General features: G+C 41.6%; 5 protein-coding genes across 5 annotated transcripts; 4 read left to right on the top strand and 1 right to left on the bottom strand.

Moving 5' to 3' along the window:
- Positions 1-3,955: 3,955 nt before the first annotated feature.
- On the bottom strand, positions 3,956-6,220 carry LOC137282148 (ankyrin-3-like). The gene has a single exon (XM_067813878.1). The coding sequence runs from the start codon at positions 6,218-6,220 to the stop codon at positions 3,956-3,958; it is 2,265 nt and encodes a 754-aa protein (XP_067669979.1).
- A 16,949-nt stretch (positions 6,221-23,169) lies between these two features.
- LOC137282146 (scavenger receptor class F member 2-like) lies at positions 23,170-31,484 on the top strand. The gene is made up of 6 exons (XM_067813874.1): positions 23,170-23,182; positions 23,306-24,280; positions 24,667-24,781; positions 25,071-25,182; positions 29,696-29,823; positions 31,178-31,484. The coding sequence occupies exons 1-6, from the start codon at positions 23,170-23,172 to the stop codon at positions 31,482-31,484; spliced, it is 1,650 nt and encodes a 549-aa protein (XP_067669975.1).
- Positions 31,485-36,270: 4,786 nt separating this feature from the next.
- Positions 36,271-47,018, top strand: LOC137282344 (scavenger receptor class F member 1-like). Its single transcript, XM_067814089.1, has 4 exons — positions 36,271-36,440; positions 45,085-46,062; positions 46,461-46,575; positions 46,859-47,018. Exons 1-4 carry the CDS (start codon positions 36,386-36,388, stop codon positions 46,980-46,982), a joined length of 1,272 nt encoding a protein of 423 aa, XP_067670190.1. The 5' UTR covers positions 36,271-36,385; the 3' UTR covers positions 46,983-47,018.
- Positions 47,019-57,710: 10,692 nt separating this feature from the next.
- LOC137282145 (keratin-associated protein 5-5-like) lies at positions 57,711-62,006 on the top strand. The gene is made up of 4 exons (XM_067813873.1): positions 57,711-57,764; positions 60,181-61,161; positions 61,556-61,670; positions 61,913-62,006. The coding sequence occupies exons 1-4, from the start codon at positions 57,716-57,718 to the stop codon at positions 62,004-62,006; spliced, it is 1,239 nt and encodes a 412-aa protein (XP_067669974.1). The 5' UTR covers positions 57,711-57,715.
- A 2,108-nt stretch (positions 62,007-64,114) lies between these two features.
- Positions 64,115-70,833, top strand: LOC137282144 (scavenger receptor class F member 2-like). Its single transcript, XM_067813872.1, has 5 exons — positions 64,115-64,155; positions 64,789-64,847; positions 65,643-66,605; positions 67,400-67,529; positions 67,955-70,833. The coding sequence occupies exons 1-5, from the start codon at positions 64,115-64,117 to the stop codon at positions 68,310-68,312; spliced, it is 1,551 nt and encodes a 516-aa protein (XP_067669973.1). The 3' UTR covers positions 68,313-70,833.
- The last annotated feature ends 1,256 nt before the right edge of the window (positions 70,834-72,089 follow it).

Here is a 72,089-nt window from a genome sequence, read left to right as displayed (position 1 = left end):
ATTGGTTACTTCACTGTGTCCTTGACTGCATACGAACAGTGACGAGGTCTTTGTATTTGCACGTATTTGTTCACGCACCAACTCTTCATGCCAAGATTTGGTCAACAATAGTTGGACTTTAATCTGAAACCAAACACTCAGTCACATTCACTCCGTATTTATGCGTGTAGAAAGAATCGACTAACACGACATGGTCAGGCTCGCTGACTGGATTGAGTAATGTTATGTTCCATTTGCGCGGATGGATGCTCATGATGTCAATCACTTGATTGTGTGGTTCAGACTCGAATATTTACAGACCCCGATGGGAAATATTCTTTGTGTGGGGTTAAACAACAAAGAAACAAAGTTTTGAATAAAATGGATTTGTGAAATGATTGAGACAATAATGTTTGAAATTTGACTGGTGTAGATGTGCTGCTGGAGGTGTAGCTAAACCATACAGCATCTGCCACGTACAAGTCGGGCATGATCGATCATGAATGAGCTTGCAGTTCAATGATATGACTGATGTATTGATGAAATGTGTGGTATGTGGTGCATGGTAGCAATTGTGATCTGAACAGAAATGTATGTTTTGTCTTGGAAAGGTTTGACAGCATTTATGCGTGGACAAGTTACATTAAATACATGAATGACGTTGTATAAAAATGTAGCTTTGTCTTACTTGCACCCAAAAGTACTATGCAGGAACCGGTTCACCAGTTCACTTTCCCCAGCATGTGTATGCATATTGAAATAGCACATGTTGATTTGACTCTGACGGAAAGTCTAAAGACAAGAGGTCATATCGGTGCCCGAGTAAGTCAGTAATTGTTTATATCGGGTGCTGTCCTGTGCATCGTGAATCAGGGGTGGCACATCAACCATTACAGATTACAATTCACTTTCAAATACGCAAACACTACTACAACAGACCCACTCCAAGTGAAGCTCGTCACGTGACACGACTATACAGCAGACGCTTTATGCTCACTTTTAGAATTGACGCTACGCTTTGTTACTCATTTTTCCGGTCGCGATGGTGGGTGAATAATTCCGAAATTTATTTTTTTGTATTGAACAAGTCAAAATAAGAAGCAGTTCACAAGCATGTATTTACCTGATACCATCAAACAGGACCTCAGTGATCCAGATGTTGTGACTGTATGTTTGGTTAGACTCAGTCACGTGTTTGTCACAGCGTCACGACGACTGAAGCGCTGATCAGTCACTGAACTGTCGGGTCCTGTTCCCAGCAATACATACAGATACACCTTTCTGACCGGTTAGACGGAACATCATTTTGATAATAAATTATTTTAAATATAATGTTTTGGTAAAGTACAGATTGTAGTTACTGTACTATTTGTGTGTCCTGGCATGTATGTGGACGCCGCCATGAAACTGGGATATTGTTGCATACCAGTGGAGGATTGGAGGATAAACTCTTAATATACATGGATATAACAACAGGTACATTAACATATTAATTTTGTGAAATATGAGAGAGAGATAGAGATAGAGAGACATACAGAGACAGAGAAAGAGAAAGAGACAGATAAAGGAGAGTCAGTGAGAGAGAGAGGCAGGTTTTGTTAGAGAGAGCTTGTGTATACATGGGAGAGGGTGTATGTACACACGATAGAGTGTGTAGGCTTGAGAGAGCATATGTGTATGTGTTAGAGAGTGTGCACGTGTGAGAGAGAGTATGTGTATGCGTTAGAGAGTGTGGACGTGTGAGAGAGAGTATGTGCATGCGCTAGAGAGTGTGGACGTGTGAGAGAGAGTATGTGCATGCGTTAGAGAGTGTGGACGTGTGAGAGAGAGTATGTGTATGCGTTAGAGTGTGTGGACGTGTGAGAGAGAGTATGTGTATGCGTTAGAGAGTGTGGACGTGTGAGAGAGATTATGTGTATACGTTAGAGAGTGTGCACGTGTGAGAGAGAGTATGTGTATACGTTAGAGAGTGTGGACGTGTGAGAGAGAGTATGTGTATGCGTTAGAGAGTGTGGACGTGTGAGAGAGAGTATGTGTATGCGTTAGAGAGTGTGGACGTGTGAGAGAGAGTATGTGTATGCGTTAGAGAGTGTGGACGTGTGAGAGAGAGTATGTGTATGTGTTAGAGAGTGTGGACGTGTGAGAGAGAGTATGTGTATGTGAGAGAGAGAGAGAGTATGTGTATGCGTTAGAGAGTGTGGACGTGTGAGAGAGAGTATGTGTATGCGTTAGAGAGTGTGGGCGTGTGAGAGAGAGTATGTGTATGCGTTAGAGAGTGTGGACGTGTGAGAGAGAGTATGTGTATACGTTGGAGTGTGTGGATGTGTGAGAGAGAGAATGTGTGTGTATTAGAGAGTGTGGACGTGTGAGAGAGAGTATGTGTATACGTTAGAGAGTGTGGACGTGTGAGAGAGAGTATGTTTAAACGTTAGAGTGTGTGTATCTGTGAGAGAGAGTATGTGTATGTGTTAGAGAGTGTGGACGTGTGAGAGAGAGTATGTGTATGCGTTAGAGAGTGTGGACGTGTGAGAGAGAGCATGTGTATGTGTTAGAGAGTGTGGACGTGTGAGAGAGAGTATGTGTATACGTTAGAGAGTGTGGACGTGTGAGAGAGAGTATGTGTATGCGTTAGAGTGTGTGTATCTGTGAGAGAGAGTATGTGTATGTGTTAGAGAGTGTGGACGTGTGAGAGAGAGTATGTGTATGCGTTAGAGAGTGTGGACGTGTGAGAGAGAGTATGTGTATGCGTTAGAGAGTGTGGACGTGTGAGAGAGAGTATGTGTATACGTTGGAGTGTGTGTATGTGTGAGAGAGTATGTGTATGTGTTAGAGAGTGTGGACGTGTGAGAGAGAGTATGTGTATACGTTAGAGAGTGTGGACGTGAGAGAGAGAGTATGTGTATGTGTTAGAGAGTGTGGACGTGTGAGAGAGAGTATGTGTATGTGTTAGAGAGTGTGGACGTGTGAGAGAGAGTATGTGTATGCGTTAGAGAGTGTGGACGTGTGAGAGAGAGTATGTGTATGCGTTAGAGAGTGTGGACGTGTGAGAGAGAGTATGTGTATGCGTTAGAGAGTGTGGACGTGTGAGAGAGAGTATGTGTATACGTTAGAGAGTGTGGACGTGTGAGCGTGCTTATACATGTGAGAGAATGTTTGTAATTGTGAAAGAATGTGTCTATGTGTGAGAGAGTACGTGTGTTCTTGTGTGTTTGTTAAGCCATGTGCAGACCATTCACACGTGTGTGCGGTCGATGTATAGATCCATTATCTGGCATTCTCAATCCATAATACGGTTTCCTTACGATCTCTCACTTAGTCGAACATTAAATTTCTGTAGTACCTTAAAGGCTTTCTAACTCACACTGAAATGTTTGAAAGGGTTCAACAATGTGAGTACCCTGAGCTGACAATTACTTAACGGCTGCTGAATGCCTCTCTTCGTCAGCTTGGTGTCAACGTGTGCAGCGAGCCCGACTGTAGACATTCATGCGTGCACAAGAGGATCATGGCAACCAAGGCTTTCTGTTAGCGTTGACACACATATGTTCGACTTATTAAGCAGGCACACTCCGAACATGGCCCGCAACTGCAAATGCACGCATCCCACTCAGCAACCTTGTATACTTCTGTAATAGCAGGGTCAAGAGTGGGTTTAGAGGCAAAAAAACCAATTCTTGATATGTCATTTTACTTTACTGATCACATACTTGTTTTTACAAATCAAAACTACAACTAGTAAAAGCATAAACCACTGTAACATAAATATTTGCAGTTTGGATGCCAAACAGAACGTCAAGGGACATCTCATCATACAGTTGGATGGTTGACTACAGCAGTGATCTTAAGGGCTCTGTATTTCTCATCATATAGTTGGATGGTTGACTACAGCAGTGATCTTAAGGGCTCTGTATTTCTCATCATATAGTTGGATGGTTGACTACAGCAGGGGCAGAGTGGTCGTCAGTGTTGACCAGCATCACCCGGACATGCTGTCGGCGAGGGACTGGTAACCCTGTTCTCTAGCTACCATAGCCGCCGTGCAGCCAAAGTGGTTTCTCGCCGTCACATCCACGATGTCCATTTGAATGATGTGGTTCACCATCTTCTCATCCCCTCCACTGCATGCAACATGCAGGACGTTGTCCCCATTCACTGTCAAAACAGACAGGTCACATTCCTCACTGACCAGAAAGTCAAACACCTTAATGTGTCCATTCTTTGCTGCCATCATGAGCGGTGTTATTCCCAGGTGTTCTCTACTGTTGATTTCGACCAAGTCTCGCAGGACCACGTACTCAACCATCTCGAGGTGGCCGCCGCTGCAGGCGACGTGCAACAGGTTATCGCCGTCATCATTCACGAGAGACACATCGGCTCCCCGTCTGAGGAGCAGGTCCACCACGCTCACATGACCCATTCGTGCCGCCACCATCACTGGTGTCCGCCCGTACTGGTTCCGGGTGTCCAGGTTTACATGGTATTTGTATAAGATGTGCTTCACCATGTCCACGTGACCTCCATAACAAGCCACATGGAGGATGCTATCCCCGTGGTCACTGACCAGCGTTACATCTCCGCCTCTGCTGACCAGTAGGTCAAACACTCCTTTATGTCCCCACCGTGCCGCGATCATAACAGGAGTTCTGCCGTACTCGCCTCTGCTGTTGATATCCACAACATGCTTCGATAGGATGTACTTCACAATGTCTGTGTTGCCGCCGATACACACGACATGGAGGATGTTGTTGTTGTAGTCATCAACCAGAGACACATCACCACCTTCACTGATGAGCAAGTCCAGTACGTCTCTATGTCCCCCTTCAGCTGCTGCCATCAACGGCGTTCCTCCGTACTGACCTCCACTGTTGATGTCAACGATGCCCAGAGAGATGATACACTCCACCATCGTGACGTGTCCTCCAATACAGGCCACGTGAAGGATGTTGTCACCGTTCTCGTCCACACACTCCAAGTCACTTCCTTTACAGGCAAGAAAGAAAAACACATCTCGATGTCCAGATTCTGCCGCTAGCATCACCGCAGTCCTCCCGTACCTGCCTCTACTGTTGATGCCAGCTTTGTTCAGTGTGAGGACATGCGTCACCATGTCTACATCGTGCCCCAAGGAAGCGATGTGGAGGATGTTGTTACCGTCATCGTCCACCAAGGATGGGTCACCGCCTTTACGTACGAGGACATCAAACACGTGTCTGTTTCCCTCTAATGCTGCCACCATCAGTGGTGTCCGTCCACACTTCCCCCGGCAGTTGATGTCAAACAGTTCCAGTCCGAGGACGTACAGCACCGTCTCTATGTGACCTCCAAGGCAGGCGATATGGAGGAGGTTGTTGCGGTCGGCATCAGTCACAGACAAATCGCATCCATGCTGTTTAAGCACATCAATTACTTTTATATGACCCCTCTCTGCTGCAAACATGAACGCCTTGCGACCATTGCTACCTGTACTGGTGAGACGAGCAACGTTGTCGGCGATGACACGCTGTACAATCTTCACACAACCGCCAAGACATGCCATGTGAACAATGTTGTTGTTGCTGGAGTCCTTTACTGTCGGGTCAGCTCCTTTACTGACCAGTAAGTCGAACACCCCTTCGTGACCTCCCTCCGCAGCCAGCATCAATGGCGTCTGTCCGTTTCCCGTTTTACTGCTGATGCGGGCGATGCGATTAGAGAGAAAATGGAGCACCATGTTGCTATTTCCGCCTCTGCACGCTGCATGGAGGACGTTTTCACCATTAGAGTCCACAAGGGACACATCACCACCATTATCAACTAGCACATTCAACACGCCCTTGTGTCCATACATCGCCGCAATCATCACAGGTGTCCTCCCGTTCATTCCTCGGGAGTTGACGCCGACAATGTGCTTAGTCAGGATGTGCTTGACCATGGGCACATGGTCTCTGTGACAGGCCAGGTGTAAGACGGTGTCGCCTTGTTCGCTCACGAGGGACAGATCAGCTCCAACCCTTTCCAGGAGGTCAAACAGACTAACATGGCCACCCCATGCCGCTTTCATGACTGGTGTTCGACCGAACTTTCCCCGACTGTTTATATCTATGAAGTCTTGTGAGAGAATGTATTTCACTATCTCAACATTGCCTCCCAAACAGGCGAAGTGGAGAACGTTGTCATCATCATTGCTCACGTGAGTTACGTCACTTCCGTTTCTAACAAGGAAGTGGAAAATCTCCTCATGTCCATATCTGGCTGCTAGCATCACTGGTGTCCTACCGTCCCGCCCGACAGCGTTCACGTACGTTTGGCCGCTGGACACCAGGTGTTGGACTTGTTGCAACGTGCCCCTTCTACAGGCGACGTGGAGGTCACTGTCAGAACCTGCTGCTGTTGGGGGAGGGACACAGTCCATAATGCTGAAACCTTCACCTTCCGAAGATGGAATAGGAGAGGGAAGCATGTCCGTTGTCTCTGAAACATAAAATCTTGTTTAAGTCTTGTTTACTTTGTTTGGAACGATTATGCAGCTCAGCTGACTACAGCACAGACAGCCTCTTCTAAGTTGAGTTATTTGCTGGCATTAAAAAAATTGATAAACTATGTGAGACGTTTAACCGAATTAACTACAAATAGCTGGCTGGGACTGGTGATGAGGGTGAGACGCGGTAGACAGTAGGTCGAGGAGAATGGCATGTATAAACGCTTCAGTGCTTATAGAGGCACCTTAGATTCTTAGAAGTGCAGCATGTCACAGGTAACATACACGCAAGTCCAGTGATTCTATTTCCTGCACAGCGAATAGAAGATGGTTCATATATGACACGTTAGCTGAGCTGACATCTCCGTGCTGAGGTCAGAGTTAGATGTTGTCCATACCTTCCAGTCTGCCAGGATCATCCATCACGATGTCGTATCTACATTAGTCCTTCGGTCTGCAGCAAGGCTCACATAGGAGAACGATGCTCGTAGTTCACAAAACTGAATCAGAGAAATTTATAACATGTAATGTCTATGAATGTAAAAGAGGTATTTATAACGAGTAATTTCTATGAATGTACAAGACGTGTTGGAAAGAAAGGATATTAAGCAATAGACATTCCAGTCGACCGGGACCATTTCGAGATATGCAGGTGTCGGAAATGTTGACACCAAGCAGTTATTTTCAAAATTGGCTGAAAAAACTTTTTTAAAAAAAAATAGGTTCTTTAGTCCGTATAAAGTCCCGACATTGAAAAACAATGATATTTTATGTCATGCAGTACTGGCGGTCTGTCCCTCCAAGTAAATCAGTAAATCAGATTGCAGTATTCACGTCCGTGTAGTAACCATGCAGGTAATGATGATACATTGTTCCAGGGAAGATGCATGACATGTGGGATTTTAGATTACCCATATGCATGTCCCACTCCACCCGTAATTTACTTGTTTATAATGAGTAAGACTCGGTGGTTCAATACTGCCTCCACCAACGCCCCTGCCAAACTACTGTTTCCTGTGGACAGTCGGCTGTGGAGCTAACAATCCAGTAACCCACGATATCACGATACAACGTCACGCTGTCCCTCAGGTCTGATCACACTAACAATTTCAGAGGAACATATTAACAGTCAGTCAGAAGACATCTATGTCAGTGCAATCTTTAGCCCATGCTGTCGGCACTGACGCAGTCAATCAGAACAGGCGGCGCTGGATTGTGTTCTGACCTTGAAACTCAGTTCATATGGGAATGATTTGTCACCGTGACCTGCTACAGAATGATATGCCCAACCCTGCCTTTACGTGTCAGCTACCATAGGTTTCGTCGTCGCATGCCAACAAAAGAAATAGAGGACAACATGAACATTCACTCGGAATACGAGTATCAGTACGAAACATGAAAAATACTAGATTGTAAATTACGAACAGATTAAGCACACCGTACCTGTGTCACCCAACTGTGTCCCAGGACAAACTCCTCCGACAATCTAACAGAGGACGGTGGTGACAGGTTGTACGCGTACACGTGCAAGCCTGGACATGGTACACCTGAACGTGAGGACTGGCAATGTGTACAGGACGTAAGCCAAGTAGACTGATGGTACTGGTTATGCATGAATGCTAAGAACGAGACAACTACTTCTCTGTTACTGAAGATCCTGTGATGAGGACAATAACATGTGGTTGTTGTTCAGAGTATGCGAGTGTTACTGACACTGTGTCACTGTCCACTTAAAGTAGTATGTTAATGCATCACCAAAGTGATGAAAGTGTCGGTCTTTAGGATTGTTATTTAAACCAAAGAGACAAGTGATGATTCCAAGTTTGCAGACCTATCATCATGACTGACATGGGGATTCAATACACGTCGATGCACGTCAATATGTTATATTGTTTTCATCTGAATCTGTTCCACGAGCAAGGGTTTTCGCAGATTTTCAGATATTAAACACACACATGATCTGCACAAGACAACGGCGTAATACGTCATACGTCATTCGAACCTGCCACACATTCATCACTGACAAATGCTACTTTCATCAACATGAAAAATACATGTATTCTAAATACACTTTTAGACATTAGATACACACTGAACACACACAGACACACACGCACAGACACACACACATGCACAGATACACACACACACACACACACACAGAGAGAATTACAGGGACACCCGAATAGGAATCCGTACGTTACCGACGCTCACGACATCTCACCAAACAGTACGTACAAAGTTGCCAACACACGTACTGTAGTCATTCATTTACCAGAAGTGATAAGTTGGTCATATAAGTAAATGAAACGAAATGATTATTCATAAATACAGAGTAAGGACGGTGGGTGAATTTAAAACAAATAACAGCAAAATCTCTCTCTCGTCTTATCAGCAATGTTTTCCCCAAACGATATGAGATCAAAGGGAGATAATTCACGTGATATTACAGTTTCATAATCAGCGACAGGACATCATGTAACCAGTGTCTCATTCTCCCAGGATCTATTTATTGGGGTGATATTGAGGGGGGTGGGGGATGGTGTCAGTTATAGCAATACCGATAGTCTGTTGCGATCAAATATTGCAATGATATTATTACAGAAATAAACATTTAGATATCTGTACTTTCCGTTGAAAATATTCAGATACAGCTCACTAGTCACACATTCGGAAACACATTTATATTCAATTAGAAACACAAATTACATGCATGAACTAACATCTCCACATATGCTCGCAGACATAGATAAAAAGTCTTATGTATGTTTTTACAATTATTGAAATGATAACCTAAAGGTCAATAGATACATGAAGTAGGTCCACTGCATATGTTACTAAATCCAAGTGATGTAATTATAAAGCACGCATTATTCAGAATGGTTACAACAGAGAAACATGTCCATATCCAAAAGACTAGGAAGACGACACGAGAACATAATGACGACTATTAAACTCCACATACAAAATATAAGTTTAAAGATTCTTAATTACGGTGATTGCTTTTGGTGACGCCGTGCATTGTAGTGTTTAGCTTGTAACATCTGGTAACCACAGTCGTTGTGTGTCAGGTCAAACTGATGTGTGTGTTGACGGTTAGGATCCACTTGTAGGTTTAAACGCAGGTTTACACTGTGACTAAATCACTTTTAATATAAGATATTGTTATAGTCACCTGGAGAAAGTATGAGAGCCACATGAGTACATGAGTATAATTGGAAAAAGAAATCGGTGTAAGGAATATTTGAAACTAAAACACAGATTACACAGAAGTGATATAGTATCCAACATTCTCCAGCATGTGATAGCAGTTTACTCTGCAGACTGGTGCTTGATCCGTCACACGGTGTGAAACTGAAAACAGGGTCGAAAACAAAGAACGGGACATTTGTTGATTGTGCTGAAACAAATATTTCCTCAATACATTCAGGGGTTTATCGATCTGGTTTGGGCTATTGCTGAGGGGGTGAAGTCCTTGGCCGAGCGAACCATCACATTTTACCTAAACTTAACCTCTGATCATATTGACCCTTCGCGTGTCAGAAAAGCTGAAGCACAGCAGGACTGGCTAATTGTGGGTCGGTCCCGAGTGAAATAATATTGTGTTTAAGAGTGCAATTTTTTAAGTGTGGTGTATATACCGCCAAGCTGATAGGGTTATAATAAGACCTAATGGTATTGGATCAATAAAGACGCTCTCATTACATTATTAGCACAACGCAATAATACCAACGTACAATAACAGCAGGAATGATTTCTACATCTGTCCTTATTATCAGGCTCTGGGCAGTTACTCTGAACGATAATGATAATAATTCACTTACACAGCGCGCCTAGTATCCATCTGACTAGTTGCTCACTGGACGCTCTAATCAGAATCTGATTATCATTTGCCCGATTAACCCAAGCTGCCTCTTGGGCGCTAGAAGGTTATAGTCACAGGCCTCTGTCTCACCGGGTACCCATTTTCTGCTGGGTGAACAGAGGCAAATTTGAACAAACTCACTTGCCTAAGGTGAGACCACATGTTTCTCATGTGCGTCGTTGTGAGGCAGGACAGAAGTCCTAGAAATTCTGAGGAGTTAAACTGCCAAACACGGTCACCCATCCAAGGACTGTCCCAGCTCGAAGGCGCTTAACTTCAACTGATGGTGACCTGAGCACTACGCACAGGACCACTCGCCACCACACAAGGAGCCATAACAATAGCGTGTCCCAAACAGGCTACCACTGACAACAAATAGGTGATCGTATTAAGCAATGGAAGAGACAGGCTGTCTACAAATAGTGTTACGACATGTTTGCAGACGATTCCGATTCAAAGTTTTACCACCAATTTACAGATGACAGAAAACGTTGCCTACGTAGTGGCGATATGATGGCTTGCAGACGTTGTTCCAATCGACGGCAGAACAATCAGCAGAAAGTTTGAATTGACAATGCCACAATTTATAAGCAGGTGGTGCGCACCCATACACAATTTTACAGTCATAATAATTACTTCGTGGCCTGTGGATAACAACCGACGATGGGTCGTCCGAGTGTAACCGGTCGATTTTAGACGATTTGGAACCGTTCTGTTGGACAAAAATGACAATGGATGCCACTCTCTGTCGCTGTTCTCCACTTGACATAATCGGCTGAAAGCTTGTGATTCGGATAGGTGTTGTATACTCCCATTACTTGTATACTCTCATGACTTTGGTAATGGTTCCTGGCCATGGAATGATTGGCTTAAAACATCTACATGCCAGACTTCAGGTTATCGATCACGTACCGTATCTAAGCATCCATCACATCTGAGGATGCGCCATCTGTGTTTATGAACAATGTCATCATCTGCTATATCGTTGTCCAGCTGAAAGAAAAGTTCACTGAAACTTGATATGTTTTTAAGCTTCCAGTTGTTTGAAAATAACGTCGCTTTGGTAATATCTCAGTTATAAAGCGACCAGACCAAGTAAATGCAGATACACTCACGTGCACCACAAATGCCAAATCACAAATTAAAGAACAGGTGTCATACACAATTGAACATAGGAAAATCATATAGGCATATGTAAAACTCGAGTTACCATAGTGACATACAGGAGATGTTCCCATAATTGGCAGGTTTTGCCTGGCTCTAACGACAGCACTGTGTGTTATATTTATAAATTCATCAAACACCATGGCGATGGCGATCTCATACAGATATCACTACATATTCATCACGGAGAATCTCAATATTTTATGTACCTTGAATGTTGTACTTTTACCATGATTACAAGTTAGTGATGTAACGATAAAACAACTCGATATATATGTATGATATTACAGGAATGCTTAGCTTCATTTTAAAAATAAATACAAACCAAACCAAACAAAACAGCAGCCATAATCACTTGTAATAAAAAAAAATACGCTTTAAACAGATATGGAGACACGAAATGATTACAAAGACTGGACTGATTTTTACGATAAAGTAAGGGATGTATTTCATCTTCAATTGAATTAAGATTATGTTTTTGCAACAATGAAAAACATCTTGGATCATTTGAGGGACACCTGTATGGTGTACCCCAGTTTGCCTGCAGTCAGCAGGGGATTACCGTTTCATCTAAGTTTATTACCATATCTACATTTTGTCAAGCAATTTACATATACAGAGGTTAGGAAATTGTACCTGTAAACATATTCACACATACAGATGTTAACAAAGTTACATGTGCAGGGATTAACAAGAAGCAGTCAGATGATACCAAGAAATGACAAGACATGAAGGAAGGTGTGTAGACGTAAGACTGTCTATAGTGTAGACTATTGGTGTACTGATTCCATCTGTTTACAGTATATAGCGGTAACATCCAAACACCTTAGGGGACACTGTTTGACCAGTTTGCTCGGTACAAATGATCTGAAACCAAGAAATGCTGGTTCGAACCCAGCCACGTCCCGTTTAGATAGCACAATACCCGTGTTCATTTGTACAACACTTGAAGCCTAGAACACATCGAACGATTGGTGAAATCGGCGTCACATCCACCATATCCCTCACTCACTTACTCACTGCAACATTAAGCTTGCATTGCGGTTGATGACGTGAGCCTTGGTGAAACCAGTATTAGAGTCACTCACTCACTCACTTCAACGAAATGAGGAAACGAGAATGCATACATATTTTCCACGGTACATGTATGTTACTGTGTCCATATTAACACTGATTCCTCCTAAACCTCGGTAGCTTTTAATTGGTTATAATTCTTTCGATTTCTTAAAAGGAGGAAACAAACTCGGCGGAAACAGGGACTGAAATATGTACGACATCAGATAACAGAGTGACGTTGTACTGAGTCACCTACGCGACAATAAATCTGTTATTATGCATTCATATCCTGAAATGGTTTTAAGTGATCGAGTATATAATTCTAATATCTTTTTGTCCATCTTTCTTTTATTTGTTTCTTAGGACAGTCCGGACTGAGTTTCTTCTTACAGTGATATTTACAGTAACGTACAATAGTTACACTGAGTATACGGGTGCGTTTATGTACGTGAATATATGTCACAAGCAAACGATACTGACACGGTAAATGAACTTGAAACTGTTTTCATGTCATACAGGCACGCAGTGTCTGCTTTTCAAAATGCACAGTTGAACACGGCTCACATAAATTGCACATCCAGGACAGATCCTCGGTGTGTCGGTGTGGAACCTTGATACAGACGTCAGGGTGATCCACGCCATATAGCTCATTGACGACATTGTAACTCATACCTGCCTCCATACTTCTTTCTGGAGTCCTGCAACTTCAAAACAGAACGACACGTATAAAGGCAATCAACAGATCTGTTCCTACTACGTACAATGCACAGGAAATGTATTCAGTGTTGTTGTTTTACATTCGATTCCTACTGAAATCTATTAATATTTCTTACAAGCACGATCGTGTAATTATCCGGAAAAAGAAAGCAAAACCTCTAATCTGAACGGTATTGTCGTCTGAACTGAGGATTGACGGGTTTCACATCACGAATGTTGGTCATTAGATCAAGTGTTATGTAAAAGCATTTGTAAATGTATTACAAATAACAGTTGCATCTATCACACTTGTACATGCAACCCATTATTAACATATTAGCCTAACTGGACTTTCATCGGCTGTCTTGTTTTCTACCTAATACTCTGACCATATAATATGCATAATGTGAAGCAGTGATGCATGGAGGTGCCACATAGTCATCTCATAGATAGAAAACAGAGATGAGATCAACTCCATAGACCTGCCACACTCTAAGTGGCGGTTACTACGATATGAAGGAATCACTGCAAATCATGATAAAAGATTGCCCACGAAGACGGAGAGGTTGTAAAAGGTCAAATCTGAATAAAATGGTTTTCGTCGGAAACAGAAACATAATGTTTACCATCCACAATTCTATGTTACATGCGCCCCAGTGTCTCCTTTCTGGTTTGTTGTTTGTCTTGTAGAAAAGTATTCTGCAATAGTATATATGTAATCGGTGGTTTTGGTTCGGGAAATATACGTTACTGATTTTCAACTTATTGGGACAACCCATATATTTTACTTACACTTTACATCCACCTTACTATTCCTAGGGAAAATAAATAAGGCTATTTGTCTATATACATCGAAATGTCGAAGTGTCATCAATTTTAAACAAGCTACTACACTACAATTATCTTCCAAAATATTATCAGTTAAGTCGCATGTATACATCTTTTAGTTATTGATGTCTTTTGTAATACAGGCATATTAGGTTTAGGGCTTTGTGTTTATATGTAGCTGTTACAATTGACAGGTGCTCACTGTAGGGGCAACCAGCAGTGTTCCGACTGGGATGACAAGACCACCAGGTGTCTGACACAGTGTTATGCAGGATACTTCTGTGACCAGTGTAGATCTGTGTGTAGCAGTCACTGCAGGAACAACACGTGTGAGTTGATTCCCCACGGAGGTATTGGAAGATGTACTGAAGGCTTTGAGCCAGGGTGCCAGGGCTCCAACTGTATCCGACCTTGTGACAGTCACATCGTACCCTGTAAACCTTGTCCGGGAGGGTGTGACGGGTAATATTGTCACAATGGCAGAAAATGCCATGAAGGAGGTAAGCACCCCTGGAGTGTAAGAACTGTTTTTACAGATGTGAAGTTTGCAACAGGAAGAATGGAACATGTGAGGAATGTCATCCACCATACTTTGGCGGTGAGTGTGAACACTCGTGTGAGAATTGTGTTACAGTTAAAAAGTTACCATGAGAAACAATGTAAACGATGTAAGACCTGCTCCCCCCTCCTCCCCCGTGAACCAGCAAAACAGAATAAAGACAAGTTTAAACTATTCAGATATTATTATTTAGCAACGAGAGCAAGCTATACAAAGTCACAATTCAATAGTCAGAATATCGAATTCCAATACAATACAAAGGCGACAAAATCTAAGGCAATGGGTCACAAAATATATACTATAGCAAACTCACCAAAGTCTTAGTGTGAGAGAGAAACAGTCCTGCAGATTGTAATACAGCGAGCAGTCTGACAGCAGTTTCAGGAGTTGACGGATAAAGCGTTGGCAATATAAACTCAAATAAATGGATGTGAATGTGTCAGTGTGTCGCTCACAGCACGGCAACTAACCTTTATATATAAACAATCATTACTCGAATGTTCCAGCACATACAGCAGCGGGAGGTAACTCTCAAGTACTGCCTTAGAGGCGTACCGCTTAAATAATTTTCCTTGGGAAACGTGAACGATAACAACGAACACTAAAACCTTCAATATTATAACCCAATATAATTAGAACAATAATAATTAGTACTTAATTAATAATAAAATATACAGAAAATACACACTTGTAACAATTGCGTAGGTTCATGTAAGGATGGGTGCACCCATGGCTGTGTTCCAGGTTTCTGTACCAAGGTATGTAGCAAGCGTTGTCGAACACCTCTTACCTCCCAGACAGCAGAAGTGTGTCGGAGAGATGCTGTGACGTTGACGTCCAACTGTACGCCAGAGTGCCAGAACCAGAATGGAAACTGGTATGGTCCCCCGTGTTCGTCTCCGTGTAACCCCGGTGTGTAAGCAATAGTGAGAGCAGCAACTGTACAGATGGTTGTGAGGGTGGTCACTGGAGATCAAACTGTATGTCATGCCCTGGGACTGTATGTCATTGCCTCCATCATGCGTACCATGCCACTACAGACGTTTGTGTCTTCTTGGATGTAACAGTGGCCTTACACTGTAACCTTACCTGTTCAGGAGATGGATGTCAGCTAACTATCAACTGTACCAGTAACTCTTCTGTACCAGTAAGAGTTTCACAATCCTTCAACGCAAGTAAGTGCATAAAGTGACAAACGTTTACTTCTTTTGTAAATGGCGCGAGCTCGAGTCAGACTGACCAATCGGAAGTTACTGGGTGGCCTTTATTAGGTTCTGTCTATATCTAATTAGTACATGGACAAGTTGAGGGTATGGATGTTCAGTGATAGAAACAGCACGCAGTTGTAGGCACCACCATCTAAGTCTCGTCTAATGACGTAAACTCATACGCCAGTCAATCGTCGTAATTGCACAATCGTCGAGAAAAAGGGAGAAAACAATGTTTTGGCATTATTGCGATACCAGCTACGTATACATAAAGGAACATGTCTGTCGATTCTCAGAATGATATATATTGAAAGAGGATGTGACCGGGATGTGGGTGAAATAAAAAATAGGGAGTAAGGAGGTCATGAACGAAGTGTAGTTTAGATCACGAAGGAGGTATGACATAACATACGTCACTATACCCAGTGTTTTCATAAGGGTATACAATCATGACGTCAAAAGGTAACACTTGGGGCGATTGCCAGACTTTGGCAGTTGGTTATGCCGCATAGCACTTGTAGGATATGTAAACATCTGTAAACATTTCATTTGTCGGATAGTTCATGGTAATACAGACGCAGGTTCCACGGAAAGTGAGTATGGTCACGTGACGGGAGGTGTTATGTCTTGGAGTGTGCCCGGTGGGGCAGACAAGCGTACGCGTTAGATCGTCACACCGAAAACCCGAGATCCAGTTCCCATATGGGTACAAAGTGTGATGTCGGTCTCCCATCGCTGTGATATATTCCTGGGATATTGTTTTGATGCTGCTAAGCACGGCAGAAACACACTAACTCACTCCTGAAGTGTCCTGACATATATTCTTTTACTAGTTTAGGTTTATTGTGAACAGGTCCCCTGTTGGATAACAGAGTTTATTTACACTGGCCCAGGGTCACGTTCACTCTATATTAGTTGATGTTGATTACGATGAGCTCCCGTGTGTTTACCTGTCTCCCCGTGAGGTGACATATGCATGGCCTCATGTAACTTATTATTGACATAGCCAAATATAGTCACTGAATCTCTTCCTTCACTGAGTCTCCTCCTTTCTCAAAACAGACGACGGGCCATGCATTCAGCGGTGTACAAAGAGTTAGAGCTGTACTGGGAGATCAGAGATGAGGACATAGACCTCTGGTGTTCTCCCCACAACAAAGACGTTCCCGATGTAGATGACGACACTGAAATGCTTGTCTTAACTGATTGCTACACAGGAGAAGATGATGTTGAGGTCGTGGAGGACAATGGCACAACGGGGATGTCCACCATGATGTCCATGGATTACACACAGCTGCAGAGAAGTGTTGTCCTTGATGTGAAGATGGTTATCAGCAATATATCACCCGTTGACGATGAAGTCAACTCTTGTGTGATATAGTTGCTCAACTGCCCGTGACTAATGTTATAGAGCACTAGAATACTGGGATATCAATCTGCCTGCCTGCCTGCCTGCCTGCCTGCCTGCCTGCCTGCCTGCCTGCCTGCCTGCCTGCCTGCCTGCCTGCCTGCCTGCCTGCCTGCCTGCCTGCCTGCCTGCCTGCCTGCCTGCCTGCCTGCCTGCCTGCCTGCCTGCCTGCCTGCCTGCCTGCCTGCCTGCCTGCCTGCCTGCCTGCCTGCCTGCCTGCCTGCCTGCCTGCCTGCCTGCCTGCCTGCCTGCCTGCCTGCCTGCCTGCTACATTGTGGTTTTGAAAGCTTGAGGTCAATGGTGAAACAAAGCTAGAGTCACTTTTATATCTTCTTCCTGTTTGGTGCTCAGGGACAAATGTCACGTTTAACAGGGGGTTGTAGCACTGCGTATTTGTCATCAGACGTTTGCTTGATATAATGTGAACAATGCGTACAGTACAACGACAATTGTACATGTGCATTAGGTACAGTCACAGGACAGTTTGTATCTACTAGCTAGCTAGAAACTGTACTTACATGCAAAACATGACACAACTATTTCTCTGTTACTGAAGATCCTGTGATGAGGACAATAACACGTAGTTGTTGTGCAGGGTATGCGAGTGTTAGTGACACTGTGTTTGTCACCGCCCACTCACCTCATGTAGAGTATGCATCACCTGAGTGATGCGAGTGTCAGTGCTCGTCACGTCCGTAATGTGATCAGCTTTATGATTATTATTTAAACCTAACTGAGAAGTAATGATTCCAAGTAAACAGACCTAAGATCACGACAGACATGCAGACTCAATGCATTCTGTTAAATACTGATGCACATCAATATCTTATATACCGTTTTCATCTTCGGCTACTGAATCTGTTCTACGAGCAAGCATTTTCCCAGATACTGTACTGTAGCAGGTTTTGGATAGTGGATGAACACATGCTCGAATCTAAAGATCTTTATTTGCAAAATCTTCAAACAAAACTTAAGCAGTTCTGGAAAACATAATTACACAATAAATAACTGTCAGAAATACAAACATATTCATATGATGGTCTTGTCACATTAACAGGTAAACGTATCATCTATATCCGTCATTCAGTAATATATGCTTCAATTATAGCAGACACAATACTAACAATGATGCACATTATAACGGCGTGATATGTCATTCGAACCTGTCACGCTTATGACAAATATCACTTTCATAAACATGAAACATACAAATACATTTTTAGACATTAGATACGCACTGAACACATACACACACACACCACACACACAGATGCACACGTACAGAGAGAGAGAGAGAGAGGAAAGAGAGAGAGAGCCGCACATGCACACGCACACACACAGAGTTACAGGGACACCCGAATAGTAATACGCACATTACAGACGCTAACGACATCTCACGAAACAAATACATATCTTCAAACAAAACTTAAGCAGTTCAGGAAAACATAATTACACAATAAATAACAGAGACACACACACACACACACACACACACACACACACACACACACACACACACACACACAGTCACAGGGACACCCGAATAGGAATCCGTACATTACAGACGTTCACGACATCTCACGAAACAAATACATATCTTCAAACAAAACTTAAGCAGTTCAGGAAAACATAATTACACAATAAATCAATAAATAACAGAGAGAGAGAGAGATAGAGAGAGAGAGACACACACACACACACACACATACACACACACATACACACACACACACAGAGTCACAGGGACACCCGAATACGAATCCGTACGTTACCGACGCTCACGACATCTCACCAAACAATACGTACAAAGTTGCCAAGACACGTATTTTACTCATTCACTTACCAGAAGTCATAATTTGGCCATATAATCAAAGGAAACTAAATGATTATTGATAAATATAGAGTGAAGACGGCGGATGAAATTAAACCAAATAACAACATCTCCCTCTCTCTCTCGTCTTAAGAGCATTAATGATTTGAGATGAAAGGGAGATAACTCACGTCATGCTCACAGCGCCAAAGTCAGGTACAGGAAAACATCAAATGACCAGTGCCTCATCGTCCCAGGACCTAAACCATGCTATTTATATGGGTGGCTATTTAGAGTGGAAAAAATTATAGCGATAAAATATTGCAATGATATTTTTACACAGAATTAGACATTACATATTTGAACTTTCCGTTGAAAATACTCAGACGCAGCACACAAGTCAAACATTCAGAAACACAATCATATTCAATTCTAAACAAAACTACATTCATAAGCTAACATATTCATACATACTCGCTCGCAGATAGAGATATCTGTCTTGTTTCACAATTATTGAAACGTTAACATATAGATCAATAAATACATGATGTAGAATCGTTGTATATGTTACTAAATCCAAGCCATGTACATCATATATTACGTATTATTCTGAATAGTTACAACACAGAAGCCGTAACGTCCATATTCAACAAGATCATTAAGACTACACCAGAACATAATGATTGAGTACTGAGGGAGACATGTATTGTTAAACTCTACATACGAAAAAATACGTTTAAGGTTTTTAGTTGATTGGTGATTGCTTTTGGTAAAGCCATGCATTGTAGTTTTTAACTTATAACATCTGGTAACCACAGTGGTATCTGGTATTATTCATTCATATTCTGAAATGGTTTTAAGTGATCTAGTGATAATTCTCAAAGTTTTGTGTCCCTCTATTATTTATTTGTTTCTTATGACAGTCCGGACTGAGTTTCCTCATACAGTGATATTTTATAACAGTAACTTACAATAGTGACATTGAGTATACATTGTGCGTTTATGTACGTGAATGTATGTCACAAGCAAAACCATACTGCCACAGAAAATGAACTTGAAACTGTTTTCATGTCATACAGGCACGCAGTGTCTGCTTTTCAAAATACACAGTTGAACACGGCTCACATAAATTGCATATCCAGGACAGATCCTCGGTGTGTCGGTGTGGAACCTTGCTACAGATGTCAGGGTGATCCAACGCTATATAGATCATTGATCACATTATAACTCATACTAGCCTCCATACTTCTCTCTGGATTACTGCAACTGAAAACAGAACGACACGTATAATTAAAGGCAATCAACAGATCTGTTCCTATTATGTACAATGCACAGGAAATGCATTCAGTGTTGTTGTTTTACATTCGATTCCTACTGAAATCTATTAACATATCACACAAGCACGATCGTGTTATCCGGAAAAAGAAAGCAAAACCTCTAATCTGAACGGTATTGTCTTCTGAACTGAGGATTGACGGGTTTCACATCACAGATGTTGGTCATTAGATCAAGTGTTATGTAAAAGCATTTGTAAATGTATTACAAATAACAGTTGCATCTATCACACTTGTACATGCAACCCAGTATTAACATGTTAACCTAACTGGACTTTCATCGGCTGTCTTGTTTTCATTGATCACAATGTGGCTTCTTGGGATTGTAGCCGCATGCATAGTTATCATCATCCAAGGTAAGCAGACGAGCTACATGTGTATACTGTGTATACTGTGTGTACTGTGTGTAATGTGTGTACGCTGTATACTGTGTGTATTGTGTGTGCTGTGTATACTGTGTGTACAGTGTGTACTGTGTGTATTCCTTATACTGTGTGTACTCTATACTGTGTATACTGTGTGTACAGTGTGTAATGTGTGTACTTTGTATACTGTGTGTACTCTGTATACTGTGTGTAATTTGTATACTGTGTGTACTCTGTATACTGTGTGTAATTTGTATACTGTGTGTACTCTGTATACTGTGTGTAATGTGTATACTGTGTGTACTCTGTATACTGTGTGTTAGTTTTGGTCTATGGTATGTGAGCCGCGCTTCATTATAATTACATTGGCTTAACGCAATGGTGTCTGTTGACAGTGCTATGTCTCCGGTAACAAAGAAAGAAACATCACCTGTGGGGTTTGCTTGCATGAAGGCATCCTTTTCATGTGTTAAATGTCGCAGTTGTTCATGTTTCTATGCACGTGTAAGTGGTTTAATCTGCGTTGTTATTGCTAAGATGTAGGTTGTCGGAGTTGGCAAAACCAAATGTCCCCGATGAAATCAAAACACACAGACGAGACGTAACTCATCAGCACTATCAGATTCTACTATCAAGAATTTACACATTTACCAATTTCTATGACTTACATCAATATCTCCTTGAAATATGAAACGCCTCACCACGTTATTGAGAATCTGTTGTGTTTATGGGGATTAAGCTGTTTTTACTGTACTAGTTCACATCTGTGGAGTCTGTATATTGCTTTATGTCACTGATCGTCTGCAGTAAAACGTACATCTATGAAATAACATATTGTTAAGTTTTGCGATAAAAGTCGACCATGAATCAGTTTGTAAAAGTTCAACATGCTGTGAAACCAGCTTACAACAATAGGGTTATGAAGCCAATACAAATTACTTTAGAGGTAGCACAGTGGCCGTATAAAAATTGTGAGAGAGTTTAAGTTATCGAAACATTATGAAACTGTTTCGAGTGAACGTCATGCCATCATTTATCTAAATCGTAAATCTATTAGCTGTCGTTTGTCGCCGACGAGGAGTGGGTGAGTGAGAATGGTTTATGCCCATTTTAGCAATATTCCAGCAACGTCATGGCAGGGGACACCATGAGTCGGCTTCACTCTGTTTATGCATCTGGGGAATCAAACCCGGGTCTTCAGCGTGAGTAGAAAATGTCTAAAATAAAATATCAAAAATGATATAAGTAAAAGTCTGCAGTGTACCAAGACGGCGATTACTGCAATAAAGACAAAGATTGTAACACACATCCCACTACAGGAATGGACACGTTTCTAAATAGGCATGGGGTGAGCATCCGGCGTAACTTGATCCATTTACAGTTCCGTCCATAATCCGAGAATCCCAAGAACATTTCTAAAAAGCAAATAGTGAGTGAAAATCTGAAATTAATAAACGTTTAATACTTACACATACCATGTTATTTCTGCAGGTATAAAATTAATATTTTATCAGATCTTCGTTACCTTCCATGCACAGTCTAATGCGACAAGACATACTCCCAATGCGAGATTAGAGTTCCACGCGGATACTGTCCCAATATCGCACAACGTATATCTGTCTAACCTTGTTTTCACTTGTGGTGAGACCATTTTGGTTCACTCTCCCCTTCATTATCCCCCAAATGTTCTCAGTGGGATTCTGACTAGGACTGTAGCTGGCAAATGGAAGTAACATCACATTTTTCTCTTGGAACCACTGTTTAGAGTATTTTCCGTGTGTTTTGGGGCCATTGTCCTGACAAAAAAGCCAGTCATTCCTATAAAAGATTTCGGCATTTGGAAGAAGACATTTCTCAGGAACATATGTGTATCGTTCACTAGTCAAAATTCCCTCAAACACGAACGAAGGAGTCGTTCCCAGTCACGACACTCCACCGCACACATGAAACTTGGGACTGCATTTCGGTCGGTGATACGCCGGTCGAGAATCAGCTATTGACCACAACCTGACATTATTAGAATACACCTAGACTGAACTTTAATCAGTGAAAATTATACTGCTCTGATCAAAGTTTTCGTTGTCATAACATCACAAAACGCGTTTTTCTATATGCTTGTCCTTCATGTCGACGTTCCTCTTTTTTTCTCCCATTCAGGATAAATCATACTGAGTCTATTAGTGGATTTGAAAACACTTGCTAATCCTCTAATTTTTATTTCATGGCTGATGTTGGATATGATTGCCCTTTGCTTTGTGGAATTCCAGTTGCATAAAATACAGCGGAAGTAACTCTAATCTAACATGTCTACAAATGTACGAGGAGTTCCCTCCTCTTAGACTGATAACAAAATTTCACCATCCGTATTGCTCATGAATAAACCTCGAAGTTCAATTGACAATGAAAAAAATCAGTAATAATGAACCAAACCACATGTTAGATGAGGGGCAAAGGTAAGTTCGAATTGCATACAGAATCTAGAGGACTCTCCAACTCTATCAAACGTATATTCTAGTCCGCATGGAACATTTTACACAATGACTAAAACTGCCAAGTAACAACAGTCATATTTGCAGGTGCCAAGTGTCCCAACAATCACCATTGTTCTGGGTGTGATGAACAGACGGGTCGCTGCAAGACAAAATGCCACAGAGGATATTTCGGCCCAACCTGCCAGGATGTTTGCAGCAAAACGTGCAGGTACCACACATGTGAATTGGTCCCTGACAAAGGTATTGGGAGATGTACTGATGGTTGTATACCTGGATTCCAGGGACTCACCTGCCACAGACCATGTGACACTCACCACACAGGCTGTACCAGATGTCCAGGTGGATGTGATGGGGAATATTGTCAGGTGCCTGGAGCGTGTTTCTCTGGTTGCAGAGACTCCTACTACGGAGCAGGATGTAAGACATGTTCCAGCAGATGTAAGTCCTGCAACAGGATCACAGGCACCTGTGAGGAGTGCCACCCTCCTTATTTAGGAGTAGAGTGTGGACACTCATGTGAGAACTGTGTGGGAGGATGTGAGAGTGGCTGTACACGGGGATGCAGACACGGTTTCTATGGAGACGACTGTACTACAGCATGCAGTGCCACCTGTCGTCCTAACCCCTCCCTGACTACTGATGGACAATGTCCAGATAGAGAATCATGCCCACTTGAGTGCCACAGCCAGAGTGGCGAGTGTGTCCACGGTTGTGTTGATGGCTGGTATGGCCCCAAGTGTTCCCGACGATGCAGCTCTAACTGTCAACACCAGAGATGTCACCAGACAGGGGCGTGTACTGTCGGATGTGAACACCATATGTCTCCTTGTGAAGGCTGCTTGGAGCAATGTGTCAGCGTCACCTGTGCCTCATCCAAGGCCTCTTGTTGCAGAGATTGTAATAATGATACTTCTAGTTGTGGACTGTCTTGTAATGGATGTACTGTATGTCTTGATGGGGTTGTTACAAACTCCAGTGATTACAACATCACCTCTTGTAGGTACAACTGCACTCACAACGCCTCATCACCTGATTGTCCCATCGGGGCTTGTGGCACAAGTAAGTAATACTCAATGATTGCCTTTCATTTTTTATTTTCATGGGTTAGCTGTGATGTCTTACATAGTCGAAGTTCACTCTGAAATCATCGTGTATTGTGTTGACAGAGAATCCCACAGTGTTTCAAGCGTGAAGGAATTTCTTACTAAGTATCATTTCACCAAAAACCGAGAGCAATTATGTTGGACTGGTAGTGCGGAGTACGTACTTCCCTCCAAAAAAACGGAAAACGCAGTACTCTTATTCATATGCTCATGGTTGAAGATAAGAAACACAAACGCTAGCACGAGGAATGATATACGCCAGGCTGTGAATAGGCTTCTGAGGTATACAGAATTATCTCTTTCAGACAAGAAAAGTCATATAATTGTGCTTATTACTTTCAGATGTTCCACTTATCAACACAGAGACAGTGAAGTATCTCGTGCTGGCTGTCATCTGTAACCTGGCAACAGCTCTATGTGGTTCTTGTTGCTACCGTAGAGGGCTGTCCACAAACAGGTAAGTTGCTGCTGCTCCCGTAGAGGGCTGTCCACAAACACGTAGGATGCTGCTGCTACCGTAGAGGTCTGTCCAGAATCAGGTAGGTTTCTATTGCTGCCAGTACCTACACCACAATTATACCTGTCTGACATAGTTTTTTGGCAGCTAATGTTTTTCATGTGTAGAGACAAGATGGGTTGCTGTCAAGAACAGTAATGAAAACACCATGGAGTAAATGTAAGGACAAAAGCATGTATAAAATTGTTGCATGCTGATCGTGCAAGTGTTCCTGCTGGAACTGTTTCAGGGGAAAAGAACGTCCGGAGGGAAGAAGAGCAGATACCAGAGCAGGAGAAGTTGAAGCAGGCATCTGTCAAGATAGTTCCTTGGACATAGAGGAAGAAACGCGACCTGTCACTGTATACCTTTAATCCCACCTTCAGAGAGTAATAAAAGTGTGATGTTTATTCTTGATGTTATGCGTTTTACTGTTCGAGAGCTCCCTATCCTATTGTCCTCAGTGTTTTAGAGTGCTGGAAAAATATCCTCAGTGTTTTAAAGTGCTGACAAATATCTTCAGTGTTTGAAAGTGCTGAGAAATGTACTCAGTGTTTGAAAGTGCTGACAAATATCTTCAGGGTTTTAAAGTACTGAAATATGTCCTCAGTGTTTTAAAGTGCTCAAACATGTCCTTCGTGTTTTAAAGTGCTGAGAAATGTACTCAGTGTTTAAAAGTGCTGGAAAAAATCTTCAGTGTTTTAAAGTGCTGGAAGATATCCTCACTGTTTGAAAGTGCTGAAAGATATCTTCAGTCATTTAAAAAGAAATTTTAAACCGAAGGTGGGCTCAAATCAGGATTATCGCTACCTTTGTGGGGATGGAGGCTCCGGCGTTCTCAAAGTTGCAAAGAAGCCAATTCTTCTGCACATCATGCAACTTGCATCAAATATTAGAGTCCTTTCTGTGGTAAACAGCAGCAGACATTTCTCTTTGCCCAAACAATTTACCATGCCTACAAGGACTGAGAACCCATGTGTCTTGCTGGACCTGATGTGACATTTGTTGAAACAATATGAAAAGGAGACTGAGTATCTCATTCCCCATTCTCCTAAACATTTGCAGGGCAACAGGGAATGATGCATTAAACCCTTTCTGTTCATGGCTTTATTTTACAAAGTGTCAGAAAGGCTTTCACATTTTGCCCACACATATAAGGGTTATGACTGGATTTTCATTATCTCGTATCGCGTCCAGATATTTACCTTTCCCAATTCCATGATTTACAATCGCTGCAAGGTCCTGGGCATTCATATTGACCATGGCATCTATATCTATATTAACTTGAAATTCACAATATACCCCAAAGTACTTAGGTATCCCACAGGAAACTGCGTTCCGTTCTCCTATCCTGTCAGAAACAATGCCGGTATTACACACGTGAATAATTTAAAGCATGCGGTTGTGCCCTATACAATTAAATGTATCTGCATCTACATAATTCCCAGCTGGTGTAACACTGCATGTGAGGTCAATTTGTCATGTATACTTGTTTACAGTCCAATATACAATATTCTTCTGCACTGTGGTGAATAGTTTCTGAAATGCAATGGAAGACATATTCAGTTTTTCAGTTTAGGTTTGAAATCAGCTTCCCATAATTGTCATCACTGATTACACGTGTGACCTATGACACACTTACAAATAAAACAGTCCACTAATGTGACTGGTTAAATAATGTCCAGTTCTCCTTACATGGTGACAGGAGTCCATACATATCCAGACTGCCTGGAAAGTTTGTCTTCCTTAGTGCCCCGAATGGACATATGACTGGCTGCAGCTAGGAAACAGAAACAGAAACAAGTTTAGCCGGATAAGAAATATGTCCTGTCCACGATGTAGTGGACACTAGGGCAGTGTGTGTTTGTAACATCTCACAGAAAATCAGCATGTCGAAAATCACCTGTAATCGCTGGGTTTCCATTCACAGGTAAGTGTTTGTGGTCGCTGCCGAAGGAGGGAGGGAATATGAAACAGATAAACATATAAACGTTTTTAAAATATCAATAGTCACTTGCCTTATAACATTGGTCATCTCATTAGGGACAATACAGAAAATATTTGGGATTTGGGTGTTGAGGTTTTGGTAATGCTGTTTTTCAAATTCACACTCCACGCCATGAAGACTACACGAACTTGCTCCACCATCCTCAATAGCGCCTTTGGTCAGTACCAATAGCGCCTTTGGTCAGTACCAATAGCGCCTTTGGTCAGTACCAATAGCGCCTTTGGTCAGTACCAATAGCGCCTTTATCAGTAGCCACCGTGTCCCATGTGAGTGACCAACAGTGTCTGTGTTTAGTGTCAGTCGGCAGTAGGGCCTGTGTCCAGTACCAATAGCGCCTTTGCTCAGTAGCCACCGTGTCCCATGTGAGTGACCAACAGTGTCTGTGTTTAGTGTCAATAGCACCTGTGTCCCGTAACTACAACAGCTGTGTCCAGTACCAATAGCGCCTGTGTCTAGTATCAGTAGCACATGTGTCCAGTATCAATAGCACCTGTGTCCCGTAACTACAACAGCTGTGCCCAGTACCAATAACGCCTACGCACAGCACCAGTAGCCGCTGTGTCCCATGTGTGTGATCGATAGAGTTTGTGTTTGGTGTTAGTAATCAATTCGTTCATTCACTTCCAGATATACCATGACAGTTTTGACTGATTATTTCTATTCAATAATGTTCATTCAACTTTGTGGCTGTTACGTTTACAGTTTTGAAAACATATAATACAAGCACTACCTAATACTGTGACTATATAATAAGCATAATGTGAAGCAGTGATGCATGGAGGTGCCACATAGTCACCTCATAGACAGAAAACAGAGATGAGATCAACTCCATAGACTTGCCACATTCTAAGTGGCGGTTACTACGATATGAAGGCAGCTGTGCAAGTCATGAGGATGACACCAGGTGTTCCCCAAATAATAGACAGCCCACGGAGACGAAAATGTTGTCAAAAGTCAAATCTGAATAAAATGGCTTTCGTTGAAAGCAAAAAAATAATGTTTAACATCCAGAGTCCTATGTTACATGCGTCCCAGTGTCTGGTTAGTTGTTTGTCTTGTAGAAAAGTTTCCTGCAATAGTTTATATTTAATCCAGGGTTTTGGTTCGGGGAATATACGTTACTGATCTTCAACTTACTGGCACAACCCATATATTGTACTTACACTTTATATCCATCTTACTATTCCGAGAAAAATAAACAGAGCTATTTGTCTCTATACATCGAAATGTCGATGTGTCATCTTTCTCAAACAAGCTACTAGACTACATGGATCTTACAAAATATAATCAGTTCAGTCGCATGGATACATCTTCTAATTATTGATGTCTGTTGTAACACAGGCAAAGCGGGTTTAGGGTTTTGTGTCTATATGTATCTGTTACAATTGACAGGTGCTCGTTGTAGGGGCAACCAGCAGTGTTCCGACTGTGATGACAAGACCACCAGGTGTCTGACACAGTGTTATGCAGGATACTTCTGTGACCAGTGTAGATCTGTGTGTAGCAGTCACTGCAGGAACAACACGTGTCAGTTGATTCCCCGCCGAGGTATCGGAAGATGTACTGAAGGCTTTGAGCCAGGGTACCAGGGTTCCAACTGCATCCAACCTTCTGACAGTCACACCGTACCCTGTACTCCTTGTCCGGGAGGGTGTGACGGGGAATATTGTCACAATGGCAGAAAATGCCATGAAGGATTAAGCACTCTTACTATGGGCTGGAGTGTAAGAACTGTTCTGGCAAATGTAAAGTTTGCAACAGGAAGAATGGAACATGCGAGGAATGTCATCCACCATAATTTGGCGGTGAGTGTGAACACTCGTGTGACAATTGTGTTACGGTTAAAAATTGAACCAGCAAAACAGAACAAAGACAAGTTTAAAATATTCAGATATTATTATTTAGCAACGAGAGCAATGTACACAAAGTCACAATTCAATAGTCACAATATCGATTTCCAATAGAGCACAAAGGCCACAAAATCTAAGCCAATGGGTCCCAAAATATATAGTATAGCAAACTCACCAAAGTCTTAGAGTTAGAGAGGAACAGTCTTGAAGATTGTAATACAGCGAGCGGTCTGACAGCAGTTTCAGGAGTTACGGATAAAGCGTTGGGAATGTAAACTCCAGTAAATGGATGTGAATGTGTCAGTTTGTCGCTTACAACCTGGCAACTAGCCTTTATACATAAACAGTCATTACTCGAATGTTCCAGCACATACAGCTGTTACGGTTAAGAATTTACCGTGACAACAATTTAAGACATCCCCTTGTAAACCAGCAAAACAGAACAAAGACAAGTTGTTCAAATTCTGTTATTATTATATTACGAGAGCAAGTTATACAAAGTCACAAGTCAATATAACAATGCAGAGTATAGATACAATTCAAGAGACAAAATCTAAGTCAGTGGGTCACAAAATACAATACAGCAACTCACCAAAGCCTTGTTGTGAGAGAGAATCAACTATGGCAGAATGTCAACAAAGCGATCGGTGCGGCAGCAGATAATGTTGATTCACGTGTTGACAGGATTTTCAAGCGTGGCAGAGATCCAGCAATTATGAATGAATGTGAGTGTCACCCTCAAGGGGAGGTAACTCTCAAGTACTGCCCTAGAGGCGTACCGCTTAATTAATTTTCCGTAGGAAACGTGGCCGATAATAACACTAAATCCTTTAATATTGTGACCGAATTACAACTACAGTACCTAATTAATAACAAAATATACGGAAAATCCACACTTGTAGCAACTGCGTAGGTTCGTGTAAGGATGGGTGCCCCCATGGCTGTGTACCAGGTTTTTATTGACCTTTCTGTACCACGGTATGTAGCAAGCGTTGTCGACCACCTCTTACTTCCCAGACAGCAGAAGTGTGTCGGGGAGATGCTGTGACGCTGACGTCCAACTGTACGCCAGAGTGCGAGAACCAGAGTGGAGACTGTACAGGCGGCTGTGTAGAAGACTGGTATGGTCCCCGGTGTTCGTCACCGTATAACAGTGGGTGTAAGCAAAGGCGTTGTTGTGACAGCAGCGACTGTACAGATGGTTGTGAGAGTGGTCACTGGGGATCAAACTGTACGTCATGCCCTGGGAATTGCCTCCATCATGCGTGTCATGCCACTACAGACGTGTGTCTTCTTGGATGTAGCAGCAGCCTTACACTGTAGCCTCACCTGTACACCCTGTTCAGAAGATGGATGTCAGCTAACTATCAACTGTACCAGTAACTCTTCTGTACTAGTAGAACTTGCACGATCCTTCAACGCAATTAAGTGTATAAAGTGACAAACGTTTACCGCTTTTGTAAATGGCGCCTACTCGAGTCACACTGACCAATCGGAAGTTACTGGGTGGAGTTTTTTAGGTTTTATCTAGATCTAATTAGTACATGGACAAGTTATGGACATGGGTGTTCAGTAATAGGTACAGTACACAGATGTATGCATCACCTCCTAAATCTCGTCTAATGACGTAAACTCATACGCCAGTCAATCGTCGTAATTGCTCAATCGTCGAGATAGGGAGAAAACAATGTTTTGGCATTATTGCGATACCAATACGTACAGGAACATGTCTGTCGATTCTCAGAATGATATATATAGAGAATACGACCCGCCTGGGTGAAATGAAAACTAGGAAGTCAGGAGGTCATGAACATGCAGTGGAGCGTAGTTTACATCACGAAGGAGGTATGAACATAACATACGTCACTATACCCAATGTTTTCATAAGGGTATACAATCATGACGTCAATAGGTACCACTTGGGGTGATTTACCAGACTTTGGCAGTTGGTTATCATAGGACTTGTAGGATATGTAAACATTTGTAAACATTTCATTTGTCGGATAGTTCATGGTACTTCAGACGCAGGTTCCACAGAAAGTGAGTATGGTCACGTGACGGGAGGTGTTATATGTCTTGGAGTGTGCCCGGTGGGGAAGGCAAGTGTTAGATCGTCACACCGAAAACCCGAGATCCAGTTCCCACATGGGTACAACGTGTGACGTCGGTCTCCCATCGCTGTGATATATTGCTGGAATATTGTTTTGATGCTTCTAAGCACGGCATACACTAACTCAGATACACACTAACTCAATCCTGAAGTGCCCTGACATATGTTCTTTTACTAGTTTAGATTTATTGTGAACATGTCCCCTGTTGGATAATACAGTTCGTTTACACTGGCCAGGGTGACGGTCACTCTATATTAGTTGATGTTGATTACGACACCTCTCTCCCCGTGAGGTGACATATGCATGGCCTCGTGTAACATATTATTGATTTAGCCAAACATAGTCACTGAATCTTTCCTTCACTGAGTCTTCTCCTTTCTCAAAACAGACGACGGGCCACGCCTTCAGCTGTGTACGAAGAGTTAGAGCTGTACCGGGAGATCGGAGATGAGGATGTAGACCTCTGGTGTTCTCACCACAACAAAGACGTCCCCCATGTAGATGACGACACTGAAATGCTTGTCTTAGCTGATTGCTACGCAGGAGGAGATGATGTTGAGGTCGTGGAGGACAATGGCACAACGGGGATGTCTACCAGGATGTCCAAGGTTTACACACAACTTGAGAGAAGTGTTGTCCTTGATGCGAAGATCAGCTATATACACCCGTTGACGATGAAGTCAACACATCTGTGATATAGTTGCCCAACTGCCCGTGACAAAGGGTATAGAGCACCAGAATACTGGGATATCAATCTATCTGTCTGTGAACAATGCGTGCAGTATAACGACAATTGTGCATTACAAGAAATACAGTCACAGGACAGTTTGTATCTACTAGATAACTAGGAATTGTACTTACAGTTGGAATACCATCAGGGGAGAGCTTTGTATTTGTATTATACTACACTGTGACAAGATACCACTGTTTCTATATACTACATAATGTGAGGACTGAGAATGTGTCCAGGAAGTGAGCCAAGTAGACTGATGGTACTGGTTATGCATGACTGCTAACAACTAGACAATTATTTCTCTGTTACTGAAGATCCTGTGACGAGGACAATAATAGGTGGTTGTTGTTGAGAGTATGCGAGTTTTACTGACACTTTGTTTGTCACTGTCCACTCACCTGATGTAAAGTGGTCGTCATTCGAACCTGGCACACATATGACAAATGTCACTTACATCAACATGAAAAATACATGCATTCTAAATACACTTTTAGACATTAGATACACACACGCACATGCACACGCACACGCACACACACACTCAGACGTAGAGAGATAGAGACGCACACGCACACACACACACACACATTGAGTGAGTGAGTTAAAACATTTACCAGAAGTGATAAGTTGGTCATATAATTAAATGAAACTAAATGATTAATGATAAATATAGAGGAAGTCGGCGGGTGAAATTAAACCAAATAACAGCATATCACTCTCTCGTCTTAAGAGCATTAATGATTTGAGATGAAAAGGAGATAATTTACGTCATGGTCACAGCGCCAAAGTTAGTGACAGGACAACATCATATGACCAGTGTCTCACCGTCCCAGGACCTAAACCATGCTATTTATATGGGAGGCTATTGAGAGTGGAGCAAACTATAGCGATAAAATATTGCAATGATATTTTTACACAGAATTAAAGATTCACATATTTGTACTTTACGTTTAAAATACTCTGACGCAGAACACAAGTCAAACATTCATATTCAATTTCAAACGAAACTACATCCAAAAAGAAACATATTCATACAGACTCGCTCGCAGATAGATATATCTGACTTTTTTCACAATCATTGAAATATTAACCTAAGGATCAGTAAATACATGATGTAGAATCGTTGTATATATTACAAAATCCAAAAACATGTACATCATATATTGCGTATTATTCTGAATAGTTACAACACAGAAGCCGTAATGTCCATATTCAACAAGATCATTAAGACTACACCAGAACATAATGATTAAGTACTGAGAGCGACATGCATTATTAAACTGTACATACGAAAAACAATACGTTTAAGGTTTTTAGTTGATTGGTGATTGCTTTGGTTAAAACCATGCATTGTAGATTTTAGCTTACAACATCTGGTAACCACAGTCGTTGTGCCTCAGATCAAATTGACGTGTGTGTTGACGGTTAGGAACCACTTATGGGTTTAAACCCGGGTTTATTCTGTGTTTAAATCACTTTTACCAGACATTGTTGTTGTCACCTGGAGCTAATTGAAAACGGGAGTATAATTGGAAAAAGAAATCGGTGTAAGGAATATTTGAAACTAAAACACAGATCAGCCAGAAGTGATACAGTATCCAACATTCTCCAGCATGTGATAGCAGTTTACTCAGCAGACTGGTGCTTGACCCGTCACACGGTGTGAAACTGAAAACAGGGTCGAAAACAAAGAACGGGATATTTGTTGATTGTGCTGAAACAAATATTTGCTTAATACATTCAGGGGCTTATCAATCTGGTTTGGGCTATTGCTGAGGTGGTGATGTCCTTGGCCGAGCGAGCCATAACATTTTAGCTAAACTTAACCTCTGATCAGATTGACCCTCCACATGTCAGAAAAGCTGAAGCACAGGAAGACTGGCTAATTGTGGGTAGGTCCCGAGTGAAATAACATTGTGTTTAAAAGTGCAGTTGTTCTAAGTGTGGGGCACGCATGGTCAAGCTGGTAAGGTTATATAATAAGACCTAATTGAAGCAGATCATGTAGAAGACGCTGTCATTACGTTGATAGAAAAACGCAATAACACCAACGCTTAATAACAGCATGAAAGATTTCCACATCTGTCCTTATTATCAGGCTTTGGGCAGTTACCCTGAACGATAATGATAATAATTCACTTATATAGCGCGCCTGGTATCCATCTGAGTAGTTGCTCTAATCAGAATCTGATTATCATTACCCGTAGAAGGTTATAGGACTCTGTCTCACCGGGTACCCATTTTCTGCTGGGTGAACAGAGGCAAATTTGAACAAACTCACTTGCCTAAAGTGAGGCCACATGTTTCCCATGTGCTTCGTTGTGGGGCAGGACCGACGTCCTAGAAACTCTCAGGAGTTAAACTGCCAAACAGGGTCAACCATCCAAGGATTGTCAGAGCTCGACGGTACTTAATTTCAACTGATGGTGACCTGAGCACTACGCACAGGACCACTCGCCACCACACAAGGAGCCATAACAATATAGCGTGTCCCAAACAGACTACCACTGACAAAAAATATGTGATTGTATTAAGCAATGGAAGAGACAGGTTGTCTGCAAATATTGTTACGACATGTTTGCAGACGATTCCGATTCAAAGTTTTACCAACAGGTTACAGATGACAGAAAACTTTGCCTACGTAGTGGCGTTATGATGGCTTGCAGACGTAGTTCCATTCGACGATAGAACAATCAGCAGAAAGTTTGAATTTTACAATGCCTCCCTGTATAAGCTGGTGGTGCGCACCCATACACAATGTTACAGTCATAATAATTGATTTGTGGTCTGTGCATAACAACCGACGATGGGTCGTCCGAGTGTACCCGGTCGAGTTTAGACGATGTTGGACCGTTCTTTTGGACAGATGATGATGGGTGCCACCCTCTGTCTCTATTCTCCACTTGACTTAATCGGCTGAAGCCTTGTGGTTCTGATTGGGGTTGTATACTCCCATTACTTGTATTCTCTCATGAATTTGCTAATGGTTCTTGGCCATGGAATGATTTGGCTTAAAACATCCACATGCCAGGCTTCAGGCTATCGATCACGAATCTAAGCATCCGTCACATCTGAGGATGCGCCATCTGTGTTTATGAACAATGCCATCATCTGCTATATCATTGTCCAGCTAAAAGAATAGTTCACTGAAACTTGATATGTTTTTAGGCTTCCAGTTGTTTGGTAATATTTCAGTTATAAAGCGACAAGACCAAGTATGTGCAGATACACTCACGTGCAAAACAAATGCCAAATCACAAATTAAAGAAAAGGTGTCATACACAACTGAACATAGCAAATTCATATACGAATTACTACAGTGACATACAGGACATGTTCCCCTAATTGACAGGTGACGCCATCTGGCTCTATTGCCAGCATTGTGTTTTATACTCAATTCATCAAACAACACGGCGATGGCGATCTCATACAGATATCACTACATATTCATCACGGACAATCTCAATATTGTATGTACTTTGAATGTTGTAATTTTACCATGATTACAAGTTAGTGCTGTAACGATAAAATAAACCAAACCAAACAAACAGCAGTCATATTCACTTGCAATAAAAAGTACACTTAAAACAGATATGGAGACACGAAATGCTTACAAACACTGTGGCAGATGTTTCACGATTAGTAACCGATGTATTTCATCTTCAATTGAATTAAGATTATGCTTTTGCAAGAATGGAAAACATCTTGGATCATTTGAGGGACACCCTTTACGGTGTACCCCAGTTTGCCTGCAGTCAGCAGGGGGTTACCGTTCCATCTCAGAGCTTAGTTTAATACCATATCTACATTTTGTCAAGCAATTTACATAATCAGAGGTTAGGAAAGTGTACCTGTAAACATATTCACACATACAGATGTTAACAAAGTTACATGTGCAGGGATTAACAAGAAGCAGTCAGATGATAACAAGAAATGACAAGATGTCAAGGAAGGTGTGTATAGTGTAGACTATTGGTGTACTGATTCCATCTGTTTACCGTATATAGCGGTAACATCCAAACACCTTAATTAGGGGGCACGAGTTGACTAGTTTGCTCTGTACAAATGATCTGAAACTAATAAATGCTGGTTCGAACTCCGCCACGTCCTGTTTAGATAGCACAATACTCGTGCTCATTTGTTCAACACTTGAAGCCTACAATCCCTTTAACATTGGTGAAACCGGCGTTACACTCACTCACTCATTCATTCATTCCTACGACATGAGGAAACGAAAATGCATACTATCACATTGTTTTCTTTCATGGTACATGTATGTTACTGTGTCCATTTTAACACGGATTCCTCCCGAACTTTGGTTGGTTTTAATTGGTTTGAAATCCTCCGATGTCTCAAAAGAAGGAAACACACAGACAAATTCTCGGTGTGTCGGTGTGGAACCTTGCTACAGATGTCAGGGTGATCCACGCCATATACCTCATTGATGACATTATAACTTATACCTGCCTCCATACTTCTCTCTGGAGTCCTGTAACTTCAAAACAGAACGACGCGTATAAAGGCAATCAACAGATCTGTTCCTATTATGTACAATACACAGGAAATGTATTCAGTGTTGTTGTTTTACATTCGATTCCTACTGAAATCTATTAATATTTCTTACAAGCACGATCGTGTAATTATCCGGAAAAAGAAAGCAAAACCTCTAATCTGAACGGTATTGTCTTCTGAACTGAGGATTGACGGGTTTCACATCACGGATGTTGGTCATTAGATCAAATGTTATGTAAAAGCATTTGTAAATGTATTACAAACCGCAGTTGCATCTATCACACTTGTACATGCAGGCCATTATTATCGAATAGCCTAACTGGGCTTTCATCGGCTGTTTTGTTTTCATTGATGAAAATGTGGCTACTTGGGATTGTAGCCGCATGGATAGTTATCATCATCCAAGGTAAGCAGACGAGCTACATGTGTATATTGCGTTTACTGTGTATACTGTGTCTACTGTGTCTACTGTGTATACTGTGTGTATTGTGTATACTGTGTATACTGTGTGTATTGTGTATACTGTGTGTTAGTTTAGGTCAATCTCATATGAGCCGCGCTCTATTATAATTACATTGGCTTAACGCAATGATCTTAGTTGACAGTGCTATTTCTACGGTAACAAAGAAAGAGACATCACCTGTGGGGTTTGCTTGTATGAAGCCATCATTTTTATGTGTTAAATGTCGCAGTTGTTCATGTTTCTAGGCACGTGTAAGTGGTTTAAACTGCGTTGCTATTTGCTAAGATGTAGGTTGTCAGAGTTGGCAAAACGAAATGTTCCCGATGAAATCAAAACACACAGATGAGATGTCACTCATCAGCACTATCATATTCTGCCTTGTGCAGAATTTACACATTTGTTGGGAATTGTATGTGTTTATGGGATTAAGCTGCTTCTACTGGTCTAGTTCCCATCAGTGGAGTCTGTATAATGCTTTATTTGACTGATCGTCTGCAATAAAACGTATATCTACGAAATAACGTATTGTTACGGTTTGCGATAAAAGTCCACCGGGAATCAATTTCTAAACGATTAGCATGCCGTGAAACCAGCTTACAATAATTTGGTTATCAAGTCAATACAAATTTCTGCAGAGGTAGCACAGTGGCTGGACAGAAATAGTGAGAGGTTTTATCAAAGCCGGACATTATGAAACTGTAAGTCAACGTCGTGTAATCATTTGTGGCATGTACTGTTGAATTGTGGACAAACATATTAGCTGTCGTGTGTCACCGATGAGGAGTGAGTGAGAGAGAATGTTTTATGACCCTTTTAGCAATATTCCAGCAAGATCATGACGGGGGACACCATGACTCGGCTTCACTCACTTTATGCATGAGGGGAATCAAACCGGGTCTCCGGCGTGAGTAGGAAATGTATAAAATAAAATATCAAAATATTATAACTTAAAGTATTATAAAATGAGTATTCAAATTAAAAGTCATTATATCAAGACGGTGATTATTGCAATAAAGACAAAGATGGTAACATTCACTGCTCTACAGCAATGGACACGTTTCCCAACGCATGGGTTGAGTATCCGGTATAACTTCATCCGTTTATATTTCCGTTCATAATCCGAGAATCCCAAGATCATTTCTAAAAATCAAATAATGATTGAAAATCGGAAATTAATAAGCATTCAATACTTGCACATACAATTTCTACAGGTGTAAAATTAATATTTTATCAGATCCCCGTTACCTTCCATGCACAGTTTAATGCGAGTAGACATGCTCCTTATGAGAGAGATTAGAGTTCCATGGGGATACTGTCCCAATATGTCACTACCTGTCTCACCATGTTTTGACGTGTGGTGAGACCCTTATGGTTAACACTCTTCTTCATTATCGACCCGTGAAGGTCCCGGGGTAGAATAGGCCTTCAGCAACCCATGCTTGCCATAAAAGGTGACTATGCTTGTCGTAAGAGGCGAATAACGGGATCGGGTGGTCAGGCTCGCTGACTTGGTTGACACATGTCATCGGTTCCCCATTGCGCAGATCGATGCTCATGTTGTTGATCACTGGATTGTCTGGTCCAGACTCGATTATTTACAGACCGTCGCCATATAGCTGGAATATTGCTAAGTGCGACGTAAAACTAAACTCACTCACTCACTCACTCACTCACTTCTTCATTATCTCCCAGATGTTCTCATTTGGATTCAGACCAGGACTGTAGCTGGGAAATGAAAGCAAACTCACATTTTTCTCTTGGAAAACGGCTGTTTAGAATGCTTTGCCGTTGTATTTCGGTCTATAATGCGCCGGTCGAGAATCAAGTGTTACATCTTAACATTATTAGAATCCACCTAGACTGAACTTTACTGAGTGAAAATTTATATTGCTCTAATTAAAGTTTTCATGGTCATGACATCACAAAACACGTTTTTCCATATGCTTGTCTTTCATTTCTAGAGTCGACTTTCCTCTCTTTTTCTTTGACCCCGGATCTATGATACTGAGCCTAGTAGTGGATTTTAAACACTTGGCGATCCTCTAATTACTATCTCATGCTTGATGTTGGATGTACTTGTTCTTTGCTTTGTGGGATTCCAATTGTATAAACAGGGGAGGTAACTCTAATATGACATGTCTATAAAGGTACGAGGTGTTACCTCCCTTAGACTGATAACAGAGTTTCACTATCTGTATGGCACCCGTGGCGAGCCACCTCCTCGTGGTGGGTGCTGGGTAACGCCAAGAGCTCGCCAACATCCCCGTAGTGGATTTGGGGGCATATTTGGTCCACCAACCCGTTTGCCGTGGGTTGCGGCCCTGTGTCGGCAGAGGAGGGGATCCTGGTGGTTGAGGGCAATAGGGGCCGGCAATCGTGCTCCTGTTGCTCAATACACCACTATGGCCCTGGCTTCGCCTAGACGGGTGGTCGAATGGGCCCGGTTCGACCAATCGGCTGGTCATGCCAAGCCCTGTGCATGGAGTATTGTTATATTTTTCAATGCACACACATCATTTAGAATTGTTATAACTTTGGACTTGGCTATATTATCTAAAACATTTTTGATTTTGACATATGTTGTTCTGAAATTTGCCTAGAGTCCTATGCCAGAAGGCGGTGGCTCATGGGCCAGTCTGGTGGAACTATTAATCTTTTAATTTTTCTGCTGGAGTATATCATCCGGGTATCCTTGGTGCTGCAAGCTGGAGATCCGCTTGTTTTTAGCATTGTCCTTGTGATACTCCGTGGTGGGTGGGGAGCTCGGATGATGAAATCTCAACCCTAAATATGGCTTATGAAATCCCCACAAAAAAACCCAAACGTCCTCTTGAAAATGAAGTTGATGATAATGACCTTTGACCGTCCAGATCAATTGAGTTTTGGCCACGCTTTCTTGTGATCGAATCTGCTGATAAAACGCCTCTAAAATTGAACCCGTTCGCAGTTGCCAAAGGTATTCAAAGTATTGCCGGGGAAGTTAAGAACATTAAACGGTTACGTTCAGGTGCACTGCAGGTTGAGTGTGGGAAACGGCAGCAGTCAGTCAATTTGATGAGCATAGAATCGTTTGTTGGAATTCCTGTTACTGTATCTGCTCATAAGACGTTAAACACGAGCAAAGGAATCATCAGAGACCGTGATCGGTTGTTTTCTGACATGACAGAACTTGACATCATGACTGAAATGAAAGATCAAGGTGTGCTCGACGTCAAACGCTTTTCAGTCCGCAAAAACAATGAAAGTGTTCCAACCAATACTTATCTGTTCTCCTTTTCATCTCCGACAGCTCCAAAATCATTTAAGGCTGGTTACTGCAACATCAAGGTTGACGTGTACATTCCGAACCCGCACAGGTGTTTTAAATGTCAGAAGTACGGCCATGGTGTAAATACTTGTACATTGTCCGTTGTGTGTGCCCACTGTGGTGAGAAGACACACACAACAGAAGATTGTACCAGTGATTTTAAAAAATGCACCAACTGCTCAGGCGACCATTCCTCATTTTCTAAACAATGTCCTGTTTGGAAAGAACAAATGGAAATAAATAGAATCAAATTCACTCAAAATATCTCTTTTTCTGAGGCCAAAAATATAGTAAAAAGATCTGATCTTCCAGAAAGTTATGCTGCAGTAGCAAAAACAACATTGGAGTCACGCTCTAAAATAACAAAATCATCCACAGGCTGCCAAACTACCTTGACTTGGGTAAATTCTCCACAGCTTTTGTACCCTGCTATATCATCACAGACTGAGGAACCACTCCCTAGTAGCTCAAAGTCGTCTTCTGATCACAAATCAGCATCATCTCAGTCACATTCAATGTCTCATTCAACATCTGATAGTCAACAAACGGTGAAAAGTAAACCAAAGCCAAAGCCTGATGCTTTAAAACAACACAGTAGCAGAGCTCCTAAGGGGTCACAAAATAAAATTCAATTGTACAATAAATATGGGTCTCTTGATGATATGGACGTTTCTGAAAACGTCCATTCTAGGGCACATAGCTTGTCGCCCTCCAAAAGAGTGTGGGGTAGATCCCCAATAAATCCCCCCAAAAGATGGTTTATTCCAATAATATTGTACAGTGCAACTGTAGAGGATTGAGGACTAATTTACATGAATTACAGCTATTAGTCCAGGATTTTACACCTTCAGCGATGTGTCTCCAAGAGATATATTTAAAACAAACAGATACATTTGACCTTCGTCATTATAATGCATATCATTCTTTTTCACCTCCGGGTGATAGAGCCACTGGCGGGTCATCCGTTCTAGTCAGACAAAACGTTATTCAAAGCCCTGTTTCACTAAATACTAATATGCAGGTTGTTGCTGTGAGACTTACTTTACATGTAGCGTTTACGCTATGCTCTCTCTATATTTCGCCGTCTTCAACGTTTGCCAAAACTGATCTTCAAGCTCTATATGACCAACTCCCGAAGCCCTGTATTATAATGGGAGATTTAAATGGGCACAACCCACTCTGGGGTAGTGTAACTACAAACACTAAAGGGAAATTGTTGGAGGACTTTTGTTCTGACAATGATTTATGTATTTATAATGATGGTTCCAACACATATTTACACCCTTGTACAGGGACCTATTCTGCTCTTGACTTGTCATTGACAAATTCAGTACTACTAAATGAATTCGAATGGTCAGTCCACGATGACCTGTGTTGAAGTGACCGTTTTCCTGCTATATTAAAAGCTGTAACTCCATCTGATGTTCCTCCATCATCAAGGCGAAATTTTAAAAAGGCTAACTGGGCTTTATTTGAAACACTGTGTGCTGAGAAACTTAAACCCGAACGTTTTATTGACGTTCCTGATGCTATTAAATGCTTTTCTGATCAACTGAACTCCATAGCTGATGAGTGTATACCAAATTCCTCTGCAGTTCCACACATAAGAAAACCATGGTTCAACGATGAATGCAAACAAGCTAGGAAGGCAAGGGAAAAGGCAGAACATTATTTCCGTCGCCATCCCATGGTGCATAATTTAAATAAATTTAAAATCTTAAATGCTAAAGCGCGGCGTACTTTTAAACAGAACAATCGCCAATCTTGGCAAAATTATGTGTCCAAAATAAATTCTCGGACACCCATGTCCAAGGTATGGAACATGATCCAGAAACTCAAAGGTAAAGGTACTAAATCTACTGTCCATCATCTTAAACATGGAGATCAATTACTTACTGATAAATTAGATATTGTGAATAAACTGGGCGAAACTCTCGCTAAACACTCTTCCTCTTCGAATTATACACCTAAATTTCAGCAATATCAAAAACAACAAGAAAAGAAAACTATTAATTTCAATTCTGATAATGGGGAAGATTATAATGAAACTTTTTCTATTCATGAGCTCCATACTGCTCTTGATCAAGCTCATGACACTGCTACTGGAGCTGATAAAATCCATTATCAGCTCCTGAAGCACTTACCAGAATCCTGTTTAGAGACGCTCTTGTCAATTTTTGATGATATTTGGACTTCCGGGAAATTTCCTTCTTCATGGCGTGATGCTATAGTAGTACCAATACCTAAACCTGGACGTGATCATACGGATCCATCCAATTATCGTCCGATTTCATTAACTCGCTGTGTTTGCAAGACCATGGAACGCATGATAAATAATCGACTTGTTTGGTACTTGGAAACCAATAACCTTATCACAGATATACAATGTGGTTTCCGTAAAAACAGAAGTACTGTCGATCATTTAGTGCGTTTAGAATCATTTGTGAAAAACGCGCTGATTAATAAACAACATGCTGTGTCTATCTTTTTTGATCTTGAGAAGGCATATGACACAACCTGGGAGTATGGCATTCTGAGAGATTTACATGATTTCAGTTTGCGAGGTCGTTTGCCTGAATTCATAGGCAAATTTTTAAATAACAGACAATTTCAAGTCCGAGTGGGTTCTACCCTGTCTGATCATTACAATCAGGATCAGGGTGTTCCACAAGGCAGTATTTTGTCTGTCACACTTTTTAGTATAAAGATAAACAGTTTATCAAAAGTTTTAAACGATTCAATTGATGGATCGTTATTTGTGGATGATTTTAATATTTCTTGTCGTGGTAAAAATATGCATACCATTGAACGGCAATTACAGTTGTGTTTAAACAAGATTAATAAATGGTGTCTTGGAAACGGCTTTAAATTTTCCAAATCGAAAACTAACTGTATACATTTTTGTCGTAAATATAAACCACATAAAGACCCTGAACTATCTCTAGATGGCACACCAATTAAAGTTGTGAAGGAAGCTAAGTTCTTGGGTCTCATTTTTGACTCACACTTAACGTTTTTACCACATACTAAATCACTTAAAACTAAATGCCTGAAAGCACTTGACTTGTTGAAAGTGGTTTCAAATTCAAAATGGGGAGGGAATCAAGCTACCCTTCTCCATCTATATCGATCTCTCGTGCGTTCGAAACTCGATTATGGCTCCATTGTCTATGGTGGAGCCTTCAAAAGCAACTTAAAACTATTAGATTCAGTCCATCATCAAGGTCTAAGACTTTGTCTTGGCTCCTTTAGAACTTCACCTGTTGACAGCCTGTATGTCGAGGCTGACGAACCATCTCTTGAGCAGCGATGTATAAAATTAGCTTTACAGTATGTAACAAAACTATATTCAAATGAGTCCAACCCTGCATATAACTGTGTTTTCAATCCCCTGTATGAGGATTTAGAAATCTTCTCTTGTTCCGCCTCTTGGTTTAAGAATAAAACCACTTATTTCTGCTGCCAGCATTGAGCTGGAAAACATAGCTCCTTCCCGTCTTCTTTCTTCTCCTCCTTGGCAGTTGGTTAGGCCACAAGTTGACCTAACATTAACGACTTTTAAAAGATCAGAAACGAATGAATTACAGTATAAACAAGAATATAATCAACTGAAACATAAATATAGCAATTATAAATCCTTATTTACAGATGGGTCCAAGGACGGTGGCGCAGTTGCTTGTGCCACTGTCATTGGATCCAGAACAATATCTTCTCGATTACCCGATAATAGTTCTATTTTTACAGCAGAAGCTAACGCCATATTAACAGCTCTCAAATATATTCAAAGACACCCTAAACGTAAACAATATATAATCTATTCCGACTCTCTTTCTTGCCTTCAGGCTATTAAACATATCTCTTGTAAACATCCACTTTTAATAGAAATTATTGAATTGTATAATAATCTTGCCAGTGGCCAATACGACATCGTCTTTTGTTGGTTACCCAGCCATGTAGGTATTTCCGGTAACGCAATGGCCGATCTTGCTGCCAAGGCAGCACTAAACAAATCTGTGACACCACTTCTTATTCCATACTCTGATTATATAGCCAGCATTAGAACTTACATCCGTGATCTGATGCAGAAGAAGTGGGACACCCAAGTGGGCATAAATAAATTACATGAAATAAAACCCTATATTGGTTACACCTACTTGGGTTGTCAGTTCAGATTTGAAGAGGTCATCATGCGACGATGTCGCATTGGCCACACCAGATATACACATGAATACCTTTTGAAAGGTGAGGATCCTCCGTTCTGCATCCCTTGTGATGAAAGAATCACAGTCAAGCATATCGTGCTTGACTGTGTTGAGTATTCCATCACAAGGGATCAGTATTTTAATTCACATACTATGAAGGATCTTTTTAACAGTGTTAGTCCTCATTTAATTATTGCATTTTTAAAGGAATTAAATTTGTTAACCGAACTGTAAATAGATAAATATTTTAAAATTGGAAGATTAAATTAGTAACTCAAATCGTTAGTGGCTGTACCCTCAAAGGGGATTGAAGTACCGTAAAATAATTGGCCCCCTGAGAGGGTACGTAAGTCCAAAAACATTTGACGTAAATTTCAGTTTTCCAGCTTTTTAATCGTAGAATAAGTGTGTTTTTACTTTATGGCTAGATTTGTCTAAATTGCTAACAGCTGAAGGGATGATGTAAATCCAACTAGGGTCCATGCAGGAAGCAAATGTACTGTAAGTCCCCATGGTCCTTAGTATGGTGATCTACCTTCAGTTGTTGGCAACCTATAGCTCATTTTTATATTGTACTGTCCTCTATAGATACATTGTTTTAGGTCTATTCACTAGTTTTATATTATATTCTGTGATATTCTAGTCAGTTTTACTGTCCTTCGTTGACAGGGTTTTACAATGTCCGTGCTAGTTATTCATTTGTTTTTTTATAATTAATCGTTCTCGTCACGATATGGCTGCAATACTGCCGATGTGACGTTAAATACTAACTCACTCACTCAGTCACTCACTATCTGGAGTTCAAAATGACAATAAACAAAAATTAGTAATAATGAACCGAACTGTGAGATGAGGGGAAAGAGTAAGCTGCCCTTGCATGCATAGGATACGGAATCCAGAAGACCCTCCAACTCCATGTGAAAGCCACACAGACTTGCCGTACACTGAAGTCCCGTCCCAAACTGTCTAGATACAGCACGCCACAGTACCTTAACTAAATGTCAAACGTACAATGCTGTCCACATGGAACATTTTACACAATAAATAACACTGCCAAAAACAACATTCACATTTACAGGTGGCAAATGTCCCGACAGTCATCATTGTTCTGAATGTGATGAACAGACAGGTCGCTGCAAGACACAGTGCCACAAAGGATATTTCGGCCCAACCTGCCAGGAGGTTTGCAACAGAAGGTGCAGGTACCACACATGTGAGTTCGTCCCTGACAAAGGTATTGAGAGATGTACTGATGGTTGTATACCTGGATTCCAGGGACTCACCTGCCAGAGGCCATGTGACACTCACCACACAGGCTGTACCAGATGTCCAGGTGGATGTGATGGGGAATATTGTCAGGTGCCTGGAGCGTGTTTCTCTGGTTGCAGAGACTCCTACTACGGAGCAGGATGCAAGGCATGTTCCAGCAGATGTAAATCCTGCAACAGGATCACGAGCACCTGTGAGGAGTGCCATCCTCCTTATTCAGGAGCAGAGCGTGGACCTTCATGTGAGAACTGTGTGGGAGGATGTGAGAGTGGCTGTACACAGGGATGCAGACACGGTTTCTATGGAGACGACTGTAAGGAAGCATGCAGTGACACCTGTCGTCCTAACCCCTCCCTGACTACTGATGGACAATGTCCAGATGGAGACTCATGCCCACCTGAGTGCCACAGCCAGAGTGGCGAGTGTGTCCACGGTTGTGTTGATGGCTGGTATGGCCCCAAGTGTTCCCGGCGATGCAGCTCTAACTGTCAACACCAGAGATGTAACCAGACAGGGGCGTGTGATGTCGGATGTGAACACCATATGTCTTCTTGTGAAGGCTGCTTGGAGCAATGCGTCAACCTCACCTGTGTCTTATCCAACGTCTCTTGTTGCAGTGGTTGTATCAATAGTACATCTGGTTGTGAACTGCCCTGTAATGGATGTAGTACTGTATGTCTTGGTGGGGTTCTTACAAAACCCAGTGAACACAACATCACCATGTGTAAATACAACTGCACTCACAACGCCTCATCACCTGATTGTCCCATCGGGGCTTGTGACACAAGTAAGTAATACTCAAAGGTCTCAATGACTGCCTTTCATTTCTGAATTTCATGGGTTAGCTGTGATGTTTTACATAGTCGAAGTTCATTCTGAAATCACCGTGTATTGAACTTATAGATAATTTCGTTGTGTTTCAAACGTGAGTGAAGTTCTTGCCAAGTTTCATATCAAGCACCAAAAACCGAGCGCAATTATGGACTGGTAGTACGGAGTATGTACTTGCCCATAAAATGGAAAACACAGTACACTTATTCATATGCCCACTGTTGGCGATATGAAACACAAACGCTAACATAAGGAATGAGATACACTCGGGTATTGTGTGAATAGGCTTCTGAGGTATACACAATTAACTCTTTCAGACAAGAAAAGTCACATAATTGTGCTTATTACTTTCAGATGTTCCACTTATCAACATAGAGACTGTGAAGTATGTGGTGCTGGCTGTCATCTGTATCCTCGCAACAGCTCTATGTGGTTGTTGTTGCTACCGTAGAGGTCTGTCCACAAACAGGTAAGTTGTTGCTGCTCCCGTAGAGGGCTGTCCACAAACAGGTAAGTTGTTGCTGCTATCGTAGAGGTCTGTCCAGAATCAGGTAGGTTTCTATCGCTGCCAGTACCTACACCACAATTATACCTGTCTGACATAGTTTTTTGGCAGCTAATGTTTTTCATGTGTAGAGACAAGATGGGTTGCTGTCAAGAACAGTAATGAAAACACCATGGAATAAATGTAAAAGCATGTATAAAATTGTTGCATGCTGATCGTGCAAGTGTTCCTGCTGGAACTGTTTCAGGGGAAAAGAACGTCCCGAGGCAACAAGAGCAGATACCAGAGCAGGAAAAGTTGAAGCAGGCGCCTGTCAAGACAGTTCCTTGGACATTGGGGAAGAAACGGGACCTATCATTGTATACCTTTAATCCCGCCTTCAGAGAGTAATAAAAGTGCGATCTTTATTCTTGATGTTATGCGTTTTACTGTTCGAGAGCTCCCTAACCCATTGTCCTCAGTGTTTTAGAGTGCTGGAAAAATATCCTCAGTGTTTTAAAGTGCTGACAAATATCTTCAGTGTTTGAAAGTGCTGAAACATGTTCTCCGTGTTTTAAAGTGCTGAGAAATGTACTCAGTCTTTGCCTTTCTTGTAACATCAAGCTCACCATTTTGTTCAAGATGTTTCATCTTGAAGAAATGAAAATGGGCCAAAAAGACCCACTACGGATTTCGGCCAAATCAGGAATTATTAACTTGAAATTCACAATATACCCCAAAGTACTTAGGTATCCCACAGGAAATTGCGTTCCGTTCTCCTATGCTCTCAGAAACAATGCCGGTATTACACACCTGAATAATTTAAAGCATGCGGTTGTGCCCTATACAATTAAATGTATCTGCATCAATATAATTCCCAGATAGTGTAATACTGCATGTGAAGTCAATTTGTCATGTATACTTGTTTACAACTTTGCAGTCCAATATACAATATTCTTCTGCACTGTGGTGAATAGTTTCTGAAATGCAATGGAAGACGTATTCAGTTTTTCAGTTTAGGTTTGAAATCAGTTTCTCATATTTGTCATCACTGATTACACGTGTGACCTATGACACACTTACAAATAAAACAGTCCACTAATGTGAATGGTTAAATAATTTCCAGTTCTCCTTACATGGTGACAGGAGTCCATACATATGCAGGCTGCCTGGAAAGTTTGTCTTCCTTAGTGCCCCGAATGGACATATGACGGGCTGCAGCTAGGAAACACAAACAGAAACAAGTTTAGCCGAGAAGAAACATATGTCCTGTCCCCGTTGTAGTGGACACTAGGGCAGTGTGTGTTTGTAACATCTCACAGAAAATCAGCATGTCAAAAATCACCTGTAATCGCTGGGTTTCCATTCACAGGTAAGTGTTTCTGGTCGCTGCTAAAGGAGGGAGGGAATATGAAACAGATAAACATATAAACGTTTTTAAAATATCAATAGTCACTTGCCTTATAACATTGGTCATCTCATTAGGGACAATACAGAAAATATTTGGGATTTGGGTGTTGAGGTTTTGGTAATGCTGTTGTTTTCGACATTTTTCAAATTCACATTCCACGCCATGAAGAATACACGAACTTGCTCAGCAGCGCCTCTGTCCAGTATCCACCGTGTCCCATGTGTGTGACCAATAGTGTCTGTGTTTAGTGTCAGTCGGCAGTAGAGCCTGTGTCCAGTACCAATAGCGCCTGTGTCTAGTATCAGTAGCACATGTGTCCAGTATCAATAGCACCTGTGTCCCGTAACTACAACAGCTGTGCCCAGTACCAATAACGCCTACGCACAGCACCAGTAGCCGCTGTGTCCCATGTGTGTGATCGATAGAGTTTGTGTTTGGTGTCAGTAATCAATTCGTTCATTCACTTCCAGATATACCATGACAGTTTTGACTGATTATTTCTATTCAATAATGTTCAGGCAACTTTGCGGCTGTTACGTTTACAGGTTTGAAAACGTATAAAACAAGCACTACCTAATACTGTGACTATATAATATGCATAATGTGAAGCAGTGATGCATGGAGGTGCCACATAGTCACCTCATAGATAGAAAACATAGATGAGATCAACTCCATAGACTTGTCACATTCTAAGTGGCGCTTATTACGATATGAAGGGATCACTGCAAGTCATGAGGATGACACCAGGTGTTCTCCTGATAACAAACAGCCCACAGAGACGAAAATGTTGTCAAAAGTCAAATCTGAATAAAATGGTTTTCGTTGAAAACAGAAACATAATGTTTACCCTCCAAAGTCCTATGTTACATGCGTCCCAGTGTCTCCTTTCTGGTTTGTTGCTTGTCTTGTAGAAAAGTATTCTGCAATAGTTTATATTTAATCCAGGGTTTGAGTTCGGGGAATATACGTTACTGATCTTCAACTTATTGGAACAAACCATACATTGTACTTACACTTTATATCCATCTTACTATTCCTAGGGAAAATAAACAGAGCTATTTGTCTATATACATCGAAATGTCGAAGTGTCATCTTTTTCAAACAAGCTACTAGACTACATGGATCTTACAAAATATGATCAGTTCAGTCGCATGGATACATCCTTTAGTTATTGATGTCTGTTGTAACACAGGCAAAGCGGGTTTAGGGTTTTGTGTCTATATGTATCTGTTACTATTGACAGGTGCTCGTTGTAGGGGCAACCAGCAGTGTTCCGACTGTGATGACAAGACCACCAGGTGTCTGACACAGTGTTATGCAGGATACTTTGGGGACCAGTGTAGATCTGTGTGTAGCAGTCACTGTAGGAACAACACGTGTGTGTGAGTTGATTCCCCGCCGAGGTATCGGTAGATGTACTGAAGGCTTTGAGCCCGGGTACCAGGGCTCCAATTGTATCCGACCTTGTGACAGTCACACCGTACCCTGTACACCTTGTCCGGGAGGGTGTGACGGGGAATATTGTCACAATGGCAGAAAATGCCTTGAAGGATGTAAGCACTTTTTTCTACGGGCTGGAGTGTAAGAACTGTTCTGACAAATGTAAAGTTTGCAACAGGAAGACTGGAACATGCGAGGAATGTCATCCACCATAATTTGGCGGTGAGTGTGAACACTCGTGTGAGAATTGTGTTAAGGTTAAAAACTGACAAACAATGTAAGCGATGTAAGAAACCCCCATGTGAACCAGCAAAACAGAACAAAGACAAGTTTAAAATATTCAGATATTATTATTTAGCAACGAGAGCAATGTATACAAAGTCACAATATCGATTTCCAATACAGCACAAAGGCCACAAAATCTAAGCCAATGGGTCCCAAAATATATAGTATAGCAAACTCACCAAAGGCTTAGTGTTAGAGAGGAACAGTCTTGCAGATTATAATACAGCGAGCGGTCTGACAGCAGTTTCAGGAGTTGACGGATAAAGCGTTGGGAATGTAAACTCCAGTAAATGGATGTGAATGTGTCAGTTTGTCGCTCACAACCTGGCAACTCGCCTTTATATATAAACAGTCATTACTCGAATGTTCCAGCACATACAGCCGTTACGGTTAAGAATTTACCGTGACAACAATTTAAGACATCCCCTTGTAAACCATGCAAAACAGAACAAAGACAAGTTGTTTACGTTCAAATTCTGTTATTATTATATTACGAGAGCAAGTTATACAAAGTCACAAGTCAATATAACAATGAAGAGTTTAGATACAATTCAAGAGACAAAATCTAAGTCAGTGGGTCACAAAATACAATATAGCAAACTCACCAAAGTCTTGGTGTGAGGGAGAATCAACTATGGCAGAATGTCAACAAAACGATCGGTGCGGCAGCAGATAATGTTGATTCACGTGTTGACAGGATTTTCAAGCGTGGCAGAGATCCTGCAATTATGAATGAATGTGAGTGTCACCCTCTGCACGGCAACCAGCCTCTACACATATTTTCTAAGTCATTTCCCGAACATTCGGGCGCACACGACTATCGTCAACACTGTAGAATGCACTCGAAACAGTATCCCGGAAGTGAACGTAGAAAACTAGGAGCAGATAAATTCCGGAAAAACAGAATGTTAAAAGTGTTGACCAGCTGTTAAAACGAAATGTGACCCATCATATTTAATATTCAAAACACTAAACATCGTGACCCAATCATAATTATTACTGAATTAATAACAAAATATACAGGAAATACATACTCGTAATACAGCCATCGTCAACACGGTAGAATGGTCTCGAAACAATCAACAGTTGTTTATTTAACGGGAGGTAACTCTCAAGTACTGCCTTAGAGGCGTACTGCTTAATTAATTTTCCTTAGGAAACGTGGCCGATAATAACGAACACTGAATCCTTTAATATTGTGACCGAATTACAACTACAGCAATATTAATTAGTACCTAGTTAATAACACAATATACAGAAAATACACACTTGTAACAACTGCGTAGGTTCATGTAAGGATGGGTGCCCCCATGGCTGTGCACCAGGTTTCTATGGACCTTTCTGTACCAGGGTATGTAGCAAGCGTTGTCGACTACCTCTCACTTTCCAGACAGCAGAAGTGTGTCGGGGAGATGCTGTGACGTTGACGTCCAACTGTACGCCAGAGTGGCAGAACCAGAGTGGAGACTGTACACGCGGCTGTGTAGAAGACTGGTATGGTCCCTGGTGTTCGTCTACGTATAAGACTGGGTGTAAGCAAGGGCGTGGTAGTGACAGCAGCGACTGTACAGATGGTTGTGAGGGTGGTCACTGGGGATCAAACTGTACGTCATGCCCTGGGAATTGCCTCCATCATGCGTGTCATGCCACTACAGACGTGTGTCTTCTTGGATGTAGCAGCGGCCTTACACTGTAGCCTTACCTGTACGTCCTGTTCAGAAGATGGATATCAGCTAACTATCAACTGTACCAGTAACTCTTCTGTACTAGTAGAACTTGCACAATCCTTCAACGCAATTAAGTGTATAAAGTGACAAACGTTTACCTCTTTTGTAAATGGCGCGAGCTCGAGTCAGACTGACCAATCGGAAGTTACTGGGTGGCCTTTCTTAGGTTCTATCTAGATCTAATTAGTACATGGACAAGTTGAGCATATGGATGTTCAGTAACAGGAACAGTACGCAGCTGTATGCATTACCTCCTAAATCCCGTCTAATGACGTAAACTCATACGCCAGTCAATCGTCGTAATTGCACAATCGTCGTGATAAAGGGAGAAAACAATGTTTTGGCATTATTGTGACACCAATACGTACAGGAACATGTCTAATCGATTCTCAGAATGATATATAGAGGATACGACCGGGTTGGGTGAAATCAAAACTAGGAAGTCAGGAGGTCATGGACATAGAGCGAAGTGTAGTTTACATCACGAAGGAGGTATGGACATAACATACTTCACTATGCCCAAAGTTTTCATAAGGGTATACAATCATGACGTCAATAGGTAACACTTGGGGCGATTGCAAGATTTTGGCAGTTGGTTATGCCGCATAGCACTTGTATGATATGTTAACATTTGTAAATATTTCATTTGTCGGATAGATCATGGTACTACAGACGCAGGTTCCACGGAAAGTGAGTATGGACACGTGACGAGCGGTGTTATATGTCTTGGAGTGTGCCCGGTGGGGCAGGTAAGTGTTAGATCGTCAGACCGAAAACCCGACATCCAGTTCCCATATGGGTACAACGTGTGACGTCGGTCTCCCATCGCTGTGATATATTCCTGGGATATTGTATTGTATTGATGCTGCTAAGCACGGCAGAAACACACTAACTCACTCCTGAAGTGTCCTGACATGTATTCTTTTACTAGTTTAGATTTATTGTGAACAGGTCCCCTGTTGGATAACAGAGTTCGTTTACACTGGCCAGGGTGACGTTCACTCTGTATTAGTTGATGTTGATTACGATAAGCTCCCATGTGTTTACCTCTCTCCCCGTGAGGTGACATATGCATACCCTCGTGTAACTTATTATTGATATAGCCAAACATAGTCACTGAATCTCTTCCTTCACTGAGTCTCCTCCTTTCTCAAAACAGTCGAAGGGCGAGATCAGAGATGAGGACACAGACCTCTGGTGTTCTCCCCACAACAAAGCCGTCCCCGATGTAGATGACGGCACTGAAATGCTTGTCTTAGCTGATTGCTACGCAGGAGAAGATGATATTGAGGTCGTGGATGACAATGACACAACGGGGACGTCTACCAGGATGTCCAAGGATTAAACACACCTTGAGAGAAGTGTTGTCCTTGATGCCAAGATGGTTATCACCTATATACACCCGTTGACGATGAAGTAACTCATCTGTGATATAGTTGCCCAACTGCCCCTGACTAAGGTTATAGAGCACCAGAATACAGGGATATCAATCTATCTGTCTGTGAACAATGCGTGTTGTATAACGACAATTGTACATGTACAAGAAAAACAGTTACAGGACAGTTTGTATCTACTAGATAACTAGGAATTGTACTTACAGAAGGAATACCATCAGAGAGCTTTTATGTATTATACTACACTGTGACAAGATACCACTGTTTCTATGTACTACATAATGTGAGGACTGACAATGTGTCCAGGAAGTGTGTCATGTAGACTGATGGTACTGGATGTGCTTGACTGCTAACAACGAGACAATTATTTCTCTGTTACTGAAGATCCTGTGACGAGGACAATAATAGGTGGTTGTTGTTCAGAGTATGCGAGTGTTACTGACACTTTGCTTGTCTCTGTCCACTCACCTAATGTAAAGTAGTCGTTATTCGAACCTGGCACACTTATGACAAATGTCACTTTCATCAACATGAAAAATACATGCATTCTAAATACACTTTTAGGCATTAAATACACACACAGACAGACACACACACACACACAGACACACACTCAGACATACACAGACACACGCACACACACACTCAGACACAGAGAGAGAGAGAGAGAGAGAGACGCACACGCACACACACAGTGAGTGAGTTCAAACATTTACCAGAAGTGATAAGTTGGTCATATAATTAAATGAAACTAAATGATTATTGATAAATATAGAGTGAAGACAGTGGGTGAAATTAAGCCAAATACCAACATATCTCTCTCTCTTAAGATCATTAATGATTTGAGATGAAAGGGAGATAATTTACGTCATGCTCACAGCGCCAAAGTCAGGGACAGGACAACATCATATGACCGGTGTCTCATCGTCCCAAAACCTAAACCATGCTATTTATTTGGGTGGCTATTGAGAGTGGAAACAACTATAGCGATAAAATATTTCAATGATATTTTTACACAGAATTAAACATTTACATATCTGTAATTTACATTTAAAATACTCTGATGCAGAACACAAGTCAAACATTCATATTCAATTCCAAACAAAACTACATGCAAAAAGTAACATATTCATACAGACTCGCTCGCAGATAGAGATATCTGACTTTTTTCACAATCATTGAAATGTTAACCTAAAGATCAGTAAATACATGATGTAGAATCGTTGTATATATTACAAAATCCAAGTCATGTACATTATATATTACGTATTATTCTGAATAGTTAAAACAAGGAAACCGTAACGTCCATATTCAACAAGGTCAGGAAGACGACACCAGAACATAATGACGGAGTACTGAGAGCGACATGCATTATTAGACTCTACATACGAAAAACAATACGTTTAAGGTTTTTGGTTGATTGGTGATTGCTTTTGGTCAAACCATGCATTGTAGTTTTTAGTTTATAACATCTGGTAACCACAGTCGCTGTGCCTCAGATCAAATTGACGTGTGTGTTGACGGTTAGGAAGCACTTATGGGTTTAAACCCGGGTTTACTCTGTGTTTAAATCACTTTTACTAACGACACTGTTGTTGTCACCTGGAGAAAGTATGAGAGCTAATTGAAAACGTGAGTATAATTGGAAAAAGAAATCGGTGTAATGAATATTTGAAACTAAAACACAGATCACACAGAAGTGATACAGTATCCAACATTCTCCAGCATGTGATAACAGTTTACTATGCAGATTGGTGCTTGACCCGTCACACGGTGTGAAACTGAAAACAGGGTCGAAAACAAAGAACGGGATATTTGTTGATTGTGCTGAAACAAATATTTCCTCAATACATTCAGGGGTTTATCGATCTGGTTTGGGCTATTGATGAGGTGGTGATGTCCTTGGTCGAGCGAGCCATCACATTTTAGCTAAACTGAACCTCTGATCACATTGACCCTTCACGTGTCAGAAAAGCTGAAGCACAGGAAGACTGGTCCCGAGTGAAATAATATTGTGCAATTTTTCTAAGTGTGGGGCACACATCGTCAAGGTGACAAGGTTATATAATGGCAGTAGATCATGTAGAAGACGCTTTCATCACGTTAGAACATTAGAACAACGTAATGATACCAACGCATAATAACAGCATGAAAGATTTCCACATCTGTCCTTATTATCAGGCTCTGGGCAGTTACCCTGAAGGGTAATGATAATTCACTTATATAGCGCGCCTGGTATCCATCTGACTAGTTGCTCTAATCAAAATCTGATTATCATTAACCGTAGAGGGTTATAGTCACAGGACTCTGTCTCACCGGGTACCCATTTTCTACCGGGTGAACAGAGGCAAATTTGAGCAAACTCACTTGAATAAGGTGAGACCACATGTTTCCCATGTGCTTCGTTGTGGGGCAGGACCGAAGTCCTAAGAACTCTCAGGAGTCAAACTGCCAAACGGTCACCCATCCAAGGACTGTCCGAGCTCGACGGTGCTTAAAACTTCAACTGATGGTGACCTGAGCACTACGCACAGGACCACTCGCCACCACACAAGGAGCCATAACAATAGCGTGTCCCAAACAGACTACTACTGACAACAAATATGTGATTGTATTAAGCAATGGAAGACAGGCTGTCTGCAAATAGTGTTACGACATGTTTGCAGACGATTCCGATTCAAAGTTTTATCAACAGTTTACAGAGGACAGAAAACTTTGTCTACTTAGTGGCGATATGAGGGCTTGCAGACGTTGTTCCATTCGACGACAGAACAATCAACAGAAAGTTTGAATTGAAAATGCCTCACTTTATAAGCTGGTGGTGCGCACCCAAAAACAATTTTACTGTCATAATAATTGATTTGTGGTCTGTGGATAACAATCGACGATGGGTCGTCCGAGTGTACCCGGTCGATTTTAGACGATTTTGGACCGTTCTGTTGGACAAATGATGAAGGGTGCCACTCTCTGTCTCTATTCTCCACTTGACTTAATCGGCTCAAGCCTTGTGATTCTGATAGATGTTGTATACTCCCATTACTTATATACTCTCATGACTTTGCTAATGGTTCCTGGCCATGGAATGATTTGGCTTAAAACATCTTCATGTCAGGCTTCAGGTTATCGATGACGTACCGTATCTAAGCATCCATCACATCTGAGGATGCGCCATCTGTGTTTATGAACAATGCCATCATCTGCTATATCATTGTCCAGCTAAAAGAATAGTTCACTGAAACTTGATATGTTTTTAGGCTTCCAATTGTTTGATAATATTTCAGTTATAAAGCGACAAGACCATGTATGTGCAGATACACTCACAGGTAACGCCATCTGGCTCTGTTGTCAGCACTGTGTTTTATATTTATAAATTCATCAAACACCATGGCGATGGCGATCTCATACTGATATCACTACATATTCATCACGGACAATCTCAATATTTTATGTACTTTGAATGTTGTACTTTTACCATGATTACAAGTTAGTGATGTAACGACAAATCAACTGGATATAAATGTATGATATTACAGGAATGCTTAGCTTCATTTTAAAAATAAATACAAACAGCAGCCACAATCACGTGTAATAAAAAAGATACGCTCAAAAACAGATATGGAGACACGAAATGCTTACAAAGACTGTGGCAGATTTTTTACGATAATGTAAGGAATGTATTTCATCTTGAATTGAATTAAGATTATGTTTTTGCAACAATGAAAAACATCTTGGATCATTTGAGGGACACCTTTACGGTGTACCCCAGTTTGCCTGCAGTCAGCAGGGGATTACCGTTTCATCTCAGAGCTAAGTTTATTACGATATCTACATTTTGTCAAGCAATTTACATATACTGAGGTTAGGAAAGTGTACCTGTAAACATATTCACACATACAGATATTAACAAAGTTACATGTGCAGGGATTAACAAGAAGCAGTCAGATGATACCAAGACATCAAGGAAGGTGTGTAAACGTAAGACTGTCTATAGTGTAGACTATTGGTGTCCTGATTCCATCTGTTTACCGTATATAGCGGTAACATCCAAACACCTTGGTGGGCACGGGTTGACCAGTTTGCTCTGTACAAATGATCTGAAACCAATAAATGCTAGTTCGAACCCCACCACGTACCGTTTAGATATCACAATATCCGTGCTCATATGTTCAACACTTGAAGCCCACAACCCCTTTAACACTGGTGAAACCGGCGTTACACTCACTCACTCATTCCTATACCAAAATGTCTACTATCACATTACGTATTGTCATGGTACATGCATGTTACTGTGTCCATTTTAACACGGATTCCTCTCAAACTTTGCTTGGTTTTAGTTGGTTTTAATTCCTTCAATGTCTTAAAAGGAGGAAACACACAGACAAATCCTCGGTGTGTCGGTGTGGATCCTTGCTACAGATGTCATGGTGATCCACGCCATATACCTCATTGATGACATTATAACTTATACCTGCCTCCATACTTCTCTCTGGAGTCCTGTAACTTCAAAACAGAACAACGCGTATAAAGGCAATCAACAGATCTGTTCCTATTATGTACAATGCACAGGAAATGTATTCAGTGTTGTTGTTTTACATTCGATTCCTACTGAAATCTATTAATATTTCTTACAAGCACGATTTTATCCGGAAAAAGAAAGCAAAACCTCTAATCTGAACGGTATTGTGTTCTGAACTGAGTATTGACGGGTTTCACATCACGGATGCTGGTCATTAGATCCAATGTTATGTAAAAGCATTTGCAAATGTATTACAAACCGCAGTTGCATCTATCACACTTGTACATGCAACCCTTTATTATCAAATAGCCTAACTGGGCTTTCCTCGGCTGTCTTGTTCTCATTGATGAAAATGTGGCTACTTGGGATTGTAGCCGCATGCATAGTTATCATCATCCAAGGTAAGCAGACGAGCTACATGTGTATATTGCGTATACTCTGTGTACTCTGTATACTGTGTATACTGTGTGTTAGTTTTGGCATATGGCATATGCCCCGCGTTCCACTATAATTACATTGGCTTAACGCAATGGTGTCAGTTGACAGTGCTATTTCTCCGGTAACAAAGAAAGAAACATCACCTGTGGGGTTTGTTTGCATGAAGCCATCATTTTCATGTGTTAAATGTCGCAGTTGTTCCTGTTTCTATGCACGTGTAAGTGGTTTAATCTACGTTGCTATTGCTAAGATGTAGGTTGTCAGAGTTGGCAAAACCAAATGTTCCCGATGAAATCAAAACACACAGATGAGACGTCACTCATCAGCACTATCGTCTTCTGCCTTGTCAAGAATTTACACGTTTGTTGGGAATTGTATGTGTTTATGGGATTAAGCTGCTTTTTACTGTACTAGTTCCCATCAGTGGAGTCTGTATGTTGCTTTATTTGAACTAACGTCTGCAGCAAAAGGCATATCTACGAAATAACGTATTGTTGCGGTTTGCGATAAAAGTCCACCGGGAATAAATTTCTAAACGATTAGCATGCCGTGAAACCAGCTTACAATAATATGGTTATCAAGTCAATACAAATTACTGCAGAGGTAGCAAAGTGGCTGTGCAGAAATAGTGAGAGGGTGTATCAAAGCCGGACATTATGAAACTGTTTCAAGTCAACGTCGTGCAATCATTTGTGGCAAGTCCTGTTGAATTGTGGACAAACCTATTAGCTGTCGTGTGTCACTGATGAGGGGTGAGTGAGAGAGAATGGTTTATGCCTCTTTTAGCAATATTCCAGCAACATCATGACGGGGGACACCATGAATCGGCTCCACTCACTTTATGCATGAAGGGAATCAAACCCGGGTCTTCGGCGTGGGTAGGAAATGTACAAAATAAAATATCAAAATAATATAACTTAAAGTATTATAAAATGAGTATTCAAATTAAAAGTCATTATATCAAGACCGTGATTATTGCAATAAAGACATAGATGGTAACATTCACCCCACTACAGCAATGGACACGTTTCCCAACGAGCATGGGTTGAGCATGCGGTGTAACTTGATCCGTTCATAATCCGAGAGTCCCAAGACCATTTCTAAAAATCAAATAATGACTGAAAATCAGAAATTAATAAGCATTCTATACATACAATGTGTATTTCTGCAGTTACAAAATTGGTATTTTATCAGATCCATGCACAGTTTAATGCGAGTAGACATGCTCCTTATGAGAGAGATTAGAGCTCCATGGTGATACTGTCCCAATATCTCACTACCTGTCTCACCATGTTTTGACGTGTGGTGAGACCCTTATGGTTAACACTCTCCTTCATTATCTCCCAGATGTTCTCATTTGGATTCAGACCACGACTGTAGCTGGGAAATGAAAGCAAAGTCACAGTTTTCTCTTGGAAAACGGCTGTTTAGAATGCTTTGCTGCGTGTTTTGGGTCATTGTCTTGTTGCAAAACCCAGCCACTCCCATGAAAGACTTCTGCATTTGGAAGAAGAAATTTCTCAAGAATATCTGTATAACATTCAATCATCAAAATTCGCTCAAACACGGACAAAGGAGTCGGTCCCAGTCACGACGCTCCACCTACACATGAAACATGGGATTGTATTTCGGTCTGTAATACGCCAGTCGAAAATCAACTGTTGACAACATCTTAACATTATTAGAATCCACCTAGACTGAACTTTACTCAGTGTAAATTATGTTGCTCTAATTAAAGTTTTCATGGTCATAACATCGCAAAACAAGTTTTTCCATATGCTTGTCATTCATTTCTAGAGTCGACTTTCCTCTCTTTTTCTCCCACCCCGGATCAATCATATTCTTTCTTCTCTTTTTCTTTCACCCCGGATCTATGATACTGAGTCTAGTAGTGGATTTTAAACACTTGGCGATCCTCTAATTACTATCTCATGCCTGATGTTGGATATACTTGTTCTTTGCTTTGTGGAATTCCAGTTACATAAAATACAGGAGAGTTAACTCTAATATGACATGTCTATAAATGTACGAGGGGTTATCTCCCTTAGACTGATAACAGAAATTCACTATCTGTATTGCTCATGAATAAACCCTGGAGTTCAAACTGACAATAAACAAAAATTAGTAATAATAAACCGAACTACATGTGAGATGAGGGGAAAGTAAGCTGCCCTTTCATACCTAGGATACGGAATCCAAAAGACCCTCCAACACCATGTGAAAGTCACACAGACTTGCCGTACACTGAAGTCCCGTCCAAAACTGTCTACATACAGCACGCCACAGTACCTTAACTAAATGTCAAACGTACAATGTAGTCCACTTGGAACATTTTACACAATAAATAACACTGCCAAATAACAACATTCACATTTACAGGTGCCAAATGTCCCGACAGTCATCATTGTTCTGAGTGTGATGAACAGACGGGTCGATGCAAGACAAAGTGCCACAGAGGATATTTCGGCCTAACCTGCCAGGAGGTTTGCAGCAAAACGTGCAGGTACCACACATGTGAGCTGCTTCCTGACAAAGGTATTGAGAGATGTACTGATGGTTGTATACCTGGATTCCAGGGACTCACCTGCCAGAGACCATGTGACACTCACCACACAGGCTGTACCAGATGTACAGGTGGATGTGATGGGGAATATTGTCAGGTGTCTGGAGCGTGTTTCTCTGGTTGCAGAGACTCCTACTACGGAGCAGGATGCAAGGCATGTTCCAGCAGATGTAAATCCTGCAACAGGATCACAGGCACCTGTGAGGAGTGCCACCCTGCATATTCAGGAGTAGAGTGTGGACACTCATGCAAGAACTGTGTGGGAGGATGTGAGAGAGGCTGTACACAGGGATGCAGACACGGTTTCTATGGAGACGGCTGTACTGAAGCATGCAGTGCCACCTGTCGACGTAAGCCCTCCCTGACCACTGATGGACAATGCCCAGATGGAGATTCATGCCTGCCTAAGTGCCACAGCCAGAGTGGCGAGTGTGTCCACGGTTGTGTTGATGGCTGGTATGGCCCCAAGTGTTCCCGGTGGCGATGCAGCTCTAACTGTCAACACCTGAGATGTCACCAGACAGGGGCGTGTGCTGTCGAATGTGAACACCATATGTCTCCTTGTGAAGGCTGCTTGGAGCAATGCGTCAACCTCACCTGTGTCTCACCCAACGCCTCTTGTTGTAGTGGTTGTAACAATAGTACATCTGGTTGTGGACTGTCCTGTAATGGATGTAGTACTGTATGTCTTGGTGGGGTTCTTACAAAACCCAGTGAACACAACATCACCATGTGTAAATACAACTGCACTCACAACGCCTCATCACCTGACTGTCCTCCCGGGTCTTGTGGCACAAGTAAGTAATACTCAAAGGTCTCACGGACTGCCTTTCATTTTTTATTTTCATGGGTTAGCTGTGATACCTTACATAATCGAAGTTCATTTTGAAATTGCATTGTGTTGATAGAGAATTCCATAGTGTTTAAAGCGTGAAGGAAGTTCTTACAAAGTTTCATATCAAGCACCAAAAACCGAACGCAGTTATGGACTGGTAGTACGGAGTATGTACTTCCCCCCACAAATGGAAAACACAGTACATTTATTCATATGCCCACTGTTGGAGACATGAAACACAAACGCTAACATAAGAAATGAGATACACTCGGGTATTGTGTGAATAGGCTTCTGAGGTATACACAATTAACTCCTTCAGATAGGAAAAGTCATATAATTGTGCTCATTACTTTCAGATGTCCCACTTATCAACATGGAGACAGTGAAGTATATAGTGCTGGCTGTCATCTGTATCCTGACGGCAGGTCTGTGTGGTTCTTGTTGCTACCGTAGAGGGCTGTCCACAAACAGGTAAGTTGTTGCTGCTCCCGTAGAGGGTTGTCCACAAACACGTAGGATGCTGCTGCTATCGTAGAGGTCTGTCCAGAATCAGGTAGGTTTCTATCACTGCCAGTACCTACACCACATTTATACTGTCTGACATAGTTTTTTGGCAGCTAATGTTTTTCATGTGTAGAGACAAGATGGGTTGCTGTCAAGAACAGTAATGAAAACACCATGGAATAAATGTAAAATCATGTATACAATTGTAGCATGCTGATCGTGCAAGTGTTCCTGCTGGAACGGTTTCAGGGGAAAAGAACGTCCCGAGGCAACAAGAGGAGATACCAGAGTAGGAGAAGTTGAAGCAGGCATCTGTCAAGACAGTTCCTTGGACATAGAGGAAGAAACGGGACCTGTAATTGTATACCTTTAATCCCACCTTCAGAGTGTAATAAAAGTGCAATCTTTCTTCTTGATATTATGAGTTTTCCTGTTCGACAGCTCCCGAACTTATTGTCCTCAGTGTTTTAAAGTGCTGAAAAAAATCTTCAGTGTTTTAAAGTGCTGAGAAATGTACTCAGTGTTTTAAAGTGCTGAAAAATGTCCTCAGATCTTTTAAAGTGCTGAGAAATGTACTCAGTGTTTTAAAGTGCTGAAAAAATATCTTCACTGTTTTAAAGTGCTGAAAAATATCCTCGGTGTTTTAAAATGCTGAAAAATGTCCTAAGTGTTCTAAAGTGCTGAAAAAGAACGTTCACGCACTTTGAATCTGCACGTCTGTGGAGAGTTCAAATGTAAAAAATGCACAAATTATGTACGTGCAGATCCTCATTCCAAAGAAATTTTAAACCGAAGGTGGGCTCAAATCAGGATTATCGCTACCTTTCTCAACGTTGCAAAGAAACCAACTCTTCTGCACATCGTGCATCTTGCATCGACTGTTAGAGTCATTCCTGTGGTAAACATCGGCCCACGTTTGTCATTGCCCAAACAATATCATGCGTGCAAGGACTGAGAACCCATGTGTCTTGCTGGACCTGATGTGACAGTTGTTGGAACAATATGAAAAGGAGACTGAGTATCTCGTTCCCCATTCTCCTAAACATTTGCATGGCAACAGGGAATGATGCATTAAACCCTTTCTGTTCATGGCTTTATTTTACAAAGTTTCAGCCTTTCACATTTTGCCCACACATATAAGGGTTATGCTGGGATTTTCATTGTCTCGTATCAATCTGCCTTTCCCAGTTCCATGATTTACAATCGCTGCAAGGCCCTGGGCATTCATATTGACCGTGGCATCTATATCCGGAAGTTTGCCTTTCTTCAACATCAAGCTCACCATTTTGCTCAAGATGTTTCATCTTGAAGAAATGAAAATGGATCGAAAAGGGAGCAATTTCCACAAATCATGGCACTGATAGCATTTCCAGCAAAAATCGTGCCATATATCTACTGTATTGATTCGAAGCTTAGAAGGGATTCAGTCCCCAAAGTACTACAGTGTGTACTTTACTCCAAGACTATAACATGTTGCATTTAATCACTTTCTAAATGGAATGATGGCTTCATGGTGTAAAATGCTCACAAACTTGGAATTCTTCTCTTGCATTCGTCACTCCTCGTCCTTTTCTGTAACCTAACCTTGTAAGACCCGTCCCCTTGTTGAAGAATGTATGAATACTATTTGCGATGATACAACATAACACCCAGGACGGGCATAAGGATTAAGGTACTTCGAGATATGTAGAGTATACCTTAATCCTTATGCCCGTCCTGGTTGTCCTGGTTGTAAAATATTCAAAGGAAGCCTGCAAGATCATCAGGAAAACAATTAATTTGACCCGCGATATATACACTATATATATACCGAGTGTCTAATCGCGGGTCTAATTAATTGTTTTCCAGATGATCTTTTAATAGCTTCGAATATCAAAACGATATAGTTTATATATATTACACACGTGAATAATTCAAAGCACGCGGTTGTGCCCTATACAATTAAATGTATCTGCATCTACATAATTCCCAGCTAGTGTAATACTGCATGTGAGGTCAATTTGTCATGTATGCTTGTTTACAGTCCAATATACACTATTCTTCTGCACTGTGGTGAATAGTTTCTGAAATGCAATGGAAGACGTATTCAGTTTTTCCGTTTAGGTTTAAAATCAGTTTTCATACTTGTCATCACGGATTACAAGTGTGACCTATGACATACTTGCAAATAAAACAGTCCACTAATGTGAATGGTTAAATAATTTCCAGCTCTCCACATCTCGTGGCAGGAGCCGATACATATCCAGGTTCCCCGGAGGCCTTGTCTTCCTTAGTGCCCCGAATGGGTATACGACTGGTCGCAGGTAGGAAATAGAAAGAGAAATAAGTTTAGCCGATAAGAAATATGTCCTGTCCACGATGTAGTGGACACTAGGGCAGTGTGTGTTTGTAACATCTCACAGAAAATCAGTATGTCGAAAATCACCTGTAATCGCTGGGTTTCCATTCACAGGTAAGTGTTTGTGGTCGCTGCTAAAGGAGGGAGGGAATATGAAACATACTGCACTCTTTACTCATTTGTGATTGTTATACACAAACATTGTCTTAAAGAACTGTTTCCTTAATTTGTCTTGTTCATATTGATGAACGGATAACTCCTGGACCAAACACAGGAAGTGATGACAAAGTCATCAGTCAGGTCACAAGGAGTATTTCAGTACATATTCCTTCTATATGATAATCAGTGAAAGTCTAGAATAATTTATTTGCATACAATATTTCTCGTAAACTTGTACATTGTTGGCTCTTTGATGTGGAATATTGTTGTTTTCGATATTTTTCAAATTCACATTCCACGTCATGAAGAATACACGAACTAGCTCAGTAGCGCCTCTCCCCAGTAGCCACCGTGTCCCATGTGTGTGACCAATAGTGTCTGTGTTTAGTGTCAGTAGCCAGTAGTGCATGTGTCCAGTATCAGTAGCGCATGTGTCCAGTATCAATAGCACCTGTGTCCAGTAACAACAACGCCTGTGCCCAGTACCAATAGCGCCTGTGCACAGCACCAGTAGCCGCTGTGTCCAATGTGTGTGATCGACAGACTTTGTGTTTGGTGTCAGTAATCAATTCGTTCATTTATTTCCAGATATACCATGACGGTTGTGATGGGTTTACTGTTATTTGGTCTAGCCAACATCACGCTTGGTAAGGTATCATGATTTACTACACAGAAAGCCAAACGGGTTTTGACTGATTATTTATGTTCAATAATGTACAGGCAACTTTGTGGCTGTTAAGTTTACAGTCTTGAAAACATATAATACAAGCACTAACTAATACTCTGACTATATAATATGCATAATGTGAAGCAGTGATGCATGGAGGTGCCACATAGTCATGTCATAGATAGAAAACAGAGACAGAGAACAGCTCCATAGACTCGTCACACTCTAAGTGGCGCTTACTACGATATGAAGGAATCACTGCAAGTCATGGGGATGACACCAGGTGTTCGCCTAATAACAGACAGCCCACGGAGACGAAAATGTTGTAAAAAGTCAAATCTGAATAACATGGTTTTCGTTGAAAACAGAAACATAATGTTTACCCTCCAAAGTCCTATGTTACATGCGTCCCAGCGTCTCCTTTCTGGTTTGTTGTTTGTCTTGTAGAAAATTTTAAGTATTCTGTAATAGTTTGAATTTAATCGGGGGTTTTGGTTCGGGGAATATACGTTACTGATCTTCAACTTATTGGCACAACCCATATATTGTACTTACACTTTACATCCATCTTACTATTCCTAGAAAAAATATATAGAGCTATGTGTCTATATACATCGAAATGTCGAAATGTTATCTTTTTAAACAAGCTACTAGACTACAAGGATCTTACAAAATATTATCCGTTTAGTCACATGTATGCATCTTTTAGTTATTGATGGCACAGGCAAAGCGGGTTTAGGGTTTTGTGTTTATATGTAGCTGTTACAATTGACAGGTGCTCGTTGTAGGGGCAACCAGCAGTGTTCCGACTGTGATGACAAGACCACCAGGTGTCTGACACAGTGTTATGCAGGATACTTCGGTGACCAGTGTAGATCTGTGTGTAGCAGTCACTGTAGGAACAGCACGTGTCAGTTGATTCCCCGCCGAGGTATTGGAAGATGCACTGAAGGCTGTGAGCCAGGGTACCAGGGTTCTAATTGTATCCGACCTTGCGACACTCACACCGTACCCTGTACACCTTGTCCGGGAGGGTGTGACGGGGAATATTGTCACAATGGCAGAAAATGCCATGATGGATGTAAGCACTCTTTCTACGGGCTGGAGTGTAAGAACTGTTCTGACAAATGCAGAGTTTGCAACAGGAAGACTGGAAAATGCGAGGAATGTCATCCATCGTACTTTGGTGATGAGTGTGAACACTCGTGTGAGAATTGCGTAGGTTCATGTAAGGATGGGTGCACCAATGGCTGTGTAGCAGGTTTCTATGGACCTTTCTGTACCCAGATTTGTAGTAAGCGTTGTCGACCACCTAATACCTCCCACACAGCTGAAGATTGTCGGGGAGATGCTGTGGTCATGGGCAACTGTACACCAGAGTGCCACAACCAGAGTGGAGACTGTACACATGGTTGTGTAGATGGGTGGTATGGCTCCCAGTGTTCGTCTCCGTGTAACCCTGACTGTAGACAACGACGTTGTAGCAACAGTGGCGACTGTATAGAAGGATGTGTGGGTGGTCGGTGGGGATCAGACTGTAGGACATGCCCTGAGAATTGCCTCCATCATGCGTGCCATCAAACTACAGGCGTGTGTCTACACGGGTGTCGCAGCGGCCATCTTGGGGAACACTGTAATCTTACCTGTACGTCTCCTTCAGATGACGGATGTCAGCTAACTGTCAACTGTACCAGTAACGCTACTGTACCAGAAGAACTGGCACGATCCTTCAACGCAAGTAAGTGTAAAACGTGATACACCTGATAGTGATACGCCTCCTTGATGTATGACAGGATCTGGAACCACACTCACCAAGCAGAGGCTTAAAGTAGTTATAGCGCTAAGATTGCCTTGTGCAAGTTGTCCCTAATCTGTACGTGGTTAGATGGCAAGTCGTTCCTATCAATATCCATTGATAGGTCTCAGCTGTACGTAAAACCACCTAAATCTCGTATAATGACGTAAACTAATATATCAAACATAATGGATTATATCGGTGTAAGTGCTTTGTGTCTGGAGCTTGAGGTTCGAGATAAAGGGAGATGACAATGCTTGGTCATTATATTTGTGATCAACAGTGTGTACAATCACATATGTATCGATATCGATCCGCGCTATAATATAAGTAGCGGATACAAGCTGTCCAATTGAAATCAGGAACAGGAAGTCAGGATATGATACCATGAAAACAGCGGAGTGTAGTTTACATAAAAAAGAGGAAGATATTGTTATAACATATGCCATATCAAACCGAATGTTTGGGGTTTTTTTTAAAAGGGCGTCGATAGGTAATGACGGGTAATGATAGGTAATGACAGGTAATGACAGGTAAACTTCGAGCGATTGCCATACCAGACTGACCATCGTGCAATGTTGGAATGTACAGGTGATGGTTGCAATAGGTAGAAATGTAATAATCAAACACCATGAACTGTTTGCAGCAACCAGCTCGTAGATTTTTACGACCAAGGAGTCAAACTGACAACTGTTTATCATGACGTACTATTATGTAGTTTTAATATAATTTGCCAGGCACCTCAAGTACTGCAGCTGGTGGACCCCCTACAGTCGCTGTGACGCTGACTGTGCTGGTTGTTGTTGTCATCCTGGTGGCAAGTTCATGTTTCGGTCTGCGGTACTACAGACGCAGGTTCCATACACGGTCAGTAGGATCGCTTGCCAGGACGTACCTGTTACATGTCTTGTAGTGTGGCCTGGTGCGGCAGGCTAACGTCCCTACATGCGCACAATGTGTGATGACCATTTCTGGTATCCCCCGCCGTGATATTGCTGAAATATAGCTACATACCGCCTAGCCATACTCACTCATGCAGTGTTCTCACCTATCTTAGTTCTCCTGGATAAGGTTCATTGTAAATAATGTAAAATATCTCGTGCAGTCGGGTAATACAATTTGTGGAAAATGGCAATGGCGACAATAATTCTCTCAAAGTTTACGACGATGTTTTCGACACTTTACTATGTGTTCACCTCACTTACCAAGAGATGAAACCAATATGACTTCGTGTAACCGATTTCAATAGCTAAATATTGCCACTGAATTTCTTCCTTTCTGTGTCACAACAGACAACACCTGCGCGAAGGGACACCGGGTGATACTCCCAGGCGACGGGCCACTCCTTCTGCGGGTTACCAGGAATTAGAGCTGTACTGGGAGATCAGAGATGAGGACATAGACCTCCAGTGTTCTCCCTACAACAAAGATGTCCCCGATGCAGATGGCGACACTGAAATGCTTGTGTTAGAAGACTGCTACCCAGGTGGAGATGATGATGAGGTCGTGGATGGCGATGACACAACGGGAACTTCTAAGAGGACGTCCAAGGATTACACACACCTGCAGAGAGGTGTTGTCCTTGATGCGAAGATGGTTATCAGCTATATTTCACCAGTTGACGATCAAAACGACTGCTCGGTGATATAGTTAGCCGACTGTCCCTTGAGTAATATCTATCTATCTATCTATCTATCTATCTATCTATCTATCTATATGTCTGTCTGTCTGTCTGTCTGTCTGTCTGTCTGTCTATCTATCTCTGTGTATATATCTATTTCTGTCTTTCTATTTGTCTGTCTTTTGATCTAAATCTACATATCTGCTGTCAATCTGGCTGTCTCTCTGTCTATTTATGTGTAACTGAATCAACATGAAACTGCATTGTGGTTTTGAAACCTTCAGGATCCATGGTGAAACTAGTGTCACTTTGTTATCTTCCTGTGTGATTCTCAGTGACGAGCGTCCTCTGTAAATCGGGTTTGTAGCACTGCGTATTTGCCATCAGATCCTTACGTGATTTAATTTCCTAATGTTACCAACACTCTTCAGTATAACGACGAATTATACAGACAAGGAATACAATGACAAAATGTCTGTGTCTACTATATGACGACGAATTATACAGACAAGGAATACATTGACAAAATGTCTGTGTCTACTATATGACGACGAATTATACAGACAAGGAATACATTGACAAAATGTCTGTGTCTACTATATGACGACGAATTATACAGACAAGGAATACACAACCAATACAATCACAAGGTTGTATCTACTATAAAACGACTAATTGTACACATCCAAACAATACAATCACAAGGTTGTATCTACTACAAAACGACTCATTGTACACATCCAAACAATGCAATCACATGATTGTATCATAAATATATAACGACAAATTGTACATGTACAAGGAATACAACCACAGGACTGTTTGTATCTACTGTATAAGGACGAATTGTACAGATACAAGGAACACAAATACAAACCTGTTTTTATCTACCATATAACACCGAATTGTTCAGATACCAGTAACACGAGCACAGGACGGCTTGAATCTACCGTACAACGCCGAATTGTACAGATACAAGAAATACAAGTACGTATCTGTTTGAATCTACTGTATAACGCCGAATTGTACAGATGCAAGAAATACAAGCCCATGACTATTTTTACTAACCGAAAAGCATTCAACATCGTAACATTTTTCGAATTTATTGAGTATGTCATAATGTCTGGTCTGGTCTAAAAGCTCATTCCACAAGAAGATGAAATTAAACAGGGTTGAGCCCGAATAGTCCTTTGATGGGTGGCCGTGTTCGGCAGTTTGTCGCTTGTGAGTCTCTATGACTTCAGTCCTGCCCCTCCACGAAGCAGATTTGGTGCTCATTGTCTCACTTTAGGCAAGAGAGTTTTTTGAAAATTGCATCTGCCCACCCAGCAGTAAACTGGGTACCTGGTACCATACGATGGTAGGATGATTTGAAATTTGAGCGCCTGACAGACGATCGGTCGTATTCTTCACAGGGGGTGTTCTGTATTCGTTTAAAACGGGTACAATCTCAACGCTTTGAGCATTTAATGTGCATGGATAAATGCACAATGTAAATGGACCATTATCACATTATTGTGTCATTAAATGAAAGTGCGTTGCAAGGTAGCATGTACATTTTTGCAATTCGTACATACTTTCAATTCATGTACAGCTGTCTGTCAGATTACCCGGTGCCTTCTGTTTTCGCGTGACGTTGTACTGTGGGATGCCTGTTGACACTCCGTGTGTGTGTGCGTGCGTGCGTGCGCGCGCGCGCTCGCACTGGGGTTTGAGTGGACAGTGGTGGGCTATATGTTTAGATATGTTTATGTCATATCTAGACAGTTCTATAGGTTCCCGTGATGTCTTAAGATGATTTACATTTTGCAGCTATATTGACATTCGGAATCAGCAGATGATAACTCACGTGATTTACCGAAGTAACACATAGACATACAATAACCATGACGTACAGTGTCGCTGTGTGGACAGGTTTCCGTGTTTTCTCTTCCACAGGTATGAAACTGTGCTACTTACAGTGGTGAAAAAACGCGTTTTCATTCATTGCCCCTGCTTGGTTTTGCATATTTCCCAATGCACGTGGGTGTTAACACCGTGTTTAGGTCAAATGTCATATTTAGGATCTCATCATGTCATCGTGTAGTCATAGCGTTCGGCCGTGGGAGCCGAGCCAAGTCACACTTATCAGAGGGGTACACAAAGTACGCACTCTAGACTACTAGTTGTCCGACTTTCATTTTTGTGGAAGTCGCGGTGGCTGAGCGGGTTAGGCGGCTGAATTTGTGTGCTGGTGCCTGACTCTGAGGGTGCGGGTTCGAATCCCGGATGGGACTCAACCAAAAAAGTACTAGAATTTGTACTTTACTGAGGAAGTGAGATCCCAAATATGACATATGTTGCATTTGACCACTTCCTAAATGACATCGTGTAATCAAACAGCCAAGCGTCTAGATTCCCTCCTCATTCTGAAAATCACTGACATGCAGACGCTCTCATCTTACCAAGTCAGCCATTGAGGAGATGTTTATTGTCATTTATTCAAGGTTTTCTTATATCTTTGACGGTATGTACTGTAAATATCAAAAATGATATAAATACATAAACCCACGAAGTTGTTTTGTATAAATATATTTTTCAATATCACCAACGCGTGTGTAATTGCTACTCTGACACCGACACAAACTGTCTGACATAGTTCAGCCCGCTATAACAGTCCACGCCCCACTCACACTTTGAACAGCCAATCACAGAACCGTTGTGTTCTAGTGGGCGTGGCCTGCATGTTTCTCTTGGGACATACAAGAAGCTTATAACCAGTGACATTACCCGTTTCCCATGGTAACCGCTTAACGCTCCGCCTACGTGGCGTACATCAAACCGTTTTACCCTCGAGAAAAGTATATAGCTTACAATGTATTTATGGTGGTTCACCGACGCTCCGGTTACATATGTGTGCCGATTTAGACTGGCATGACTCACTCATGTCACCAGAATGTACGGACAAGCCCTGCCTCAACGTTAAGTATAGATTAGGTGCGGTAGACTATGATGGATGTCACGGGTGAGTGCCTCCTGTGTATTGTGATGAACACAGATCGAGTCACTAACATGTGATAATATTAATGTTCGGAGTATTGGCTTATTATAGCACTGGTTTTCCCAGGTGGCTATACAAAGCTCCAGATCACTGTAGATACAACCAGATGGTCACTATTTAACAAGCTGGATAATCAAACCTTTCGGATCCACCACCCTTGGCGGCACGGACAGAATCACAGCTTGTTAAGAGGCGAGATATATTACTAATCTGGCGTTAATCTCGTTCATTTACATGTAAATGTACGTATTTTGGAGCAGGCACGTCTGTCAACGTGCTATATTTTTCACCATCGGGTCACGTTCTTGAATAGAAAGGAACCGAAGGGAGAATTGGGATTCTGAACCTGAGGAATTCTAAACTTGCGTCTTTTAGAGCTTTATTATTTTGTGGTAGAACTGGGCGGAAGGGAAGACAGGTTCAGGGACTGTGAGAAAGAACGAGGTGACAAAATAGACCCTCAGCCTGTACGTTAATTGCAGGCTATATAATGATACATTATTTTGAGCCGATGTAGTGAATAATTTGATCTGGGTATATGAATTAGTGATCATTGTTTACATGTATGTCCACAGTAAACCTCACAGGAAAACATGAACGAGAATGTTATGTTGATATATCAGGGGTTTACATTTGTCAACAAACTGGGTCACAAGTGGATTGTGTAAAGTCCTCTTGATCTCTTTTAACTAGCTGTGAAGGCAGAGAAACCAGGGATAACGAGTACGTCTCGTTGAGGCATTGTTTACTGATCTAAAGGCCAGCA

This window comes from Haliotis asinina, chromosome 4, assembly GCF_037392515.1.
Source record: "Haliotis asinina isolate JCU_RB_2024 chromosome 4, JCU_Hal_asi_v2, whole genome shotgun sequence".
Lineage (NCBI taxonomy): Eukaryota > Metazoa > Mollusca > Gastropoda > Lepetellida > Haliotidae > Haliotis > Haliotis asinina.
The sequence above is the reverse complement of the archived record's forward strand: the minus strand, read 5'-3'. Positions and strand labels throughout refer to the sequence as shown.

Excerpts from the sequence above, each read along its gene's own strand:
- LOC137282148 (XM_067813878.1), bottom strand. The coding sequence starts at position 6,220 with ATGCTAGCAGCCAGATATGGACATGAGGAGATTTTCCACTTCCTTGTT.
- LOC137282146 (XM_067813874.1), top strand. Across the intron at positions 24,281-24,666 it reads CATCGGGGCTTGTGGCACAA|ATGTTCCACTTATCAACACA; the intron begins GTAAGTAATACT and ends TATTACTTTCAG. Across the intron at positions 24,782-25,070 it reads AGAGGGCTGTCCACAAACAG|GGGAAAAGAACGTCCGGAGG; the intron begins GTAAGTTGCTGC and ends GAACTGTTTCAG.
- LOC137282344 (XM_067814089.1), top strand. The coding sequence starts at position 36,386 with ATGAAAATGTGGCTACTTGGGATTGTAGCCGCATGGATAGTTATCATC. Across the intron at positions 36,441-45,084 it reads GATAGTTATCATCATCCAAG|GTGGCAAATGTCCCGACAGT; the intron begins GTAAGCAGACGA and ends TCACATTTACAG. Across the intron at positions 46,063-46,460 it reads CATCGGGGCTTGTGACACAA|ATGTTCCACTTATCAACATA; the intron begins GTAAGTAATACT and ends TATTACTTTCAG.
- LOC137282145 (XM_067813873.1), top strand. The coding sequence starts at position 57,716 with ATGTGGCTACTTGGGATTGTAGCCGCATGCATAGTTATCATCATCCAA. Across the intron at positions 57,765-60,180 it reads CATAGTTATCATCATCCAAG|GTGCCAAATGTCCCGACAGT; the intron begins GTAAGCAGACGA and ends TCACATTTACAG. Across the intron at positions 61,162-61,555 it reads TCCCGGGTCTTGTGGCACAA|ATGTCCCACTTATCAACATG; the intron begins GTAAGTAATACT and ends CATTACTTTCAG.
- LOC137282144 (XM_067813872.1), top strand. The coding sequence starts at position 64,115 with ATGTCGAAAATCACCTGTAATCGCTGGGTTTCCATTCACAG. Across the intron at positions 64,156-64,788 it reads CGCTGGGTTTCCATTCACAG|ATATACCATGACGGTTGTGA; the intron begins GTAAGTGTTTGT and ends ATTTATTTCCAG. Across the intron at positions 67,530-67,954 it reads AGACGCAGGTTCCATACACG|ACAACACCTGCGCGAAGGGA; the intron begins GTCAGTAGGATC and ends GTGTCACAACAG.